This window comes from Myotis yumanensis, unplaced genomic scaffold, assembly GCF_028538775.1.
Source record: "Myotis yumanensis isolate MYYU_CA2020_CCGP unplaced genomic scaffold, mMyoYum1.0.hap1 SCAF_16, whole genome shotgun sequence".
NCBI lineage: Eukaryota > Metazoa > Chordata > Mammalia > Chiroptera > Vespertilionidae > Myotis > Myotis yumanensis.
This window is the reverse complement of record NW_027223767.1, coordinates 5820076-5892164: the sequence shown is the minus strand read 5'-3', so window position 1 is coordinate 5892164 and position 72089 is coordinate 5820076. Positions and strand designations below refer to the sequence as shown.

Sequence of the window (72089 nt, the reverse complement as noted above, 5' to 3'; positions counted from 1 at the left end):
AAGAACCTAGGAAATTGCACATTTTTGAAACAACAGATTGATTGTGAGCTGTGCAGAGCTAAAAGATTACGTTTCCCATAAATCTGTTTCCACTCAGGCCCGGGTTTGCATTCAGTGGCCACTCCCGCCACCTTGTGGGCATAGCTAGGTACTGCGTGCATAGGAAAATGATCCCAGCAAACATATGGCTGCAATTTTCTAAAGGATATATTCACAAATGGATTTTGGCCCACATTCTTTTCTGTGTCTGAACTGAGATAGCCTGACTTGAGCAGTATGGCCGCTTGGATATGAGGGAATTCCAGAGAAAACGGGAAATCCCACTGGAACTCATGAGTGTTCATTTCCCTTTAAAATGTGATGCTAAGGGAGGGTCTTTAGAAAAGGCGATTTACAGCCATCGGAAGAACTTGCCCATCATTAACGCTGTTTTGAACCTACGTTGACATAACGTGTATCCTCCCACCTACGTCCACGTTCCACACTCGCAACATCTCAGACAGTGGTCTCCGTGCTCCTCCAACCTCTCTCGGCGGCAGATGTTTACAATGCACTCAGGTTCCCTGCTCCTCAGTTGGATTAACGGAGCAAGAAGACTTACAAAGCCCCACACTTACCCGCAGTGTCTGAGGCGCACAGCGATCTCCACTGGCCTGCCTGATGATCCACAGAGTCTCCAGCACCTTTTACACATTCAAGAAATTCAATTTGTAGATGTTGTGAAAAATACAGAAAATGAGAAAAACACACACCCAGAAATGAATGTCTCCCCCTCTCCAAGATGTGTGCTAATAATTATAAAATATGAAGTAAATCAGAGGAAGGACGTCTATGAATAGTGTGGAGGCTAAAAATGTTAATACATTTCCTCCCATCTTCCAAGTTCTTCTGAGGGACTAATAATCAAATTAACAGAGGCCAGTTAATAGGAGAAAATCAAGTTTTAATACTTGCACATGGGGCATTCACATAAGCATGAAAATTCCAAGGACGGTGAGACAGTGTGGACAGAGAAGGGGAGGGGGGTGGGCTTAGGTTTCAGAAATGAAGAGGGTGGTTTACAGGTGACTGAGGAAGAGCAGAGCGGGCATGGCCAGGGAATTCTTGCCAGACACTCAGAGATGTGGGCACGGGGGTTCTAGACAACAGGTCCCTGTCTAGAACCCTCTATTTACCATACTTAATCCCAATTAGGCTAAGGCAAGCACCCTAACATTCCCTCCCGGAGCAGGCCTTGTCATCTCAACCTCAGGCAGGAATGGGGAGGGTCAAGGGTTCTTTCTCAGTCTTGTTTCTTAATAAACAGCTTAACATCAATATCACAAAAAGGCAGCCTCAAGGTGGCAACACTTTGCTTCCCTTCCATAGAGTTAAAAAGCTTCCCCCAAATTATAAAATTCTGTCTATGGTAGACAAAATTTTTCTTGTGCTACTCAGAAATGGCCATTTGTTCATTTAAATGGCTGAATAATTCATCAGGTTTTTTTTTTTTTAAATAACCAAAGTCCAGAGGAAAGAGTTTTGCAAAGTTGGCTTATTATGGTCATCGAGACTATGAAATACCAGGAAATATAGCCTATATAATAAAACCCTAATATGCAAATCGACCAAACAGCCAAACTACCAGTCGCTATGACACGCACTGACCACCAGGGGGCAGACTCTCAACGCAGGTGAGTGCAGTGGTGGTAGCCTCTCCCACCTCTGCTGCAGTCAGGAGTGAGGGGTCCTGGACTGTGAGAGCGCCAGACTACAAGAAGATGTCTGACTACTGGCTTAGGCCCGATACTCGGGGTGGGGGAGTAGGCCTAAGCAGACAGGCAGACATCCCCCGAGGGGTCCCAGACTGTGAGAGGGTCCAGGCCAGGCTGAGGGACCCTGCCCCTCCCCTGCCCCCAGTGCATGAATTTCGTGCACTGGGCCTTTAATATATATATTAAACCCCCTGTACCCACATCTCTTTTATATATATATATATATATATATATATATATATATATATATATATATATATTTTAGAGGCTCAGTGCATGAAATTCATGCACAGGTAGGGTCCCTAGCAACTGCTGGCCTGGGCACCTCCCTTTTCCTGGCCTCCTGCCGCCACTGGTGCCCCGCCCCCCTGGTTGAACTCCTGGTTGAACTCCCAGTGGAAGGGACAATTTGCATATTAGGCTCTTATTATATAGGATATCTTCCTGACACAGGGCTCCTGAAACCCTGTGATTTCCCAAGTGATAAAAGCACTAGGACATCTTTTGTTCTATGAGGTGACTGACTCCTGACTGGCCCCTGGATGGGGGCTGGTCAAACCATGATTAGCTTAGAAATTTTAGGCCACCCCCAGTCTCCAAATGGAAATGGACTTAATAATTGATAACAAGGAACCACCATAAAATCCCAAAACTACAAGGTTTAGGGAGTGCTGGGGTCTGACCCCAGTGGGTCCAGGGGTCCCCAAAGGTGTGGACGGAGTCGGCGAAGAAGGAATGACATGGAGACTGGGTTCAGTTCATCAGCATAGCGAGGTTCTCCCTCCAGGATCCCCAGCCAAGTTCTGTCCAAGATCTTTTGCCGTGTTCTCTCGCTAGGTTCTGTCTCTAGGTTCTGTGTCTAGGTTCTTTAGCCAGGTTCTCTCACTAGATTCTGTTTCTAGGTTCTGTCTAGATTCTGTGTCTAGGTTCTCTCGCTAGGTTCTGTATAGGTTCTCCAGCCAAGTCCTGTCTCTAGGTTCTGTGTAGGTTCTCTAGCCAAGTCCTATCTCTAGGTTCTTCAGCCAGGTTCTCTAGGTTCTGTCCTCTCGCTAGGTTCTGTCTCTAGGTTCTCCAGATTCTCCAGCCAGGTTCTATCCAGGTTCTCCTGCCATGTTCTGTCTAGGTTCTCCAGCCAAGTTCTGTAGCCAGGTTCTGTCCAGGATCTTTTGCCATGTTCTCTCCCTAGGTTCTGTCTCTAGGTTCTGTCTCCTGTTGTCTTGTTACATCTGTATTTATACCAGTTGATTTTAATCCTGTCAATTTCTATTGCAAAGGTTAGGGCGTTTCTTATCTCCATTCCAGGGAGTAAAGATTATGTAGCTTAAGGGTGATTGTTTGTAGTCAAAGTGATTAACTACCCGCCTGGCATTTAGGTAAGAGGTTTTATTCCCTCCCTAACTTCAGGGAAAAATCCCTACCTGGGGAAACAACCTTTCTCGGAGAGGTGACCTTGGTTAAAACACATAGCACCAAGAAGGGGAGCAAACATATTAAGAACAGTATGCCATATACGCCAGGTCCCTTGAAACATATGCTGTGCAGATGTTTCTTCTCTGCAGCGACTATGTCAAGCAGCAAGGATGGACCGGCTCCCGGCAAGGGAGCTTCCAAATTGGTGACATACTCCAACTCCACAGTTCCTGTGCCTGGGACCCTCTATATCTCTTCATCTGCCTGTTCATCTGTGTCCTTTCTTACATAATAAACTGGGAAACCTGTTTCCCTGAGTTCATGGGACTGGCCCCTCACCTGTGGGATCTGATGCTATCTCCAGGTAGATAGTGTCAGGATTGAGTTAAACTGTAGGACACTCAGCTATTGATGCTGCCGATGAACATGGGGAAGCAATCCAGGAGACTCAGCGATGGGAGGATGTGGTCTAGTTGTAACGTTTGTTGGGGTGGAAATAGAAGGCTGCCCCTAGGCCCCAGTGTCTCATCTTCATCCATCCTGTTGTGAGAAAAGTGCAGCCTGCCTTCATCGGGTCCAGAAGCAGGGCCAGCGTCCAGATGTATTGCACATTTGGCTCAGTCCATGCCTGTCCTCATCTGGCTAGCTTAGTCTGAGTTTGCGCTCAGCTGGCACTGCATGGCTATACCCAGGCTTGTGCTGGGAGCCCAGGACCCAGGCTGTTAGGCCCATGCAGCTGCTGTGGAGAGAGAAGACTAGGGAAAACAGGGTGAGCAAGTGTTACCAGGTGAGAAAGAGCCAGAGCTCTTTGTTAAGCTGGGTTATATTGTCTTGAGCTTGGGAAGGACCAGGAACTTTTTCAAAATAACCAATCACCTTCCCAGTCTTTCCTGGGCTTCTGATGGGTCCAGCCCCTAACCAATCAATTTCCTAGATCTTTGTGGTTTCTGTGTCCCTTATCCAATCAACTCCTTTCTCAAGCTTGGTTCTCCCCATTATGGTCACCAACAAGCCTCATGGAAGCACCTCCCCCTGCGCCAACCTGATTTGGACTGGGCATGCGCCCAGCAGAGGATTTCTCTTGCTTCTTATCTTTCTTCCCCAGGTGGTGAGCAGTAGTGACCCTGCCTGCTTTAGGGAATATGTCCCGAGGGCAGAGGATGCCCTGGGAGTATGTGAAGCTGTAACTTCTAGTGAAGCAAACAGCCTTATTGTCCCATTCAGCCCCTGGTTTGTCAGGCTGGATGTCCAATTCCCACAGCTCCCTTCCTGTGTTAATACCTAGCTCCCTCGCTAACACTGTCACAGAGAATCGCTTGGTGTGAGGAAACACACACACACACTAGTGTCAGAAGTGTGAGTGTGAAGTAGTGGGAGAGTAAAGCAGAGACAGGAGAAGAGGGGTTTTCCCTACTCAAAACCCCAAGCTCTTGTTATTTTTCCACCCCAGCCTCCATCCTCAGTATATCAGCTTTCCCCCTGTGGTCATGAGACAGCTACTGTTACAGGCATCTCTTGTAGACACAGTACCCTGCTGAACAGGAGGTGCATTTGCACCCATGTGTCTCTTTAATCGAAAGAGAACCCCTCTCCCAGAAACCGTGGGCAGGGTTCTCCTTGGGTCCCATCGTCCTGGTTTGGGCCACAGGCCTGTCTTAGCTGCAAGAGAAGCTGGGAAAGTACTTGAGGCATTATGTCCAGGCTTATTATGAGAGGGCGTCCTACCAGGAGGAATAGGCAGATGTGACCATTTGGTAGACCATTAATTATGCTATTAATGTTACCTTTACACAGCACACACAGAAATGTATTGTTTTTCTCTTTTCTTTATTTGCAAATGATCAGCATTATACTATGAACCCTTTTCCTGTAAGATGCTTCTTACCCATGTATATCCCACCATCTCTACATGCATATGGAGAGGAGAGGGAGAAGGAAAAGGAGAGGGAGAGGGAGAGGGAGAGGGAGAGGGAGAGGGAGAGGGAGAGGGAGAGGGAGAGGGAGAGGGAGAGGGAGAGGGAGACTCGATGCATTCATTCAGTCAACAAATATATATTGATTATCTATAATTTAGACACAATGCTGGATACAGGAGTAAACAAGGTGTCTTGTGGCTTGGTCTAGCCCTCACAGAATTATGCTTCAGGCAGGGGAGCTACCCAGGCCACAGGCAATGGCAGATTGTGATGGAGAATAAGTCGGATGGGGGCATGGAGGCGGAGCACAGGAAAGGTAAGGTGGGGGCAGGGCTCCCTGGGCCTCGCTCCCAAGCCAGCCTGGACTGAATCTCCACCAAAGGAGGCTGAGCTCTGAGCACCACCCATCAGCCAGCCTATGGCAAGGCAGGGAAGGGCCAGGGAGCTGTGAGTGACCTTCAGGGGAGCAGGAGGGAGAGTGGACCAACAAGTAAACTAGGGAGGTAAGAGAGAGGAGAGGGGGTTGTGAGGGAGGGGAGGAGGTAGAGATAAAACTCGATAAGAAGACCTGTCTAACCCCGTTTTCTATCCATTCAACTTTAATTCTGTATTGACACTGGGGTTTGACAGTAAAGAAGGGAGATGGACAAGCAGTGGGGCAGGCCTGAAGCAGGTCTGTGTTTGATGGGCAGCCTGCCCATGGTGGGACCAGAACCAAGCACAGATCAGTCCCTTTGTCTTCCATTCCAGCACCAGCAGCTCTGTCCCCATGGGATTTGGGGGAAAGAGGGTGCAGCTGTTGCCTTTGACACTCCTTCCATCACAGACACAAGGAGAAAATGGGAGGCTTTAAGGAAGGCTGTGGGGCCGGGAGAAATGATTTGGAAACAATTTTTTAAAGAGACCCTTGGTCCAAAGTACATGTTTTTCTCAACTTGCAGCCTGCCGAAGGGCTCCGATTTGGGGGATGGAGTCAGTTTCCATTACTTAGCGAGAGGTGGGAGAACTACAGCTGGATGCCCAAGTGGAACAGACGCTGTGTGTGACTGTGCCCCAGGGAAGCTGGAGCCTGTGGTGCTGGAGGCTGGTCCACAGGCCTTGCCTGGAGCCCTGGCAGGGAAAGCACCCAGGACTGGGGGGCGGTTCGGGGGGGGCAGTCTGGGGTAGATGGGACTGCAGGAGACGGGAGATCAAAGATTGGGCCTCCAGGTGCAGAAAATTAAAAGTCTTAGCCATCAGTCCAACCAACTCTGTCGTCAGTGGTTTAAGGTTCCGCAGAGAGAGAGGAGTTCTGCTCTGTCCCAGGGCCACAGGGCTGGGACTAGGACCCCAGCTGGGAGCCCAGGGAAGATCGCAGGGCTTGTGCGTGGAAGTATCACCTTTAAACAGGATGCTGTGGGGAGGAAAGTGGCTTCCTCCTCCTGCCCGTCCTGGTTCTTGGCTGGGTCTCTGTAACAAAGGGCAGATTAACAAGAGAAAGGCTGACATTGTATGTAATACACGTTTTACATGACCCTGGAGCCCTCATTAGGAAAGGAAGACTCAAATGCTCAACCTGAGCACTTCTGTGCTGGGCTGGAGAGGAAGCAGGAAGTCGTGGGAAACTCCATAGAACACAGGGCTGAGCTGAGCGTGTAAACGGAGGGACGTGGGAGCCTGTTTACTCCAACTCCTCTGGACTCCCTCCATCCGCAGAGATACAGACGCTCCTCTCCTCTGGGCAGGGTGCTGCAGGGGGAGGTCAGGAAGTCCTTCCTGTACCTGTCATTTCTCAAATTCCTCAGTTACAACATTCAATCTGGTAAGTGCCATATTTGGGGGTAATGTGTCCCAAACCTCGTCATGCTTATTCACAGCAAGATATTGGAAACAGATGCTAGACCAATTCGGCATGCATGGCCAGGTGTGGTCTTAGACTCACTGAGATTTTACCTCGGGTGAATTATTTAACTTCCCTGCACCTCAGTTTCTTTTTTAAAAATCTGGGCTGTGGATATTCACCCTGGGCCCTGTGTAAGCCCTGAGCCCTTCCTCAGCTACTGGTGGGGTGCACCTCGAACGCAGCCTGCACGCAGGGAGGCCTGTGGCTGCTGGATGCCGTCCCTGCTGCTTTGAGATGCATTGGACATTCTTAGACCAAGTGTTAGCAGTGACACTGCTTAGAATGTTACTAGCAATTGGACCTCGGTTCAGCAACCTCAGTACTTCAGTTCTGGCTAAGAAAGAATTCAGAGTCAAGACTCAAATACAAGGAAAATTTTGTTTAGAAAATCACAGAGGTGGAAAAGTTGAGCCAGCCAGGCTGCATGGACTCAGGAAACAAGATACAGAGGCAAAAGGAGGGCCCTTGGAGCTTAGGAAAAGAAAGACAGAGAGAACTCGCCTGGGGAAAGGAGAGGGGGAAAGTATAGGCGCGCTCAGGGAGAGAGAGAGAGAGAACACTGGGCCCTCCATCCTGGGGGGGGGGGGGGGGGGGGTGTGTTCTGGAGGTCTCAGGGGAGGGTCTCAATAGATTATTCACCAGCTTTCCAGGTGTGTCTTTCTAGGGTCGTGGTCTGTACTGATAGGTGGGCACAGGGCAGGGGTCAGTCATCAAAGCTGGTCTTGACATCAGCCATCATGGCATTGCCCTCCTGGCTTTGCTGCTTTTCTAGGCCTGGAGCTGAAACACTGAGGCCTAGATGTGGTCTCTAGGACTTAATGCTTAAGGGAGTGGTTGTGTAAGGGCTTATGTGGGAGCCTATGAGGCTGTTCTCTGGCCTCCGTGTTCTTCATCGAGGGGGTCTGCAGCATGACTAGTGATATGAAAGGTCAGGGGCAAAAACTTCATGCCCAGGGAGGAAAGGCCACCCTGGGGGTGAGGTCGCAGCCCATTGCACCTGGCGCTCTCACCCTGGTGGCCCTCAGCACCTGGTCCATTGTCCCTGCTCTGCACCAGCCCAGCTAGCTGCCCACCACACAAGTGCCTCCTGTGCCTGTTTCAGTCTTCAGCTCAGGACCTCTCAGCTGGACCCCCTGGGCTTAATGTCTCTCAGGGGTTCTGTGCTAAAGATGACCCCAAGGAGATGCTTCCTCATCCCATGCAGTTGCTTGCCTCACTTTTGTCAGCATTCCCCATTCCTCCCTGGGTAGTATCTCCTGCTCTCTCTTGAGGAAAAAATAAGGTTTTCAAATTGACCTGATGTGAAGGGGGACAGACCAGACCTCCAGGGAATCTCTAATTGGAAGCTCAGCCCTAGCCCCTGCTCCCCCCGCCCCAGGGGCCTCAGCCATCTGCTCCCGCATCTTCCTGCAGCCTGTGTAGCCACTGGGCTGACTTCTGCCTGGACTGCTTCCCAACCTTAGATAGCAGTCTCTCCTGAAACCTAGACCATCTACTTCCCCCTCTTGAGAGGATGCCTAATTTTTTTATGGACGAATTCTACTGTGTGTGCATAAATATAATACACATTAACATAGAGGGCTCCCTAGCTTTTAATGAATTATGTAATATAATACAGTTCCATGTGATTTCATACTATACAATTAAATGATATATACAGCTAACAACTATGTATTCCTACAAGAATAAGAGCTCCTTGAGGACAAAGGGTGTTTTCTCCATCTCTCTATGTATAACGAAGACTAAATAAATGCTAATTTAATGGATGGATCTGTTATAAACCTGCTGTGGATATAGAGACCTCTTATTATAATTTTTTAACAATTTAATATATTTTAAAGGAATAAAGCCATCAACTTTCTATAAGAAAGCAGGTGTAGGGACTGGGGAACTTTCCTCTAACCCCTCTAGTTCTTTTGGCTGGTTGAATAGTCCAAATGGCACACAGCAGAGTAGCAGGAGAAAATCAACTTTAATACATGCACATGAAGAATGTATGTAGGCGTGAAAACTCTAAAGGTAATGAGGCAACATGACATACACATGTCATTTGGGACTAAGGAGGGGGAAGTAGAAAGTTCACAGGTAGATGAAAGAGAACAAACACTTGATGAGCAGAGTCTTGCAGGGCCGCCCAGAAGCCATGGGACGCACAGGATTCTAGGGAACAGGGTTTTGCTTGGGTCCTTGTCTGCGGCACTCAATTCATTGGAGCTAATCCTATGCTAAGGTTTCCTCCCTTTCGATCTGAGTATTCTTAGACAGTAAGAGGGAGGGGAAAACCCCTTCCTGAGTTTATTGGGCTTTAGTTGTTCTCAGCTGAAAACAACCGGCATGCCAGGGTGGCTGGCATAGTCCAAGGAGACTGGCTTCCACCCCCTACAAAGGAAGGAACTGATGGATGTTCTTTCTAAAGAGATCGCAAATTCCAGACCCACAAAGAGAAAAACTGAGTAATGCATACACAAAAAGTTGTTTTTAAATCTCTGTATTATCAATGAAAAATAAGATCATAAGCTCAAAGACCAACAAAAACATGAACAGAAATATGAGCAATATAGGAGAGCCAGATAATTAATTCCCATTGTTTTTGCAAAGCATTTACACAAAATAGTAAAAAAAGGTGAGCAAACTGATGGAAAAACTATTCTAAAATATAGGTTTTTGCCTGGCTGGTGTGGCTTGGTGGTTGAGTGCCAACTCATGAACCAAGAGGTCACCAGTTTGATTCCTGCGAGGGCACATGCCCAGGTTGCAGGATCAATCCCCAGTAGGGGGCATGCTGGAGGAAGCTGATAGAGCAGTGATGGCGAACCTATGCGGTGACACAAAAACTCATTTTTTGGTTGATTTTTCTTTGTTAAATGGCATTTAAATATATAAAAAATATCAAAAATATAAATCTTTGTTTTACTATGGTTGCAAATATCAAAAAATTTCTATATGTGACAAGGCACCAGAGTTAAGTTAGGGTTTTTCAAAATGCTGACACACCAAGCTCAAAAGGTTCGCCATCACTGTGATAGAGGTTTCTCTCTCATCAATGTTTCTATCTCACCATCCCTCTCCCTTCCTCTCTATCTAAAATTTTAAAAAAACATATTTAAAAATAAAATAAAATACAGGTTTTTGAGCATACTAGTAAATGTTCAGATAACACCTTTTAAACTGGATGAAAATTTATAGAACTCTAAGGGATAACTAGATTCATAGAAATATTGGCAAATGATTAAGATAAATAAAAATTGATTATATGGGACTGAATAAACTGAGGATAATTAATATTTTTATAACTTCTGTTTAGAATATTATTGCTTATATTAAAATCCTTTGTTTTCCAGTGATTTCTAGTCAAGATGGTAGCATAGGTAAATGCAGAACTCGCCTCCTCCCACAACCACATCAAAATGACAACTAAACTACAGAACAACCGTCATTCAGAACCACCTGAAATTAGGTTGAATGGAAGTCCTACAACAGGGGAATTAAAGAAGAAGCCACATTGAGACTGGAAGGAGGGGCAGAGATGTGGAATGGGATGGTCCCACACCCACATGTGGCAAATAAAAATTGGGAGATATCTCAGCTGCAGACTCCCCCCTGAGGAGTGAGGGATCCCAGCCCCATTACCAACATCCCCCCTCCCCCCACCCAGTCCAAGGTTCTAGTGCCAGGAAGAGAAGTCCCCATAACTTCTGTCTGTAAAAACCAACAGGAATTGAGGCTGAGGGAGACTAAGGGCTGCTGGAGGCCCAGAAAGTTTATCTTAAAGGGCTGGCACATGGTCTTACTCAGACTCACTCCCTTTGAGCTGCAGCATGGGGATGGCAGCTTAAAAGGCACCAGAGACATATGGGGAGAAACTAAATTGTCCTGCATCAGGACAAGAGCTAGGGATGAGAGAAGTGGTGGCAGCTTGCTTCCAGACAGAAGGACTGGCAGGAGCCACCCTTTCTTTTCTGAGACCTGTCTCCCTCCACAGAGCCAGCAGGTGGGCACCATACCTGAGACTCCATCAACCTAACTCAAACTGTTTGCCCTGCCCTGGTGATTCACTGAGGCCCCATCAGAATCAACTTTTGGGCCCACCTAAGCTGTTTCCAGTGGCTTTTCCATAGGAATGGCGTATATTAGCTCATGCTGCAGGTTTTCCTAAAATCTCTCAAACATGCAGCATCTGGCCTCAGAGAGCCCTGCACTTCTCACTAATTGGCTCCAGGCCCAGCACTAGCAATAGCTGGCCTTGGTTCACAGCTTGGCCTCACCTGGGCACCTCCAAGCCCAGCACAAGTGGCAGCCATCTGCAGATTGCTTTGTAGCTCATGCCAGGTGGCCCCAGGCAAAACACAGGCACAAGATGTTCTTGGCCTGCACCTTCTGAGAAGTGCTTGTATGAGTGCACCCAGTGGAAAGCTTCAGAGCAGGTCAAAGCACCACCACCCAACCACCTCCACAAGCGACACACTCAAGGGGAAGACTCAGTGAGCACCAGAACCCTGCTGAAGTAAGTTCTGCTCTGTGGGGTAGGCTCCTGCACAGCTGATCCTCCACTGTGGCCAGAGGTCAGTTGTTGGTGGTGACAGCCAGTCCTTGCAGTTGGTTGGTCTGAGGGATAAATCCCTCCCACTGATGTACCAATAGCAATCAAGGCTCAACTATAAGAGGAAGGTATAAACACCCAATTGAACAACCATGAGTGCTCAATTTGGTTGATAGGGGAGGCTGTGCCACTGGACCCTACAGGATACTTACTATATTAAGCCACTTTACTAAGCATGAGAGACGTAGCAGCTCTACCTAATACATAGAAACAAACAAGAAGGCTGCCAAAATGAGACAAAGAAACATGTTCCAAATGAAAGAAAAGAACAAAACTCTAGAAAAAGAACTAAACAAAATGGAGATAAGGAGTCTACCAGACGCAGAGTTCAAAATGCTGTGATAAGGATGGTCAAGGAACTTAGGGGAAGTAGATGAACTTAGTGAGAACTTCAACAAAGAGATAGGAAACATAAAAATGGAGATAGAAAACATAAAAAAGAACCTGTCAGAAATTTAAAAAAAAAAATACATGAACTGAAATGAAGACTACATTATAGGGAATCAAGAGTGGAGTAGATGAAACCAAGTATCAAATCAGATTTGGAATATAAGGAAGCAAAAAACACCCAATCAGAAAACAAAACAAAAATAATCTAAAAAGATGAGGATAGTATAAGGAGCCTCTGGGACAACTGCAAACATACCAACATGCACATCATGGGGGTGCTGGGAGAAGAATAGAATGAACAAGAAATTGTAAACCTATTTGAAAAAATGACAGAAAACTTCCCTAACTTGGTTAAGGACATAGACATACAAATTCAGGGAGCACAGATTAACCCAAAGAGGCCCACACCAAGACATGTCATAATTAAAATGCAAAAGGTTAAAAACAGAGAGAGAACCTTAAAAGCAGTAAGAGAAAATCAGTTAGTTACCTACAAGAGAGCTCCAATAAGACTGTCAGCTGATTTCTCAATAGAAACTTTGCAGGCCAGAAGGGAGTGGCAAGAAATATTCAAAATGATGAAAATCAAAGACCTACAACCAAGATTCTGATATTAATTTTAAGGTGTTTATTGAAAAACAAGACTCAGAAAGAACCAAGAGATTAGGAGAAACTTGCTTCAGGAAGGAGAGCTGAGGATGTCACCTTGGCCTAATTTGAATTCAGTTTGGTAGATAGAAGGCATTAGATAGGGGTCTGCACACTCTTGTCCCACTGCCTCTTACGGAGCTACCTGTAAGTCGTACATTCTCACTGCTGAAATTGAATACCCCTTCCCCACTTTCTCCTTTGTTAAAAAATGTATTATATACCCAAATATTGCCTCACCATCTTTGGAATTTTTACGGGGTTTTCATGCTTATATGAATTCCCCATGTGTATGTATTAAAACTTGATACTCTCCTGTGAATCTGTCTCTGTTAATTTTATGATTAGCCGAGCCATGAGAACTTAGCAGGTGGAAGAAAAAGCGTTAGTTTTTTTAGCCCTCCTCCCCGTTAGATTTTGACTAAAAGCGTACTCTCATACAGAGCTAGGAGGGTGCAAAAGTCTGCAACTTCTTGGAGGAAGATGGGGCCAAATCAACCAGAGTTTAAAATGCATGTGTCATATAAGCCAGAACCCTGCTGTTAGAAATGCTCCTGTAACTGGGCAGAAAGTCCATTTCTTTAATATGACCTTTTCTGTTTTCTTTTGATTCAAACTGGCCTCATCCTGTACCATGACTCCTCTGCCTCCCTCCTTCCTTGCACGACCACTCCCTTGACCATTAAGCCCACTCAGGACAATTAGGTTCTGGTCAGATTTCAAGCATTCCTAGGAGCAAAGCCTCAGGTCTGTTGACCACAGAGACAGTTTCAAATTAAAGATAACATCTAGGATGCAGTTGTGTTTCAGCCCCAGAACCAGAAATGCAGAACAACCCCACTGACCACCTCCTTACAAAACAAAACTGGACAACACTGTGGCTGACTTTAGTGTCACCTGAAAGGGACTGGGCCCGGAGCAGGTCTGCCTTGGGCTGGTGGTAGTGTGGGTTCTTGACTTCATGCAGGAAATATTTCACAACACAACTCCAGGCGATTTTGAGAGTACTGTTATTAAAGCTGGGAACAGTGAAATAAAGGAAGGGATTAGGACAGACAGGAGAGAGCATAGGCAGTGCTACTTTGGCTCTAGAAAAACATTATAGGAAAGAAGTGATCCATGTGGGGCTGCATGGGCGCCCTGGGACATACAAGTCACAGTGACAGAAGTGAGCCAAGGTGGGGCTGCTGTCAGCTCACTGGAAAGTCAGAGAAAAGGGGGACTTGGGGACAGGTCCAGCAGGTTCGCCTGTGATGACCTGCCACTGTCTGCTGCTCCCTTGGTTTCAAGTCTCATGAGGACCCTTAGAGTTTGAAAGAAAGAGCAAAAGTACACACCCAAGAAAAGAAGAGTCCCCCAAGAAGCAGATGTAAAAGGGTTCCATGAAATTCATTGGTGAAAGTAAAGTGGGGAAATGTATGGGAGTGGATAAAAAGTAAAACAAATAGGACAATATATATAATATGCACTAGAGGCCCAGTGCATGATATTTGTGCATGAGTAGAGTCCCTAGTCCTGGCCGGCGATCAGGGCCAATTGGGGCCTTCCTTCATTCCAGGCCTCCCCCTGGTGGTCACCACACATCATAGGGAACACTGGAACTCCCAGTCGGTTGAACTCCTGAGGGGGCAATTTGCATATTAGCCTTTTATTATATAGGATAGGTGGGTTTAAGATAGTTAACAATTAACACAATTAACAATAGCAATAAAAGAATTTGTGGTTTCTGTTCTGGTATATTGGTTGTTTCCTGAGGGGTCCAGAAAAAAAAAGAGAAGTTACCCTGACGTTCCAAAGGTATGTTATTGTAGATGTAAAAAGACAACAGGATCAATTAAGGTAAAGGCTGACCCTTAGATGCTAGCCTAGGACATGACTACCTGCCCTGACCTGCTTTTAGGTAGAAAGTTTTAATTTCAGATCATCCTATGTGATTAGTTTAGGTCTCTGAGTTTGCAAGGCTCCACATAGAGGCCTCCCTTAAGCTTGTCAGTTTATTATGTGGCCCCTTTTACATTCACAGGAGAAAGAGAGCAGATGTACATGCTCAAGGAAAGGAGGGGTGCAGGCGTGCTCCAAGAGCACGCCCTGGCTTCCTTGACCTTAGGGGTTTTATGTTTCTAAAGGTGGAGATTTTAGGGAAGTTCTCTATAGAGTGTTTATCAGCTTTCCAGGTGTGCCCTTTAATATGCCGATTCATCAAAAAATGAGTGCATTGGAGGGGTCAGGGTCATTCTCTGGTCAGTTTCACCTTCAAAGAATGTCACCAAAGAGGCGCTGGGACCAAGATTGGTCTTCCCTGCGAAGGTCTGGAATGTGTAACCCGTTAGCTGCTAAGTGTCCTTGGTTAGGGAAGAAAACACCTTGCTATTTATTATCTGGTTCTAAATTGCTTGACCAGTTTGTTCAGCTATCTGCCTCAGTTTCCCCATTCTACTTGCCAAGGAATTTTCCTAGCTTTTTACTCTCCTGCCTCGTTAGGGCCAGAGGCAGTGACCAACTACATACTACATTGGCTCCAACCAATCAGGAGAGACCACAACCTTCACTCCCTTAGTGACCGTAATTCATGATTTTCCCCGATTAGCCCATTCCCTAGAAGCCAGTTCTGAGACCACAGCTCATCTGTGACTCCCAGCTTAGTGCCATTTTCTTAAATGTTTACTTTCTTTGCCACAAATCCTCTTCCCGTTTGATTGGACTTTGATGCTCCCAGGCGAATGCACCCTTTAGTTTGGTAGCACTCCTTATGGATACACTTTTTAAAATACCATGAAATATAGAAAATTCAAGACTCTTCTTTCAAGGACTGTTTCTAAGGGCAATGAAAGACTAAATGTGTTCCTATCGAAGGGAACAAATGTTTGGCCACTAAAAAGCTGCCTTTTGGGGTATTGATATTAAACTGTTTATTAAGAAACAGGACTCAGAATGAACCGTTGACCCTCCTCTTTTCTCCTGCCGTAAAGATTCAGACAAAAGCCTGCTTCAGAAAAGCAGTCTTAGGGTGTAACTTAGCCAACTTTGAATTAAGTGTGGCAAATAGAGGGCTTCAGACTGGGGCCTGTTAGCCGGATACCCCTGTGCCCCACTGTTTCTGGAGTGTCTGGCAAGGCTTTTCCTGTCACGTATATCCTGCTTTTCCTCAACTACCTGTAAATCACCCATTCTCCATTCTAAAATCTAAGACCCATTTTTCCACTTTTCTCCTTTGTTTAAAAATGTCTTATATATCAATGTTGCTTCACTGTCTTTGGAATTATCGTGCTTATGTGAATTCCTTATGCACATGTATTAAAACTTTTGTTTTCTCCTGTTAATTTGTCTCTGTTAATTGGACTATTAGCTCAGCCAGAAGAATTTAAAAGGTGGGAGGAAAAATATCATTATTTTTCAGCCCTAGTTTCTTGATGTGTTCCATTCTGCCTCAGACCGCCCCAGCCGTCTGTGTACCCTCCACTGTACACAGCACAGCTTTTCACACCGTGGATGCTGAATGAAGGAAAGGTCACTCTATTCCACCCTGAACTGAGAAAAGCAGGAAAAGCAGGAAGAACAGGGATATCGGTGCAGGCGGTTTGGTGGCAGAAGCAGGGTCCGGCATAGTAGGAAGAGTGAGGGGAGCCCTGACTTCTAGCACAGGCTGTTTCCTCAGTGTAAATACCACATCACAGCTGATTTCACATTATGAACATGAAGTCACAGAACTCGAAGCTGGCACAAGATGCACACAGGCTCTTTTAAGCCAAGTGGATCCTGCGCTTCAGTGTTTGGGTGCCAAATTAGAAGTTACATCAGTCATTTGTATAGTGAAACACACCCACATACAGTGAATTTTAATCTTTCAAAGCAAATCTTAAAGTAACTTTATTTATATACACTTAACATCTTCCTATATAACTTAAACAATTGTATTTTTGTCAGATCTGTAACATAACCCATACATATATCCTAGCAGGTAGTCTAGCATATATTAACCCTTGTTTAGAGTGTATAAAACTGCCTTGATTGTCCTGGCTGGTTTGGCTCAGAGGTTAGAGTGTTGACTCAAGGACTGAAGGGTTGAGGGTTTGATTCTGGTCAAGGGCACATACCTCGGTTGCAGGTTCGATCCCCAGGGAGCATGCAGGAGGCAACAAAGTGATGTTTCTCTCTGTCTGTCTCTCCCCCTCCCTCCCACTCTCTTTTAAAAAGTCAGTGGAGCCCTAACTAGTTTGACTCGCTGGATGGAGCATTGGCCTACAGACTGAAGCGTCCCAGGTTCAATTCCTGTCAAGAGCATGTACCTTGGTTGAAGGCACATCCCCTGTAGGAGATGTGCAGGAGGCAGCTGATCAATGTGTCTTTCTCGTCCATGTTTCTAACTCTCTATCCCCCTCCCTTCCTCTCTGTTAAAAATCAATAAAATATATTTTTTTAAAAAAGACTGTCTTTTAAAAAAAATTAATTGTAAAAGTATACTCGGGTGAGGATTAACAAACAGCAACAACAACAACAACAAAAACTGCCTTAATTAACCTGTAACCCACTTAGGTCACTCCAGAATTTATAAGGCTCCTGTAATGTGCATCTTGTCATTTGCTAAAAGTTTCACTGAAAGACCAAAAAGTAGATATTCAGCCATCCCTAGGCCATCTCTGACATTGATGAATATCAGAGCTCTTTTCAGGAACAGGCTCATGAAGTCTCGCAGGACCAGGGGTGAGCCTGGGGGACCCACTAGCAACTTTCTTGTGAACGTTCTCATACCCTCATTATAATTCCATGTTTGAAGATGCGATGTATGTATAGGTATGTTTTCTAACTGCACATAAGCTGCAATCTCTCTACCTACACATGCAATGACACAGTCTACCTTGAAGCTAATGCGTGATTTTTCTCAATAAAACTATAGATGCTTTCCTTGTTCAGGACAACTGCTCCGGCAGCAATCCTCAATGCGTCCCTTGCTTGCTGGCTTGCAATAAAATTCCTTCTCATAAAATCACCTTGGAGTTGTCCTTTGTCAACTACTGAGCATTTGGCCCTGGTTTGGCTGGGTAACAGACGCTTCCTGTACTCAGTATACAATGTCTTTCCGTGCCCAGAACCGCTCTGCACCTATCCCATTCACATGTTGTGGCCAGGAAAAACCAAGGCTCAGAAAGGACTGGCAGAAACAAAAAACTTAGTGTTTATTCATTTATGATACATGTATAGCTGTTGGTGTAAGTAGCTAGTTATTAATAAAGGAGGGAGCAAAGGGACTCAGACATTAAGAAGCCTAATCAACTAGGGAGTTGAGTGAGATAATAAGCCTGCTTTCCTAGGAGGTTGCAGCATTTCCCACCAAGGGGATTAAGAGCCTTCTGCCACCTCCTTAACAGGCCCCTCCCCCACCCCATGTAGGGAGAGAGGACCAGATTTCCAATCTCGCCACAGATTACTGGGGAGGAGCAAAACAATAAAGGGAAGTTCCTCTGCTGGGTACATGCCCAGTAGAAGTCAAGATGGCACAGGGGGAGGCACTTCCACTCTGAGGCATGCACAGTAGGAACTGAGATGGTGACCATAAGATAGAGTGTCTAGTCTGGAAAAAGGATCAGATTGGGTAGGGGATACAGAACTCGGGAAGATATAGGAAATGGATTGGTTAGGGGAAGGATCCAATGCCAGCCTGCAAAAGAATGGGAAGCTGATTAATTAGTCTGAAAGAGTTGCTAGTTCTTCCCAAGTCCAGATCATATAACCCAAGCTTAACAAAGAATGCTTTCTTTCTGTCTGTCTGTCTCTCTCTCTCCCTCTATCGTGGGAGCACGCTCAATAACACACATGCACCCCATTTGTTCCCACATTTTCTCTACAGAGCAGCCATGTGTTCCTGGCAGCTGCCTGGACCCATGGCAGAGTGCAGGGGCAGGGCCCAGCTCCAGTCGGAGCAGAACCAGGAACACAGACTGAAAGGTAGACATGGTGGATGGTGTGCGGGCAGGCTAAGTAGTCGTCTCAGATAGTGGGTGAAGAAAAATTGAATTTATCTAAGGAAAGGGGCTGGGGGTGGGATACACAAAGGGAAGGGCTGCACAGCACCGAACCAAGGGGACATGGGGTCGAAGATGGCAGCCCCCATGAGCTGGCGGGAAGCTCTTGTCTTCAGTGGGGGCTGATCTGGTGGGTTTGGAATCGGATGGATTGCACGAGTGTGGTCAGGTGTCTTCAGGACAGTTTCAGTTCCTTGTCTCCAGCAAGTTTTTCCTGGTCTTTTTTTCTCCTGTGGCAGAAAGCTTACAAATGGTCTTTAAGAATTGTATTGCCCTACAGTCCTAACATAGACTAAACTAGCCAGATGCAGACAAAGACATGGACTGAACCAATGGCCTAAACCATCTGGACATTGGCCCTATTTCTGGGCCTGATCAAGACAAGGTTGAACTCTCACTGTGGGATGGATGGAGCTAAGATACCTGAGCTGAACCTGGGATTGTTGTTTGTGTTTGTTCCAGCTCCAATAAACCTTCCCACAGCACCACAGCCTCCCATGCGTGGGTACTGTGAAAGGACCTCATTTCCACCTGCAGCATAGCTATATGCTAACCTACTCTTCCTTTTCTTCCATTCTGCTGTGTTTCAGGTGGCTGGGAACAAGGTGAAGAAGAGGATAGTGGAAGAGACTTGTAGAGCAGTGGTTCCCAACCTTTTTTTTGGCCCACTTAAGCAGCTCTAAAATCTCAATGCCCCCCCCCCCCATGACATATAATTCTTATTATTAAAAAAGTGAACTCCTATTCAAATGGAGGAAGCCTATAAGGCCATTAACTTGGTCTAAAAAAGCTTCCAAAGAACATGGCATCCATGAAAGAGAAAAAAAAAAAAAAGAACGAAAGGACATTGAAGTACTGATGAAGAAATTGTTTAAAATAATAATAATAATAATAATATGAAATGAGATGATGAAATAGAAAATTAAGTTTCAGAACATATAACAGAGAACTGAAATGCATAAATATGTCACAATATATATTTATATACTGTATATGAGGCCCCTAGAACCATAAGAAATGCAAAAAATTCACTGTCAGGAACTCATTCTCTAATTGCCCCCCTTAAAAATCTAATTGCCCCACTGTAGAGCATGTGCCCCACGTTGAGAACCACTGATCTAGAGGAAACAGACCTAGTGTGATCTCAGAAGGTGATCATTTCTGTCATTTTCTGGCTGATGCTGATTTGAGCCCCTAATGTTAGTAGAAATGAAGCAGGAAAGAGAACGCGCTGGAACCATTCTTCTTATTTTTTAACTGCTTTCTACTATCCTTCCAATAAGTAGGTATTCTTAATCTCCCTCATTCTCCCTCCAAAGGCCTTTCTCTTATGAACATTTTCATGTTTCTAGCATATCACTGTTCACAAATCCTCCAGGGAGTGAAATAAGAGGATGTCTAGCTCATTCTAGTTGAGCATTATGTACTCAGAATCAACACTTGAATTTTTAAAATCTGCTCTCTTGGGGCTCCATGTTCAAAGTAGCAGATACTGTTAACATAAGAAACATTCAAACCTATAAAGAATTTTTGTGAGTTTATTTGAGCCAAACTGTCGACAATTGCCAGAAAGCAGACTCTCAATGTATTGAGACAATGCTCCAGAGTATGGTGGTTTTTCACCTATTTTTATAAATTACCATCAAAGGAGGAGATGTAAGTGGGTTACACGAAATCCATTGGTGATAGATTAGGGAGGAGGAAGAAAGCAAAGTGAGGAAACTTCTGAGATTGGATAAAAAGTAAAATGATAAACACATGCTTCTTTTACATTGCTGGATGTAGGACAGTTAACAGTCAACAATTAACAGATAACAATAACAATGAGGGAATCTGTGGTCTGAGCTCTTGTGCCATTAGTTGTGCCCTGAGGGGTCTGGAAAAAAATAAAGTTACAGTTACCCTGACATTCAACAGGTATATTATCTTAGATGCAAAAAGACAATAGACTCAGTAAAGATGAAGTTGATCTTTGTCAGGGAAGATACTGGCCTAGGACAGTGATGGTGAACCTATGACACACGTGTCAGAGGTGACACGCGAACTCATTTTTTTGGTTGATTTTTCTTCATTAAATGGCATTTAAATATATAAAATCAATATCAAAAATATAAGTCTTTGTTTTACTATTGTTGCAAATATCAAAAAATTTCTATATGTGACACGGCACCAGAGTTAAGTTAGGGTTTTTCAAAATGCTGACATGCCGACCTCAAAATGTTCGCCATCACTGGCCTAGGACATGACTACCCATTATAAACTGTTTTTTAATTATGAGGTTTTAATTTCAGACCATCCTTTGTGGTTACTTTAGGTCTCTGAATTTACAAGGCCGCAGGTTAGCATGTGTACCCTTTTAGTCCACAATACAAATGAGTGTAAAATACACCATTTTCCTCAAGTCTGATCTTGGTATCCAGACATAATGCTTATGACAGATCAACACAATTTGGTAAACCGATTGAAACCAGGAGCTTACTGGGAATGCTCATTAATCTAGCAGCAGCTCTATCAACTGTGAGCATATCCACCTCTGGGTCTTTGAGGGGAAATGTACAGAAAGAAATGAGGTCAAGCTGGGATTTTCAAACTCAGTTAGCAGCTCTAAATAAAGGCATATGGATCTTTGCCTTTCAGTTGTATAAAAAATCTGCCAGGGGCTGAACTTTGTTATTAGATAGGCTTCAAGGAGCAGGACAAGTCTAGCTGGGGTAAGAAATAGGGGGGAGGAAAAGAGGGAGACAAATGTGGCTTCCTGTGGTTTTATGAGGGTCACATCAGTCTTAGGAAGTAGGGACATTGGGAGCAACTAAACATATGCAAATGCAATGCAACTTTTCAGAGGGGATTTGTTAAGTTACTTCATTAGCACCAAGGCCAAGGGCAGTCCAGAGCTCATGAAAAGTAGATCTGAGGGTTTCCTTTTGTTTGTGCCCAGGTCTTGGGGCAGTGGGAGCAAAGGGGTGAAAAGCTGACAGAAAGCTGACAGTGATGTCCTTGAAAGATCAGAACCTATGAGCTCTCCCAAGCCCTCTTGGTGTGAAAACCAGCTTTTGTCTCCTGAAGGCTCCCCGAGAGTCCAAGTAATGAAGCCCTTGATTAAGACCTCATTAAAGTTCATTGACATTCACCAGGGCTGGAGCCCTCCCCACAGCCCAGCGAGGTGGAGTGGAGGGAGGATGTGCCCAGCAGGGAAGCATAACATCTGTGTGTGAATGCCCTTTCTGCCACTTCATAGCATTGTTTTCCTGGGCGAATTTTGTAACCTCTTGTGACACCACTCTTCTCATCTCCAAATAACTCCAATTCAGTGCTGCAATGAGCAAGTATTTTGAAAGATTTAGTATGTTTGTGTGTCCTCATTCTTACCACTCACCCCTTTCCTTCCTTCTTCTGGTACAGCAGGCCCTTTAGAACCACCAAGGACACATCTTTCTTGCAATGCAGCACTGTGGAGCTTCCCGGGACAGGAAAGACCTGAGAAATAGAGCCAGGCTATTGAAGAACACAAGAGCCTCTGGCCTCTGACAGATGCAGTTGCAATCCACCTGGCCCCCAAAAGAAGAAAGTGCAGCCAGCTTACAGCATCTGTGGGCTGTTGATCAGATACTGTCCAAAGGGTATTTATAGATGGCTAGAGGCCTGGTGCACAAAATTCGTGCAAGGAGCTCAGCCCTCAAAGCCCCAGCTTCATCCAGAAGGTCAGTGGAATGGTCATTCTGCTGTTTGGTCTAATTAGCATATTAGCTCTTTATTATATAGGACTAGAGGCCCGGAGAATGAAATTCGTGCACGAGGGGTGGGGGGGACCCTCAGCCCAACCTGCACCCTCTCCAATCTGGGAGCCCTCAGGGGATGTCCTACTGACTGCTTAGGCCCGATCCCTGTAGTTCTCTGCTGTCTGCAGGGCATGCTTGGTCTCTCCTGGGTCACCACGGGTGATGGCCAAGCAGGCCCTGCTGTGTGCTGTCTGTGGGGCCTGCTTGGCTGCTCCCAAGTTGCCATGGTGATGGCTAAGTAGGCCCTGTTCTCAGTGGCTGCCCCCCTCACACACACCTCCCAGTAGTGGAGGACTCCAGCAGGGCTATGGGTGCCACCATCTTTGTGTTGGAGTGATGGCTAATTTGCATATTACTCTTTTATTAGATAGGATAATGGTAATCAGGTCACCCTCTTGCCCCAGTTTAAGCCTGAGATCCAGGAACTAAGCACAGTAGCAAATCTCAGGGTGTGTTCCATAGAATGCTCAGTCTTCCAGATATTTGGTATTCTCACAAGGGGCTGGAGACAGGGAATTCTAGGCTGCTTTCCCTCAAGGAAGCTTCAAGGCCACCCTCATATCCATCTGGACTTAGACCTGTTAAAAAGAACAAAATTCAACTGAACAAGTTTTAAAGATCTTATTGATTTTGTTCAATACTTTATGAATCAGGTAGCATCCCATCTAAAGATAAGAGCTCTGAGGAGCTGTACAAAGTGAAAGATAGTTATAGGCAGAAGGGAACAGAACATGAAGTTATACTGGCAAAAAAAGTGGGTCTCCATGGCAGATGACCTCACTAGTGCTGGACACGGTATTCTTGACCAACTGGCTTAAGGTTCCATTTCTGGGACACCCAAAACTGTAATTTGATCTTCATTTGTTGATTAGGGACTTAGCATAAGTGACTCCATTTGGGGCCTGAAAATGCTTCTTCTGCTCTGGCATCCTCCTTCAGCTCTGGGAATCTCCTCTAAGATTCGTCAAGAATTTCCATTTTTTAACATCACCTCCAGCTTCAAATAGCTTCTCATTCTTCCTTTCTTACCTATGTTTGATGGCTTTCCTTATTCTGGGCAGAGAAAAGACTCTTATTTCATTGCCAATCCTTCCCACACTCCAATAGATAGTATACATTTCATGTCTGATTCCTCTACTCACAGCCACGTTTCTAAGAAGTCAAAGCTTTGTTCTTTTTTGCTGAAGAGCCATGGCTTTTAAATCTGTATTTGAGACATCTTTATAAAGGCTTTTCAGAGCTCAAAAATCAGTGAATTCTTTGTTCTCCCTGGTTCTTCCCTACCCAGGAGGCAGATTTATAGAGTCCTGTGGCTGTATGGCTGTTTGATGGTCATGACGGTGGCAGTGTCTGCACTAAGAGGGATTAGAGGTAAGTGGTATTGGCATTCTTAAAGGCCAATAAATTAACATGTTCATTTTTCTCTTCCCAAGTACAGAATGAATAAAAGACATAGGAATCAGATAAACATATATATTAGCTTGATTACTGATTAAAACAACAACAACAAACAAACCTGGATTGGATGATGTGGACTAGACAACCAAATGGGCTTGATCTTCTGAATTTAACAATTTGGCCCCCTAGTCACTGGCCGGGCTGCAGCCTGGAAGTGCTCCCTGTGATGTAATCCTGTGGAGAAGCCAAGGAGGCTTACATCTGAGCACAGCCTGGCTCCCAAGAGATCCAGCAGGCCCGGCATCCTCTTCAACACTCACCATTCAAGTAAGTCATTTCTCCTCCCTCGAGAAGAAGAGAATGAGGAGGGGAGAAAGTTGTGGAAATATTTCTTAAAACATGAACACTTGGAAAAATACCCAATTAAATACCAAAGCATTATTTGTTATTTACCAAAGCATTATTTAGTATCATAATAAAGTTCTGAATTCAATTTGCTAATATTCTATTTCAATATTTTGCATCTGTATTCAGAGGTTAGATTGCTCTCTGCTTATATTCTTTGTGCAATCCTTTTCATGTTGTACCCAGACATTGTGGCACCATGGTGTACCTATGACCTCCATTTGCCCCTTCAGAGACACCTCCATCTTTCACCCGCTCTCTGCCCTCGGAGGTTGGCTACATAGACGATACGGCTTCCAGTTGGGTTTGGCCAATGAGGGACCCAGGAAGAAAACTGAAGGGTGGAAGGAAAATGAGGTGAGAGAATTTCATTCTCCCAGCTCTTCCCTGAACAGTCGAGGGAATCTGTCTGGGACCTTCGAGCAAATATCCCAGCTCCAGTCAGGCCTCCCACTAGGTTCTGACAACTACCCTTCTCTCTGCCCCTTCAAGTTGGTAACAGGACTGCAGTACCACCCTCCCCACACCTGTACTAAACACTTAAAGTTCCTAATGTGAGAGTGACATCACTTTTCTACTGAGGAGCTGGCTGATACCTGTGGTTAAGTTAACTTAGTGAAATGAGCTGGAAAGTCTTCTGTTTTTATCTGTGCTCTGAAACACATTAGATGTAGCAAGAATTTTCTAGTCTTTTAAGGTCAGAGAACTAATTTTTAGTGCCCCCTTGGCCTAGTGTTTGAGGGATGGCATATTTCTTTGACACATGTTGAAAATTTTTCTCACATTTATTACTTCATTTAGGTTTCTTCTTTCATCAAGTTTGGTAACTGCATCTATTCTTTCAGAAGTTTAAATATATCAGCATAGCCCTAACTGGCTTGGCTCAGTGGATAGAGCGTCAGCCTGTGACTGAAGGGTCCCAGGTTCGATTCTGGTCAAGGGCATGTACCTTGGTTGCGGGCATATCCCCAGTAGGGAGTGTGCAGGAGGCAGCTGATGGATGTTTCTTTCTCATCGATGTTTCTAACTCTCTAATCCTCTTCCTTTATCTCTGTAAAAAAATCAATAAAATATATTTAAAAAAAAAAAAAAAAATATATATATATATATATCAGCATGGAATTTTTTACACTCATCTTTACCTGTTTCAATCTGCTCAGAATCTGTGATCACCTTCCCTGTCTCACTCCTAATGTTGTTTTTTCTTATTGTTTTGATTGTGTGTGTGTGTTTTTTCTTTTTTAAAAGTTAATTTATTTTTTAAAATACTCATTGCAGCTCACAAAATTGATGTAATCATTTACTAACAAGTTGGACTCTACAGTTTGAAAGGCACCAGTACAGAAAACTTGTGCACATGCGCCTGTTGACATGTGTGAGGATACTCAGAGAAGATCTGATAAAAACTGGAAAAAACACACGCCCAACAACTGAAATAAAACTGGCCAGAAGAATGGCTAATAAACTATGGCACATTCACAACAGACTATTATTCAAATGCCAATGAATGAGATGCAGCTATTCAAATTTACCTCAAAGAATCTAAAAAACATGATGAGGAGCAAATTGCAGAAGACTTCTTACTGCATGAGTCTATGTTCACAATTGTGAAAGGATATATACATATTTGGTAAAACTGTTCAGATAAGCAAGAGACTAATAGGCAGAATTCAGGAAAACATTTATTTGGAAGGCATTTGGGGGGAAATAATAGGAGAAAACAGGGAGCTTCTGGGTAATGTTCTATTTCTTAGCAAAGCACTTACAAGTGTGTGTTTCTTTTCTCTCTTCATTTTCATGATAACAAATATGCAATTCATGTACTTTTTGGATGTTCACAAAGTTCATTTAAAAATATATGTGATAAACTTGTATAACTGTTCATGGATATTTGTTGAATAGTCTCTGTTTGAAGGAGAGAAAGTACTACACCTTTAAATGTATCACTGAAATTTTGGCTGACCTGTCTGTGGTATTTTAAACTCTTGCTCTAAGATTGTAAATTTCTCATTGTGCTTTTAACTATTCTTGCTTTATATATTTCGTTGTGATGCCATTTGGCACATAAAATTTTATGACGTCATTATCTTTATTGCACAGTGATTCTTTTATAAATAAAAAAACAACAACACTTCTTTTTCCTTTGTTGCCTTTATCCTGATTTCAACTTCATCTGGTATGAATATTCTTGCTCTGCTTCATTCTATTTAGACAAACTCATCTCTTATTTTAATCTTCATGTGTCATTGTTTACTTTGCAGTTATTTTCTTTTCCTTTAGTACATAAGGTTGTTCTTTTTCTTTACTTACAAATTATGTGGATGTTACACAAACTTTTATTATTCTACTGGTAGTAACTTCTAAATAAAAATAATTTTCTACATATTATTTAATGTTATTCAAATTTTTAAAAGAATTTATTTTTTGCTATTTACTAACATTGAAATGATTCATTCTGAGCAAGGTGAGAAATGCAATTTGCTTTTATTTCTACTCTCCCCTTTAGATCCTCATATCTCAGTTTATTTTAGGTGATAATTTTTCTAGTTAACTTAATTTCTAAATTATGTAGCTTCTCATTGAATACTTTTCACACTTTTGCAGTTTTATAATAATTTGTCTATATATTTTATTGTTCTCATTTCATTTGTAATACTTCTCCCCCATTCTAAAATTCCTTATTATTACTCACTCTCCCACTGAGTTGTAAAAATAGTTGCTTGACAATATTTTTAGAAAATGTATGGAAACAGTATTGTTGGCATGTATGTGACATTACATTGTTGGGAATTATTTGGTTCACAAGCATTTTCTTTTAAAATTTTCTAAACATTTAATGTTTCTGAGAAGGCTGATGACAAACATCCTTTTTCATTCAGAATTAATGAGAACATTTTCCTTTAATTCATGTAGGCTATTTTATCAACTTTAAAATTAAAAATTTCAACAGAATATATATATATTTCTGTCTGCTACATTGGAGATTGTATCCCAAGCCCAGCTATAAAAACAAGTTGATGTCTTTGTTGTGCTCAACAGGAACAGTAATGGTGTGCTCATGGACATGCTCACACGTGGTTTAAACTGATAGCTGTTGCTGACTCCATAGCCCTATTCTGGAGAGGTAGCCCATTATTATGGGGTGAATTGTGTTACACCCCAAAATTCATTCATTGAAGCCCTAACCCTCATCCCTCAGAATGTGACTACATTTGAAAATAAGGCCTTTAAAAGAATGACTAAATTAAAATGAGGTCATTAGGCTGAGCCCTAATCCAATATCACTGATGTTTTTATAAGAGGTGATTAGGACACGAGAGAGAGAGACTAAGGAGGCTCTGTACAGACAAAAGCCCATGAAGACAACCACCGTATGCCAAGGAGAGAAGCCTCAGAAGAAACAAACCCTGCTAATACTTGATCTTGCACTTCCAGACCCAAAATTGCAAGAAAATAAATTTCTGTTGTTTAGTCCACCCAGTCTGTGGTATTTTATTATGACAGCCCTGGCAAACTAATACATTGATATTGTCCAATATTTTTGTGGCCTGCTAGAATTTGCTAAAGTGGTTTTAGTTGTTTGAAACTAAGAACACTGAATCCACACATATTATGTAACTAGAGGCCTGGTGCACGAATTCGTGCACTGGTGGGGTCCCTCGGCCTGGCCTGCTCCCTCTCACAATCCAGGACCCCTCAGGGGATGTCGGACTGCTGGTTTCAGCCCGATCCCAGGCTGGCCTGTGGGGATCAGGCCTAAACCAGCAGTCTGACATCCCCTGAGGGATGTAGTAGTGGGACAGGGCACCACACTGGTCCCGCTCATCCAGGACCCGCTGTGCCTGCTGCTGCCATCCGGTGGCGCACTGCCATGGAGGCGGGAGAGGCTCGCACCACCACAGCTGCCCTCACCAGCCCTGAGCCCAGCATCTGGTGCCCATCAGTCAGCTGAGCGGCACTCCCGCTGTGGGAGCGCACTGACCACCATGGGGCAGCTCCTGCGTTGAGTGTCTGCCCCCTGGTGGTCAGTGTGCATCATAGCGACCAGTTGACCAGTCATTTGGTTGTTCAGTGTTCAGTCGCTGGGCTTTTATATATATAGATTGTTGTAGAATTGGTTTCCCTTTCTGATATGGCTGAGTGATTTTTTAAAATATATATATATTTTATTTCAAAGAGAAAGGGAGAGGGAGAGAGAGATAGAAACATCAATGATGAGAGAGAACCATTGATTGGCTGCCTCCTGTACATTTCCTACTGGGGATCCAGCCCACAACCCAGACATGTGCCCTGACCAGGAATTGAACAGTGACCTGGTTCATAGGTCAACTGGGCCATGCCAGCTGGGCGCTGAATAATTTTTTTATATATACTTTATTGATTTTTTACAGAGAGGAAGGGAGAGGGATAGAGAGTTAGAAACATCAATGAGAGAGAAACATCCATCAGCTGCCTCCTGCACACCCCCTACTGGGGATGTGCCCGCAACCAAGGTACATGCCCTTGACTAGAATCAAACCCAGGACCCTTCAGTCTGCAGGTCGATGCTCTATCCACTGAGTCAAACCGGTCAGGGCTGAATAATTTTTTATTAGACCAATCTTCCTGAAGATTACAACCATAAATTCTGGACAAAAATTTTAAAATCAAAATTTTAAAACATTGTTTTAAGACACTGGAAAGAGACTAAAAGTAGGCATATTCTGGAAGGGACTTGACATTTGACAAATTGTAATAACACTGGATGTTTCCCATTTTTAAAACGTTTAGTCTGAAAACAGGCCCCAGCCTTCACCATGTGGAGATGGCCAAAGCTTTAATGAAAAACCTGCCTCAAAAGCTGAAAGAGTTTGGCGGAAAGAGCTGGAAGAGTTTGAGGAAACCACAACCACTAGAAAGTTAGAAAGGAACTTTAGAAAAGACAGAGCCAGAGGAGAGAGCCACAAATTCTGTGTATATACTTGGATTAAATTTCAGGCTAATTTCTGAACCACACATGCATGGACAGACTCCAACTAGCTTACCAAGAACAAAATAACTGAACTGAAATTTGAGCTGTTGTCCAAGAGACACAATCTGTACTTTTATTCCTACCAAATTAATTGCCTGCTAAAATGAGCAAAAAGAAATCAATCCTCTTCAGAGGAATATAAAAAAATCCAGATTTTTACAATATAGTATTCATAATGTCCAGAATACATTTCAAAAATATTTGACATAAATAAAGAAGAAAATGTGAGTTATTCTTGAGACAAAACAATCAATAGATATTACTCCAAGATGACCCAGATATTTGAGTTAGAATTTTAAACCACCATTATAACTATGCTCTTTGGAGTAAATGAAAATATACTCACAATGAATTTAGAGATAGTAATTTTCGGCAGAAATACATCAACAGTAATAACAGAGTCAAATGGAAATTCTACAACTAAAAATATATTTTAAATAATTATATGTACACATATATAAGGATACACGGGAGTCTGAAATAAGAAAGTGAGCAATGGCTTCTATAAGAAAACATTCTCTTTCAGTCTAGGTAGTGTGTAGCCCAGAACATGGGAGAGAGCACCATGGCCCATGACCCTAAGAAGGCTGCCAGACACTTCATGAGAAGATAATCAGAAGAGATGGAATAGGTCTACTGAATCCATAGGTAACAATTGCCACTAAAGTTAACTTATTTTGCCAAGTAGAGGTTTTTTAAAGTTTGCCTTCTACCATCACCATCTTTTTATTTAAAAAGAGAAACCTACAAGTGAAAAGCATATAATTTCAATTCTTCCCCCAAAAAGGTATAGTTGGCAATCTTATATTAATATGTCAAAAGGGGGAGTGGTAGAGAGAAGAATATATCTAAAAAATACTCATGCAATAAAACTACAACTCAAAATGTCATTTGATGCTACTGTATCATATGTAAATTGTTTCCTGACACAATTTTTTCCATTTGAAATCTAAATTTTACATTATGATGTGTTTCGATACTTTATTTTTATTTTAATACAGTTAAAATGCAAAAAATCACTTCATGGCATTTTTTTAATGAAACAATATCTTCAATGTTATTTCACTTAATTTAGAATATACTGAATTAAAAAAGAATTCTCAAGGAGAAAAATTCAACCTCTTTTTGGACCATTTTACCTCTAGGCAGGAAAGAAAGCAGGTGGCGGCAGGAATGATTCAGATGGTAAGGGCTGCAGGAAGGGGGCTAAAGATGCCCCCCAATCAGTGGCTTCTCACCTATGGTCCAGCGTGGCTCAGAGCCAAAGGAGTTTATGGCCTTGTTGACACATTGATGTGGGTTAGCCGTGGTAAAATATTTAGTGTCCTGAGGAGATATGATGCGAGGCTGCTGAGACTTGGTCAGTAAGATATCTACCTGGCACCTAAGTTTGCATCCTGGAATTCAGCTGGGCCAACTCTAACACTGATGAGTTAGAATTCAAAGACTTTTGGTTCTACAGTACTTCACGGTTTCTCAGGATCCTCCATGGACTCCTTCAATCTTTCCTGCCTCCCAGGCCTAAAACTGAGGTCCTAATTTTCCAGCATCAGCCAGGCCCACTTGTCTGCTCAAGAAACCTATAGTGTAAAATTTATATTGCAAAAAATCTTCTGAAACAGATGGCTGTTTAATAGGGAAAAATATATGTAAACTCTCCTAGACCAGAACCCCATAGCACTAATCTATTTTCTCTTTATTTTCATGTCTTCAAATTCATGCCTTCTAAATCTGATGATTTTCAGCACAAATCAAAATGTTTACTACCTTCAGGTTTTAAATTTGACAATGGTTTCATCCTCAGGCAATCTTGCATTGTTTTCATAGCTCACGTTTTATAGATGCAATGTCATCATGAATCTTATTAAAATACCAGTTGGAAGAGGCTTTTTTCCCCCTAAGTTCTCTCCATTTTATAGAGTAATTTTGTTTCAAAGAAGAGCTTTGCTTTATACCATATTGCTTCTTTTCTTGAACATCTATGTCCTTTCAAATGATTGTGATTTATGTGGGGTTTTTTTCTCCCAATCTGTCAAAGGGTGTTGATCTAGTATTTAGAACAGAGGTGATTTTTCCAGGAATTTCCTTTTTAATCTTTAACTCTTCTGGGAAAAAGAAACTGCTTAAATGTACTCTACTGTCACTTTGTCAGATCAGAGACCCAAGAGTGTGAAAAAATAAGGGAGTTTTATCCCTCATAGAATTCCTCTTCCAGTTTGCTGTGAGTAGTTGGGAGTTTTCTGACCAATAATCCCAAGCCTCCAATAACACACCTCTTTTGTCAGGACCCGCGTGGTAGCTCCACTGCATTCTGTTGGCCAGGACTGTGCCAGGCGCCTGGCTGGAGAGAGCACCACAGGGCTCTTTCTCAGTGTGACCCTCCACACCAGGTGCTTTTCCCTGAAAGTGTAGCTAACATGTGCATCCCAACTCATCCCCTGTGGTCACCAAGCCCAGTGTTCACCCTCTTTACCAGCCATCTCTCATCTAAGTTAGAAGGATTCAATGAGGTTTGCACTTACTTCTTAAATGAGCTTTCTTCACATGTGAAACAGATTAGTGGAACATTCTCTTAAAACAATTGGATATTGAGCAAATGCACTTTGAGGTTTCTAGTATACGGTTTCATGCTACTGGGTACAAATGTTTCCTTAGTTTTAAATAAATTTGATAATTAAAAAATTGAGGCTTAAGGATGCACATAAAGAATTAAATACATGTGATCAAGCCATCATCTTTACTCAATTATAATCTTTTAAAGTGCACATGTGATTTTATCTCACCTCTTCCTCAGGAAACCACTCCTTCATCCTTTGTCCATGTGATTTAGTGCAACTAACCCCAACCCCACTACTATAGAAGTGGACCTGTGATGCAGGCCTGGCCAATTAGTTTTTTAGTCCCCACCCACACTGGTCCAGAGACTGACACATGATCCAGACTTGTCCATTCAGAGTCCTCTCCAGATCTTGGCCTTGCAGGAGTTATCAACAGGATGCTCCTCTTCTCGCATCTGGGGCTCCAGAACCATACTGGCCTGGAGCGCTGGAGGCCGTCCTATAGCCCTGTGGAGGGAGCCCATCTGAGAAACATCCAAACACAGGCAAGACCTTCCAGGGATGAGGAGAGAGGCAGCATCCTGATGATGATGTTAACGCTCTGGTACCATGGGCGCCTGTGTTGAGAAACTGGTCTTCCTCCTGGGTCTCCTTGGCTCTCACTGACTACCACGGTTACACTTCTGACACCGTGTGTGAGGGTTTCCCCCACCAACCAATTCTCTGTGACTGCAGCTGGTGTCCTACAATGTAACTCCATTCTGACACTGTCCACCTGGAGATAGCTTAAGATACCAGACTTTCCCACTTCAGATGCCATTTGCAAGTTGTAGGTTCCCAGATTACCCCCAACGTCAATCTGACTTGGCTATAAATCAGAAGTTCCCATGACCCCCTCTTCAGGCTCAATTAATTTGCTAGAGCAGCTCATAGAACTCAGAGAAATGCTTACATTTACCAGTTTATTCAAGGATATGATAAAGGATAAGGATGAACAGATAAAGGAAGAGGAACAAATGATCTGGGAGTTTCTCTCTCTCCATGGAGTTGGGCTGGGCCCCCTCCTGGAGTGGATGTGCTCACCAACCTGGAAGCTCACTGAACCCCCTACTGGTGGGATTTTATGGAACACCACATACAGGCATGATCAATCATGAACTCCATTTCCAGGCCCTCTCCCTTCCCTGGAGAATAGAAGGTGGGACTGAAATTTGCAAGCTTCTAATCTAATAGGCCTTGGTCTTTCCTGTGACCAGCACCCATCCAGGAGCCATCCAGGAACCCACCCAGAGTTGCCTCATTGGAACAAAGGACCTTTCTATCTCCCAGGAAGTTACCAGGGTTTTAGGAGCTCTGTGCCAGGAACTGGGGGTAGAGGGCAATATATATTTTTCATTATCTCACAGTTCCTGATGCCAGATCTGTGTCCTTGGACTTTCCAGTTACAAATGCTAATAGACTCCCTGTCTTATTTAAGCTGCCCTCCATCTAGATTTCTGACAGTCACAGTCAAAGTAATCTGACTATTATATAAGCTGATTTCTCTTATCATCACTAAGCATTTTCATAAAATACCCTTTTATATTCCACCTGATTTATGTGAATTATATGCCCTACTCCATACTTCCTACTCTAGCTATCAATCACTCACTATGAATAAACAAGATAATGAGAAGTGGAGGGCTGGATGAAATTAATATTTACTGAGCACATATTAGGTGTCAGGGACCTAATTTAATTTTGCAATCATCTTTTACTATTACATTTCATTCTCACAGCGACTCTGGCAGTTGATGTATTTTCACTGTTTTACAGATAAACACCCTCCTCCCCAGAGTTTCTAAAATGAATTCGAAAGCCCTTTTGCCACCATTACTTGCCCTCCTTCTCTCCCTCTTCCACCACTTAATTTACATCACAAGAATGAGAATATAGTGAAGTCATATTAAAACAACAGGGTTACAATACTGCATAGCCACATCTGGGTTTCATGAAAATCCCTGAATTTAATAGCATTTTCTTCTTAATTTTGACACAAATTTTTTTTGCATTTTAAAACTTTTATATTTGGATATGTCTACAATTGATGTCATATTTAATGGATGCTCTTCTTTTTCTTGAGAAGTTTTTATTAAAGCAATGGCACATCCTCCTTTAGAGGCATGTGGGAATTAAGGAAACAGAGTAATGAACCTTCCTATACTGTTCTGTTGTGGGATAAAGAAGGCAAATTTGATTACCTCCCTTGCTTAGCTGACTTGCCTAGAGTAGATCCTTAATAACAATTTACTTCACTGAATAGATAAAAATGAAGAAACCATGATGCACAGATTGTGTGTGTGTGTGTGTGTGTGTGTGAGAGAGAGAGAGAGAGAGAGAGAGAGAGAGAGAAAGAGAGAGAGAGAGAGAGAGAGAGAGAGAGAGAGAGTCTTGCCCTTGGTCATCAGAAGCAGAATTTAAGTTTTCTGGTGTCTAACCAAAATAGTTTGAGTCTTTCCTGAGCCTCTTCCTGCCAGTCTTCCTGGCAAAGCATCAACGTGAACCCCAAATCTGACCAGGGTCAATTCCAAGGTGAGAGCTTAGAAATCAGATGGAGGAGCTAGTAAGCTTGTTCATAGCTCTGGGTCCTTGAAGCAAAGTCATATCATGGGTCAGGCCTGTGACATAGACGATGACGCTCAAACAGATCACCAGGCAGATAAGAGGGAGGGCAGAAGGCTCCACTCTGGAGAGCCGGATCTCTTGATCTTCTGGGAGATAATACTTTTAATTTTCATCAGCACAAGACTACACCCCAAACCAGAAGGGGTTTGCCTAATCCATCATGCTCCCCGGCCACACAATGGGACCCCTGACAAGCAGAACATCAGGAGTAAGAGAAATGGACATCATGAATGCTCATGAATTGCAAATGCTTCTTCATTAAAGGATGCTATCTTGCTTGGGACCATCTGCTTAATATAACTGGACCCAGGTCCTCAGGCCAGAAACATCTGCCACTTTAATAATTTCACCTCTTAATTAAAGTACAACCAAAAGGAGGCCAAACATAGCTATGACCCTAGACACATCAGATTTAGCCACACAGAGCAGAGAACACATCTGCCTTGGCCCAGCATCAATAGGAACACATAGGTATGCAGTTCATTCAATAGATGTGATAAAACAAATTTGAGCAAGTGAATCCCCTTTCCCCATTGTCTTTATGCATCATATCAAAGACATGTTGTCTTCAAATTTAATTGATCTTCCACTGGTAGGGCCTCCTGACCAGTGGTCTTTTAGTTGCTCTGCCCTGAGGCATCTTGGTCAAGCAGTTAATGACCTATAAATAAACACTTTAATACACTGGTAGAGGTGCTAGTTATAGGAACCCTGAACTAATCCTTTTGTACCACAAAGAATTCTTTTGTCATGCAAATAGTCCCCCTTAATTGACCGGTTTTGTAGGTTCAGATTTTCCTATCAATTTCACGTGCAGCATCAAAGAAACGATGTGTGGCAACACTCCGGCACTGAGCAGAAAGGCACTAAATAAATGGCGGGTGACACTATTATTTCTCACTTTGGGATGCAACCACATCATTTTGAACTTTGATCAAATTGTAAGTATGCCACAGAGATTCTGGGTATGCATCTGTCTACCCCATTCTATTTGTCTGTAACCTTTCTAAGAGCCTAAATCAGTGGTTCTCAACCTTCTGGCCCTTTAATTACAGTTCCTCATGTTGTGACCCAACCATAAAATTATTTTCGTTGCTACTTCATAACTGTAATGTTGCTACTGTTATGAATAGTAATGTAAATATCTGATATGCAGGATGGTCTTAGGCAACCCCTGTGAAAGGGTCGTTTGACCGCCAAAGGGGTCGCGACCCACAGGTTGAGAACCGCTGGCCCTGATGCTTAAATGTCTTCTGTTTTTTTCATATAGTTATCCTACACTGAGTTCTGTACCCCAGCAGTGGATGTGGCAACGTAGTTAAGTGAGAAACAGGACCCACCATTGTTTATCACTCACTCACTCAACAAGTATTTATTAAGCATTGTTTCATGCCCTTAGAATGCAGCCATAAACAAAACAAGGTAATGACTTTCTAGAGCTTTGTTCAAGTGAAATAGGGAGAACCAAATACACACATATATGAATAACTAAAATGTCAGTAGTAAATGTTAACTATGAAGAAGAATGAAGCAGGTGGAGAAACTGTTTTAAACAGTCTTTTTCAAGGAACATCTCTCCTCGGAGGTGACAGCATAAAGCTGGGAGGTGCTGGAGAATGCCACGGAGTAGGTGGAAGAAACAGCAAGTGGAGTGGCCCTGAGGGAGAAGTGTGTTTGCTATTTTGGGGAACAGTAAGATCCATGGAACAGAAGGAGTAAAAGCAATGGTGGCAGAAAGCAAACTTTAAGATGCCTGTAGGGCCCAGGTCACATACAGCTTGCATGAATGGTAGAGACTTAGTCCTAAGAGGTGTTTGTATGACGGAGAAGGATGATGCCAAGCTCCAGCAACTACAAAAGGCAGGACTTGTCATATTTTGTTCAGCTCTTTCTTCCCTGGAGGGAAAGGACGAAGCAGAGATTCTGAAAAGCATCACAGCATCACAAGCCTCGAAACATCCACTAAAGCCTTGAAAACTCTTCAAAGCTTCCAAAGCCACAAATGTGTCAGTGAGGACCCTAAGGCCCAAGATCCTCATTTGAGAGTTGTAACCTGAATAAATTCTGGTACTCTCTATGATACAGGTTCAAGAGAGTGTCTATCAACCAAAAGTAAATAAAAAGTTATTCAAAAACCCCTGGCTGCTGTGGTTCCATTGGTTGGACATCGTCCTATTGTCTGTGAACATGGGTTGTGCATATGTGCATACAAGTTCTCTGGTTTATCCACCCACCTCCACTCTCCCTCTGAGATTTCACAGTCTGCTCAATGTCTCTGGATCTATTTTGTTCATCAATTTATTTTGTTCATTAGATGCCACATATGAGAGTGACACTTGTCTTTCACTGACTGGCTTATTTCACTTAGCATGATGCTCTCCAGGTCACTCCACACTGTCTTAAAGGGTAAGAGAGCCTTCTCTTTTACTACTGCATAATATTCCCTGGTATAAATGTACAACAGCTTTTTTATCCACTCACTGTGATGGTTTATGATGTGTCAACTTTGCTACAATAAACTACAAGGACAGAAAGAAGAACAGCAGTCTCCCAGTTATTCAATCAAACACTAATCAGGTGCTACAGTAAAGGGATTTTGCAGATGTAAGTAATGTTCCTAATCAGTTGGCTCAAGAAAGATTAGCCCAGTGAGAAGGGCTCTGTCCCAGAAGACGGCCCCCACTTCAGATGACAGTTGCAAGTAGTGGGTCCAGGGGTTACCCACACTTCGTCCAACTTGGATCCAAGTCAGGGGTTCCCAGGACACTAACCTCAATTCACTAATTTGCTGTAATGGCTCAGAGGACTCAGGAAAGCACTTTTCTTACATGTACTGGTTTGTTATAAAGGATTTTATAGAGGACACAGGTGAGCAGCTGGATGAAGAGGTACATAGGGTGAGGTCTGGGAGCATCTCGAGTGCAGCTTCCAACCTGTGGAGCTTGAGGTGCACCACCCTGCCTGCACGTGGATTTGTTCACCAAACTGGAAGCTCCCTGCCCCGTACTAGGATTTTTACAGATCCCACTACATAGGCATGATTGGTTAAATTATTGCCACGGGGATTAACTGAATCTGCAGCCCTTCTCCCCTCCAGAAGTCAGGAGGTGGGACTGAATTTCCTACTTTCTAATCATTGGGCTGATTCCTCTGGCAACCAGCTCTCATCCTCCACATATCACCTCATTAGCATAAACTTGGTGTGATTGGAAGGGGCATATTATGGACAATAAATTCCTCCTCTCTTTTCACTCAGGAAATTAAGAGGGTTTCAGCTCTGTGCCTGGAACCCATGAAGAAGACCTAATATATATATTTCTTCTTATATCACAATAAATCTAGCTAAAGAGTTGTCAACATTGTTATCTTTTTTAAAAAATATATTTTATTGATTTTTTACAGAGAGGAAGGGAGAGGGATAGAGAGTTAGAAACATTAATGAGAGAGAAACATCGACCGGCTGCCTCCTGCACACCCCTCACTGGGGATGTGCCTGCAACCAAGATACATGCCCTTGACTGAAATCGAACCCAGGACCCTTCAGTCCGTAGGCCGATGCTCTATCCATTGAGCCAAACTGGTTAGGGCAACATTGTTATCTTAAAAAACAAAAACAAAAAAAACAGCTTTTGGTTTCCCTGATTTTTCTCTATTTTTTTTTTTCTGTTTCCATTTTGTTAGTGTCTGTTCTAATCTTTATTAATTTCTTCCTTGTGCTATCAGTTTAATAGGCTTTCCTTTCTCCAGTGTTGTAAGGTAGAAGGCTAGATTAATTTCAGATCTTCTTAATATTCATTTATAACTATAAATTTCACTTTAACCACTGTTTTAGCTGCCTCCCCTAAATTTTGATATCTTATTTCTTCATTTCCATTTACCTCAAAGTATTTTATGACTTTTCTTTTTTCTTCTTTAACTTATTGTTTATTTAGTGGTGTGTTGTTTAATTTCCACATATTTATTTCTCAATTTCCTCCCGCTATTGATTCCTAATTTCTTCCTATTGTGGGAACTTTGTGTTATTTTTTCAAAAATACATATTTTATTGATTTTTTACAGAGAGGATGGGAGAGAGATAGAGAGTTAGAAACATCGATAACAGAGAAACATCGATCAGCGGCCTCCTGCACACCTCCTACTGGGATGTGCCTGCAACCAAGGTACATGCCCTTGACTGGAATCAAACCTGAGACCTTTCAGTCTGCAGGTTGATACTCTATCCACTGAGCCAAACCGGTTAGGGCAACTTTGTGTTATTTTTATCCTCTTAAATTATTGATATTTGTTCTATGGCCTTGCATGTGACATGTCTTGGAGGCTGAATCTGTGTACATGTGAGAAGAATATATCTTCTGTGGTTGTTAGGTGGAATGTTCTACAGATTTCTGTTAAATCCAATTGTTTCAGAGGGCTTTTCAAGTATTTTATTTCTCTGTTGATTTTCTGTTCAGTTGTTTACCCCCTGAATGAAGTATTTAGGGCTCCAACACTTATTAGTTGTCTCTTTTCCCTTCATTTTTGTTAGTTTTTGCTTCATATATTTTGGTGTACTAATATTAGGTGCATATATGTTGACAACTGTTATACCCTCCTGGTGTATTAAGCTTTTTATCATTATGAAAAGTCCTTCTTTATAGTCTATAAAAGAGAGTTTATGAAATACAAGTGCAGGCAGACTTCATTTTATTGCACTTTGCAGATGCTGTGTTTTCTTACAAATTAAAGGCAAAAGCCTCACCAGCAGGACGGTGGACTTGATGTACTGCAGTGGTCCGGCACTGGCCCACAGTCTCCGAGGTTTGCCTGTACACATTTGCAAAGTATGAGCTTGGAAGTAAGATTCCCAGCTTCCCAATCGCCTGTGTCTCACGTGCATTTCATGGCCATCTGTGCCACTGAACCAATCAGTTGGAGTCAGAGGCAGAGTGTGCTGGTCACCATGGACACCCTCAGAAGGAAGAAGCCCTGCATCATCCATGTCCAAGGGCATGAGAGTGTGAGGAGCCTGCCGGGGGCTTCCTGCTAGGTCCTTGCTACTCAGGTGTGACCAGCAGCACCAGCATGGTTCAGGCTCTACCTGGAAACACAGAACCCCCACCCCCACCCCAGACCTACAGAGCCAGACTCTGCATTTCACAGGTGCTACCTTAGTACATAAACATCTCATCATCAGTGGGAGTCACAGAGGCTGTCACCCTGGCTGTACACTGCCATCACCAGCAGGGATGGTGCCCCCCAGACACAGGGATCGGAATCCCGGAGTAGACCCAGCATGGGATTCTAATGTGCAGCCCAATCCTGAAATTCCCCAGAACAATCAACATCTTCTCCCACGCCTCGATCATAACATTTGTGATAAACACTAATTTATAGGATACTTTCTACCCACCATCACCATGCCAAGTATCTCACACTTACTATCTCCTTTTAGCCTCTACCATATCATCAACACGACGTGGCACCTTCATTTAAGTAACATGTCCAGCCTCAGACAGCTGGTAAGAGGCAAAGGGCAGACTGAAACCCAGGCTGCCTGATTCCTATGCTCTTCATTATAATGTAGTCACCATTTGCTTGTGCCTCTCACTAAAATGTGACTTTTTGAGATTGAGAATTGTATTATTTTCTCTTGACCTCTGGTTCAACATAGGTGCTCAATAAATATTGAAGAATATTAAATGCATCATTAACTTGGTATATCACAGATGCACAATAAAAGGTCAATGGGTAAAAGTACGAATGAGTCACAGTCCAGAACCCAGAGGATGACATGGTCACCCTTTTCCTCCCTCAGGGCAGTATTAGGAGCTCAGCTGATGCCAACCAATGTTTTATCTGAGACTGACCTCAACTCATTCCTCATTAGGTGAGCTCATGAACGGCTCTGTGGTCCCCATGCCAGTCATCAGAGAGCAGAGCACAAGAGAGGGCTGACTAAAGGAACTACAGTCCATTCACCATTACCGTTTCCGCTGAAGTTCTCGGCCCTGTGCAATCAGCAGACATCTGCACAGGCTTCTGGAAGGCCTGTACAAAGCTATGCTTTGGGGACCAAACTGCAATGCTGATCATCTGCTCAACTTCCTTTCCACTGAAGTGCTCCCCTCCACTCCAACATGCACCTCACATTCACACTCACACTCACACCCAGGTCCCCACAAAAACCCAAGAGAGATCAGTGAGTTACTCTGATGTTTATTTTAATGCATCTTAGTCCACACAGTTGATATAAAATCAGAAAAAGCGAAGCAAAAACAAAAAGGTCTGGAGTCTTAGCATCAGAAGGGCACCATATATACATCTACAGTTGGTGGCCGATACAAGTCATTGCCAGACAGTCCTTGGAGACAGAGAACAGCCTAGACCCAGCAGAGCCCTGGAAACTCGTGGCCGCAAGGGTCTAGAGACTCGTCCTGACCCTCCGACCGCAGGGAAATGTGGGAGTGATAAAGCTGTGTTTATGACTTATTATCATAATAATGATAGCAGCCCAGCCAGGTACAAAGGCAGTTATAAACCATTTATATTACACAGAATTATTCAGTCTCCATTCTACTTTATGGTGTAAAATTGTTAATTGAATTTCCAGTGAGTAGTTTAGAAGATTAGTGATCATAAGGAATGGTAAATACATAGCACCATTTCATAGGTTTTATTTTGTCACTAATTTCTCATCTAGACATGTGACCAGGACACCCACCTCAGGGGCAAGCATTCCGAAGCCACAGCCGTGATTTTGCCAAGGGCTCCAGTTTGAGGGTTTTGTCCACGTGCGTAAGACTTGGCGTGGGCATGGGCAGTGTGTGCCTCTGTGAGAACACAGGTCACCACTGTGAGAGGGCTTTCGGCCATTTGGGCTTTCTACCCACACTTTGGTTTTCTAAATGAGGTGGAGTGGGAGGGAGGTATCTTCTTTCAAATGAAAGGGAAGGGGCGAGATGGAGTTATTTTATTTCTGGGTAAAACAAAACAAAACAAAACAAAAAAACAAAAACAAAACAATAATACTGAGCTTGATTATACAGTTAGGATGTAAAGTTCCTTAGCTACTTCTTTAAGGTTTCAACACAAGGCTGATGGTCAACATATAAAGCAAACAATACTATGTACATATATGTAAAAAGTGTTATAAATAGGTTTTATAAACCGTAGATATTATATACATCTTCAATCAACACTAACCCCACCCCCCTAACTGCACTCTGTTTGGTTTGGTTTGAGTTTGGGTTTTTGGCTAGCTTTTGGGTTTTTTTTGTTTCTTTTTTCTTTTTTTAGGTTTCCTTCCTCCCTCCCCTGTGTATGCCCAGAGCCTCAGATGAACTGGGCACCTCAGTCGCGTTTCCGTAAAATCACATAGATGAACCCACTGAGCAGAGCCAGGGGGAAGGCCACCCAGGCCAGGATGTAGGCGAATCCATAGGAGTAATCAGAGTTGTAGATGTGCCATTCTGTGTGTCTCACCGTGTAGATGGTCGCTGCGCTCATCACACACAGACCTGGGGAAAGAGAAGGACAATCCAAGTGAGGGAGAGATCACAGGGGGGCCCCTCTCCACCCCCGGCTGCAGGGTCTGCAGGACCTGGGCACTTGCCCACACTACTCGCTGCCCTGAACACACACACACACACACACACACACACACACACACACACACCAGACCCCCATGTGGGCTGCAGGGAGGCAGACACCGCTGTATGCGGAGAGCATGTAGGACTCTGGAAGAACCTGCTGCCGGGTCCAGGAGTGGCAGCAGGGGGCTTGAAGATACAGGGACACAAGAAACAATCAGCACTCCACTTTCAATCTGTGTGACCCAGGCCATCCATCATCTTTGCTATCTTTTCTGCCCCATTTCTCTTGCTTTAACTGTCACCAATTCCCAGTTACCACAGAGTGTTCAGCGAGAATTCAGGTTGCAAGATAAACCTACCTATCTCCTTACAAGGATGGTTTGGCATGGAAACCTGTGACCACTCTCCAAATGAGGGGGTGTTTTCTGGAGCCAATGAAAGCGCAGTGACACTTTACCATTATCGGAGTTGTGTCATGGCAACAGTGTTGGGCTTCAGGCAGAGCACAGGGGCAGGACTCCATGCTAATCCCCTCAGCAGGACTGTCATGTAAGACATGAACAAGCAGACAGACATACGGAGATGAAAAGTGAGGAGACAGGAGGAAGGACAGGACATGCAGGGGGAGGAGACTATCAAGGGCAAGCTCATTGCACCGGGCCCCTTTCAACAGTTCTTGGTTCCTCCAAGGTTGGATTTGAAGCCAAAAGAGGGTGCAACGATGTCACATACACAGGTAGGCCAGGCCACCCTCTCTGGCCACCACTGCAGCCCTTTGGTGTGGGAAGGAGAAGAACATGTCCACCTTGGTCCTCAGGAAGCAGGTAAGTTCAAATGCGATAGTCCATGCCCACCATGGCAGTCAGGATCCCCTGTGGGGTGGGGTCCAGTGACCTCAGCATCCAGCCTGGAGTTGCACAAAGCCTACTCTGTTTCCTCCTGAAAGCAGGGTCTTTGAAAGGCTCTGAGTGACTCTATTATGAATGCAGCAGGCCGTGTGGGATTCCTGCGGTTCCAAAGCTCCCGATGGTCTGGACCACCTACATCTAACCTCACTGCTATTTGATGGGACACTGCAACTTTGTTTGAATAAAGTGCAGAATTGGAATTTGTCACATTCACTGCCCTGATAATATTGTCCTTCTGCAAGTCAGAGCAGAACACTCCTACTCCACTGGCCCCCGTCGGGAAAGCCACACAATAGTCTTAGAACTACAGTGGGATCAGAGCCAGGATCCCGCTACCTACGGAAAGTCTGAGAGGCAGCGAGGACATCTGTGTCAGAGGGGGAACTGCAGCTGGCAAATCTGTTTTAGAGATAGAGTTTTAATCTGCTGGGGACACACTACTAGCCTTGAGGCCCATGATCCTCAGTGGTCTTCCCCCACTGCTCCATGACTCACCTCTCTAAAGTGCTAATTCTTATCTTTAAGAAATATTGAAGTTGCCTCTTGAGCTATATAGCCTAGCTACCCAATGAGGGCAGGGCTATAAAAAGAGAAGCATGACCAAAGGAGAGAGGGAGGTTAAAGAGAATGCTGAGAGGCCAGGACAATGCATATCGTGTTGGTAGGGCTTCCAAATGGGGTGTGTCTAACCAGCACTGGCGTGGAAAATGCCATCGTAGCCATGGAGACCAGCTGTGCACAGACTTTACTGGCAAAGAAAACATCAAAGAGAGAGCATTCCACCAATGACCAAGAGGGATGCAGAGAGGCAGGATACACAAGTGTGATGACTAACTAGATGGCTTAATTTATGACATCTATCCAAGTGGAACCTCAGAAGCAAATGAATTTAAGTTTTGCTTTAAAAAGCAACAAAAAGAGAGGATACACACATTATAATTATTGTTGTCAGTAGACTGGAGTTTTAGGGGATACATTATTTCAAGGCTTTCTATACATAAAGCAATAGTTGTGCCCTGGAATCGAGAGCAGTTAATGCCATGAAATAGTCCCTAAAAGTCAGACATTGCTCCCCATAAGTGGACTACGACTCAATTTCTCAGCAGCCAGTGCATGGAAATGAATTTCTGAAAGTCCCCCATGATGAAGGTAAGTGAGGTCCCTATGGTGAAGGTAAGTGAAGGTCCCTATGGTGAAGGTAAGTGAAGGTCCTTATGGTGAAGGTAAGTGAAGCTCCTGACACACTGGCAGGTGCTCTGCTTTCCCCACAGGTGACAGTCTGTGCTTTGGCAGTGACCTGCCCTGAGAGGGGCCTGCTTCTGAGAGTGTAGGCCATTTTTAAGTGGAAGGACACAACCTGTCCAAACAACGTAAAAGTGCTGCCCATTCAAAAGTTCACAAGAGTTTCTACCTGCCTAGGGATGGCTGGCTCTGAACAACTCCCAGAAAATTCTTCCTTTAGAGTCCTCTTGAAGAGGAGACCTCAAGCCTCCTTTAGTGATGATAGCAGCTGCAGGTGAACGATTAGAGCACAAAACTTTGGGAGGGAGCAACCAAGGGGCCGAATGCAAAGGAAGGAAGAAATGGTGGGAATTCTCTAAACTTCCTTATCTTTATTCTAATTGGCTCAAGAAACATGCAGTGAGTACCTATTGTATGCAGGCACTGTTCTAGAGCATCTAGATAAAGAGACCCAGCCCCTACCTTCATGGGGTGAGCGTCATTCAAAAACAGACATGTCAGTAGAAACTTCCAATATTGTATGATGTGACTTCAAGGGAGGGTGAGAGAAATGCATGGATGGGCACTGAGCCCAAACTAGGGACTGGGGAAGCCTGACGGGGAGATGGTGCTTGACCTGGGACTAAAGGATGTGTAAGAGTTAGACAGGTGAAGAAAGGTGGGAAGGGAATTCAGGAAGAGCATGAGCAAGACAAGGAAAACAGAGAGCTTGATGGAATGATTCTCTCATAAGGAGGGTGCTGAATGTGGTGCCCAACTGCAGCTGCCTTGATCCACTCAGAACAGAGGAGGCACTGTGTTCTTATTCATCTTTCAAATGATTTCATCCTAAAGCCCTATATCTATACCTATATCAACCTGACAGGAAACAAAACAAACAGCAAGTAAAACCCACTCAGGAGTCTCCTTCTCCCATGTTTTCTGTTCCTTTCAATGACAATGAACAGTCACTACACATGTGACCTGAGTTTGATTCTGCCTATGGACCACAGTTATGAGTCATCCGGCGAGTAGGTTATTTGGGGCCTTCTTTTATGTGGTGTGCACAGAGCTCATGGCTGGTGTAAGGAGTGAAATCAATAAAAGTATGCACAGCTCCTTTTCAGGTCTGCATCTATATGAATTTCTTGATGTTTTCCCATCTAGTGCAACCCAACGCAACCCAGCTAGGGCAAGGGTAACTACTATCTGGGACCAGGTGGCTATAGGCTCTGCAAATGAGAATGAGACCAAAACCCAGACACAGGATCAGCATGGCCTTTGTCTAAGAAGGAGGTAGAGAAGAATCGGTGACTCGTGAACAGGAGGAGCTGTCTGTGAAGAAATGTCCCTGAAGAACTGGCAGTGGGATTGGGGGCTTTTTAAAGGCTATACCTTGTCATTCCGAACCTAGAGGAACCTCAGTCACCCAGGGAGCGGCCCCACCCAAGAGCTCTTAAGTAGGACTCTCCAGGGATGAAGTCTGAGCACGGGAATTTTTTTAAAAAGCACCCCCTCTTCTAAAAGGTAATTCTGTTGTGCAGCTAAGCTCGAAAAGCACTTAACTAGGTGAAGACACCTCTTGATGTGTCTTTAGGAAGCAGCCAACCTAAGAAGTATGTAATCACGGAAAGACAACTCTTAAATGTGAGACTTGTGGCTTGTTATGAAATGGAGAAGGGATGACACAGCAAAGTAGGTGGACCTATAACCACACGCAGAGCTGTAATCTGGAGCAAGACAGACGCAGCTCCCGAATCTAGAGTCAGCCCAAGAGCCCCACACACCTCTCACTACCTTCCCACATCCTTAGGTGACCGATCTGTAAAGATCACAGCTGCCCTCCCCCCGCCCCAAGAGAAGCTATGCAGGACAATCCAGCCTGCACCTGTCACCTGGGAGTCTGGTGGCTTCCACTTAAAATGCTTTTGGTTTTGCCCTGACCGGTTTGGCTCAGTGGATAGAGCATCGGCCTGCGGACTCAGGGGTCCGAGGTTCGATTCCACTCAAGGGCATGTACCTTGGTTGCGGGCATATCCCCAGTGGGGAGTGTGCAGGAGGCAGCTGATCGATGTTTCTCTCTCATCGATGTTTCTAACTCTCTAGCCCTCTCTCTTCCCCTCTGTAAAGAATCAATAAAATACATTTTAAAAGAATGCTTTAGGCTTTGAGGATGCATCTGCCCTGCGTGGACCCTACCTACTGTGGCAGGAACACTTCGATTTACATTCCATGATTGCGGGGCTACTTGCTTCCCCCTCCCTCCCTCCTTTCCCCTTTTTGTGTTTGTCTGTTTTAGCTTTCCTGATCTGTTCCTCCACAGTAAGCTGTAACTCCTCAGGCTGTCCCCACTTCTCAACTCCAACTACCTTCCCTACTTTTCTCTCTGGTTGCTGGTTTCTAAATGGGATGTGAATCGGGAAACACACGTGACAACGTTAATTTAGAGTTGCCACACATTTAGAGTCAGGAAATCTGTCAAATCCCTAACCCGTTTAGTTCTCAATTTTAATGGAAAGACCCTACAGCAAGTTCAAATGCAACATTCCAGAGACCTGAGGTTCCTAGAAGACAAACTTCCAGGTCCTGTTGGCTGGAGTTAACAGTTAAGAACTGAGCATTCGTAGGACTTACAACTTACAACTTCTATTTTTGGCTCAACATTTCTAATTCAAGATATGGACAGCTAAACTGACAAACTCATAACTGAAAACCGGGTCTTGTGAGAGATAAGCAGCTAGATTTGAAAGGGATAGAGGAAGAACAACTTAGTGCTTTTAAATTCAGGGGTTTTTACAGAGTTCTAACAAGGCTTGCATTGGGTTCAGAGGTGAATCAAAGCAGTGAGAGAGTACGGACAGTAAATACGCATCGGAAGATTAGAAAACCTCAACTGCTAAGAGCTTTTTGCTGAATGAAATACTTTAAAACAGAGCAGGGCCAGCATTTGTGACTTCATGGTCATTAACTCTGGACTTATCAGGACGTGGTTGCAGAGGCATTGTTACAGGATTTAAAGCTGAGCTAGCTCAGTGGGAAAGGACAGGGCTGCCTGCTCTGAGGAGCCCCTGCAACAGCGACGGGCTTTTCTCAGTCAGTAGTTTCAGTCTAAGTAGTTCTGAAGGTGCAGGCTCTTACTCGTCACAGGTGCATGGGGCCTTAAGAATAGTAAATAATGCAAATTTTCCCTGAGCTTCCACTGTAAATCGGTCAATGAAAAATAATGCAGAAAGCAGAGTTTCTACCTTGGATTTTGTGTTCCTTGGAAATGGTGGTGTATTCTGCATCTCTCAATATAAAGAGGCACCTACCTGTATTCATCCCCGTGGTCTGAGGGAGTGGGAGCATTCAGGTTATTCTCCCCCAAGGCCAGCTTACTCATCAGTCAAGTAACAAGCTTGTGCAGATCAAATATAAATATTTCATGAAACTTCTGCTTCCTAGGTCTATATTACTTTATCTTGAGGACACATCCATTGCTACAATGAGTATAATCATCATTTGAATACCCATCACACTTAAATGGTGAACCAAAGAAATCCCAGAATACATTTTAGGCTTGTGTATCGCCTCTGGAAATGGAGTGAGTAATGATAACTCTGCTGCTAGCATGCCTACAGATGATCTTACTGCATAATTAGTAATTTCACGAAGCTGGCGACAATCCAGGAGCTTGGTTTGGTATAATAAAACTGTGCAAGTGCAAAGCACTATTTGGTTTTGAAACCCTAACACTGTGCATATTGAAACATTATATTTAAATATTTAATGGGAAGTGGATCTCCAGGTTACTTGCTTTTTCCAGTAACTCTCTGGCTTTTAGAAAAGGTCAACAATATTCAACCTCAGGCTGTGTCCGTCCATACAGCCCTGTGCAAGCCATTATATCCATCCATCCAGAATGCATGGGTTGTTTTCAACCCTCCACATGACTGCTTCTGAGCACAAGCTGGTGACTCAGCACCAGGGACATTCTGACAACCAACTAAAACAAGATGCCATTTGCCTACTCGGATGGCCAGAATCTAGAACATCTCTCAGCAGCCAGATGTACTCTGGTCCATATGGAGTCTGTGATTTAGTAACTTGGGCTATATAACCCGCCACATTTGTCTCTTACTCCTCTCAATGTCCCACTGAGTCAGTTGGCAGTCAATGGACAAAAGGCTGAATTAGTAGAGTAAGACACTGTTCAGAAAAGAGAGACAAAGTCAGAGGATTCGCCCTCTACACTAGAGGCCTCTAGGACTCTCGCATCATACAGCCTGTCCAATGGAGGGGCTTGAAAGCAGTTTAGGGAGGAGAGAAAGATCTATGTGCTGTCAGGGACCCCTGTTTGCGAAATGATGGTGGGTTATACAACGGTGACAAAATGAAGACACCTGAAATGACAACAGGAAATCAAGCCCAGGGGAACGGAGAAGCTGGAGTGCAGGAGAGCAGGAGTTTGTTAGCGTGGCTTCATCGCTGCAGAGTAAGAGACACACCCGAGAACGCCTTGGCTGTTCTCAACAGCGCGTCAGGGCCATTCTCTAGGCTGAGGCCGAATAGCTCCCTGGGGCATAACCTAATCTCTAGGAATCCATCTTCAGGACTGGCCTCTGCTCTACTGATACCCTCAGCATTGAACTCTGATCGTGGGTCCATATTGCAGCTTTCTTCCTGGTGACAGGAACCTTCCTTCCAGAACCCTAACTCCTATTTCCTATGCACACCATTCCATGATGAAGTGGGTAGTTCCCTGATTCTAAGATATATGCACAGGTGCACACACACACACGCACACATCTGTACTTTATGAAAACCATCCCATGAGCAGACTCAGGAAACATCAATCACTCCGGGGCCACACCCTCCTACTAAGTGATCAGGCCCAGCTCCTGCATGCACTTCATCATCACCACTTACCAGCAAGAATCTGGAAGATCCCAGTGAGGTAAAACCGGCCCCCTTTGGTGATGGTGAAGAGCTGGTAGAAGAACAGGAAGAGGGACAGCACACTGAAGATGATGGACAGGATCATGGTGGCCTGGACAGACTGCAGCCATTCTGGAGGGAAGAGACACGGGGTTAGCACCACCAGCATGGCCAAGGGAGGGCCTGGTCACGAGGAGCATGGGGCCTGGTGCACCATGACCCTTGAGAGCCACAGTCCTCCCGGGCTGCACAAGCCCTCTTTTATGAGCAAAATCGGACAATTCACTTTTGTCCTCTTAAAAGTCAATTGTGGACATTTCAGGAAAGGGCTGTAAGACAATATCTACAGTCCTACCACTAGCAGTTAAACTCAAATTAAAATGTATTAAGTTGCCTTCCAGTCTTTCTGCCAAATGTATTACTTACACATATATGTATGTGTTAAAGAGGGTCTGAGCCCCGCCCACTGACTTCTCTCTTCTCCACTTCAGAGGTTTCTGAAGGGCTTATTGGAATCCCTACATTACAAAAGTAGCTTAAAACCACTGTTCAAAATGTTAGCATCCCCCAAAGAATATAGATATCTTGGGGATGGATGGGAATAAGGAAATGGTAGAAAATTGGAAGAAAATGCTGATGGAGAAGAGCTATGAAGATCCATTTGCTCAGCCAAGCTGTATCTGTTCTTGGCCAATCTTGACCCTCATCATTAACCTCAGCGCAAAGCAGTTTGTGCTCAAATCATGTGTGCAGTGGTCATGGATTACACTCCCGCCTCTTTATGGAACCCCCTCGCCTTACATCAAATCTCCAGGCGTCCTTCTGAAATTCAGGCAAGAAAGAGTTCTGGAGTTCACCACCTACTGCAAATAATGTCATTTCAGCAACCGAGGAGGACTGGACACACCTGGGCTCTGCTCTCCAGAGGGAAACCCAGGGCATCCACTTAGCAGAGCTGCGCTGGGCCTCGCCCACCTGTCACCTGTGTCCTTCCTTCCAAGTGCCAAAGACGCGCCGGACAGCACTGCTCTAAACACGCAAACGCAACCGGAGGAGGCCCGGGGTTATCCTCTCTGCTCAGGAACCCGCTAGTGTGCAACGGCTCAGAAAAAGCACGTAGATGCGCAACACAGCACCCACTGCTATGAAATGTGGAGGGTTTATAATCCTAGCTGGATATAAACCTGGTTTAGGTTACAAGTCATAGCTCATGGTGAACTTTAAAGGTGCTGGGTAGATTAACTGTCACTGGAGCTTCCCATGAGATTTCTCAGACACAGGAGAGGCATTAGAGTTGGAAGGAACAGGAGAGGTCGACTACGTCAGCTCCTTTGTCCTGGAAGACAGAGGTGTCCAGGGACGTCTGGATGAGCCCATTGGCACAGCCAAACCCTGAGGGCCTGACTCCAGCGTGGTGTTCTTTTCACTGTGACAGAACATGTGCTTTTTTATTTTTTCAATTTCTTTATCAATTAAAGTAAGAAATTGATGTTGAATGGGTTCTGAGCCATCCTGGCTTCATTTTTCTATATCCCCAACGAAACGTTTGTCTCCAGCACAGTGGTTCTCCTGATGAACCATCGGCAATAAAGCTAATGTTGCCATCACATTATTATTTTTAAGTAAACCAATTACCCAGCACTCCAGTAGGTGAAGCTAGAAACCTAAAGCAATCTGAGACAAGATGCAGATCCACAACTAAAACAGCGCGACTCAGCTTTGCTGGGGGGGTGAGGAGGGGGTGTCCTCAACGCGCACCCACAGAAGGAGTGTGGCTGGTGCAGACCACATCCTGGGTTTTCCTCTCCATGTCTGAGATCTCACCTTAGTCTTTACCTCCACTGCCATGACAACGGGAACTTCTACCACACCTCATATGGAGTGAAAACTCAGAATCTCCTACATGGTTTTGTTAAATCTACATGAATAGGGAAGATCCCTTAGACTAAATAATGTAACTAAATCCTTCTTGAAACTTCGTTTACCAATAATTTGAACTTTAGTCCCATTTCCATTACAACTGAGATATTTTGTCAATAGTTGCTTCTCAACTCAGATCAGAATTAGTAGATCAGGAAGTTTTTATGCAATGAGCATTTGTTGAACACCTACTGTTTTGAGTCAGGCCCTTTGGTTGGTTAACGCCCTGAGGACTAAAGTTAAAGAGGAAGATTTTCAACTAGAATCACAATAAATAAAACACATACATAAAGATAGTAAGTCCAATTACATCATCAATTACAATATATGTGAATGGAGTCAAGTAACTCATACGATGTAGAATTTCATTTTGAACTACATCATTCTTATGTATACTTTTATATAAGAGGTACACCTAAATCAAATAAGAAAAAAATCAAAGATTTTTAAAAGAGGCACCAGGCAAATATTAACAAAAAGAAAGTAGGTAGCCCTAGTTGGTTTGGCTCAGTGGATAGAGCATCAGCCTGAGGACTAAAGAGTCTGGGGTTCAGGCCAAGGGCACATGCCTGTGTTGTGGGCTCTATCCCCATTGGGGGGTGTGCAGGAGGCAGCTGATCAATGATTCTCTCTCATCATTGATGTTTCTATCCCTCTCTTCCTCTCCCTTCCTCTCTGAAATCAATAAAAATACATTAAAAAAAGAATAAGGTGTACACACAACATGATGTCATTATGTAAATACACACCAAAAAACTACATGTGTATACATATGTACACATGCATGAATGTGTGTGTGTTCATTGGAAATGGAAGCAATGACTTGCTATACTCATATCAATGGTTACCCCAAGGAACTGGAGCTAGAATGAAGGACAAATTGGGTCAGAAGGCCTTCATTTGACCTATATCATTTGATTTATTTTTAATAAGGAGATTATTTTCATGTAATACGTAAACAATTAGAACCAATTTAAAAGATGACACAGTAAAGGAGACATGGCAGTCAGTAAGAAGTGAGAATTCCCAAACTCAAAGCGCTAGTGGAGCCCTGGGCAGGACTGGGTCCCCCTGCGAGGAGTGAAGGGACTTTCCTTTCCTCAGCCGCTGGCCATTCAAGCTGCTGATGGGCAGAGGGGGAAACAGAGACCAGGAGGAAGCGCTGGGTAAAGATCCCAAAGCCCAGTTGGTACTGTCCCGAAGAGAAGCCCTCGATGCCCTGAGGTGATTCCGAGGTCCATAAGACTTTGCTCCACAGCCTGAACCACTCGTGGGAACTGGCCCAGACCAACGTGGCAGCGATGAAGAGCTGACGCCACACGCTCCAGGCACGCAGGTGCCTGGTCCCAGTTGAGGATATGGGAGCCCCGACTCTCCCTGGCGGTCACGCGCTCTGGTTAGAACAGGGATGGCTCTGTTACCTAGTTCTGCTGACCACATTTTTAATTTGCAGGCTACCATGTACCAACCTCTGCAATAGCTCAACAGATCAGATGTACGGAAGATAATTATTAGTTGGATGCAATGGAACAGCTGCCAATGGCAAATCTGTTTTATACGGAGCAAACCTACTGTGAGGCCAGTTGCAGGGGGCAGACACCTACCCAAGCCCCGGGATAAGTTCGCAGTCACTACCAGAGACATAGCCAGTGCCCACTGCCCTCCTCCCGGCCTCCCAGGGCCTCATAAACATGGTGGCATTCCCAGTGGCAGCCTTTTTATCTACATCCTTGGTGCTGAGCACAGGAATGAAAAGCCCTAAAACTCTTAGCAGACCTACTGTTCTAATGCGAGGGCCAGGTGAAAGGGCTACTTACAGCCTTTGGACATGGGCCGTGGCTGCAGGCAGACCCAGATCCCCAGGAGATACGGGGAAGGGTGAGTGGCTCTATGATCAAAGCTCACTTCAAGGTCAGATTCCTGCCGCCGGCAGCTAAGCAATGAAGGAAGTGCATCTGCCCCCTCAGCTGTATTCTTAGCCTGGGCCCTGCAGACCAGTAAGTTAAGGGCCCAGAAAGGATGAAGCAATTTTGTTTTATTTGTTTATTTTTTTATCCTTACCCGAGGATATGTTTATTGATTTTAAAGAGAGAGAGAGAGAGAATCATCGATGTGAGACAGAAACATGGATCGGTTGTTTCTCATACGCGCCCTGACCCAGGATTGAACCCACAACCTGGATACGTGCCCTGACCAGAAATGGAACCCACAGCCTTTTGGTGCATTGGATGGCACTCCAACCAACTGAGCCACCAGTCAGGGTAGACGAAGCACCTTTAAATGTGCATTCACCTGGGTCCTCCTGCACTCTCACTGCCAGCACGGAGCCACCCCCTCTTGTCCCAACTGCCCTCCAGTCCCCTTCTGGTCAATTCAGAAAAGCTCTCTGACTCAATCAGGAGAACAGTTAGAACATAAATTGAAGAGGCCACGGGAGAAACAAGCTGTGAGGAAAGAGGCCATCGGAGGGGACGAACCCAGCTGCCAGAGGCAGGACCACACAGCTGCACGATGCTTGGCTGCTCTCAAAGGCAGGGGGCTCACAAGGCTGGACCGCCACCCTCACACCTCCCAGCCCACAGCCCTCACACAAGTCTCCATTTTCCTTACTTCTTGGAGACAATGTCATTCCAGAAATAGTTGACTTGCTAAGAGGCCTCCATCCTAAACAATGTGGCCTTTGCGCTTGGCTTCGCCCACCCGCTGGAACATGTGGGGCCCAGCAGGTCCTCCCCCAGGAGTTCAGCCCCCCTCCCCCAATCCAGATCAGCTGCTGGCTTTGAAATAGGGTTCAGACCTCCAGCCAGCTTTGCTGCGGCCCCTGCAAATGGTGAGCCCCCGTGGAAAGCTACGTGGGCCTTCAGCCCACAGACGTGGACCCGGAGCTCAGAGCGAGGAGGAAGCCACATGAGCACGGGGCATGTTAACTAGGGCAGACCCTACGGCTGGCAGCTAGTGAGCACAAACTGCTCAGGCAGGGGTTTCGCTAAACCTGACACAACCATTCAATTAACTGCACTCCCAGGTAGGAGGCTCCCTGGAACAAAGTAGGCACACTAACTCTTTTCCAGCGTCTAATTTATATCTGTGGTTTGACACCAATAGTCTTGTTCTGCTAACAAGTCCTTGGACTTGGAAAGAAAACACAATACAGCCACTGAGGTACCTGAAGTACCTGAAAGTCAAGGCCCCTTCTACTCCCTGGTTGGAAAATTCTAGTTGCCAAAGAATTGTGGTGGGAAGACTTACCCACCAGTGGATTAAAAAAAAAAAAAATTGAGGGTCAAGTATATTAGCCTCCCTCCTTGGACATGACAATGAACAATGGCATGTAAAGCAGTGTTGGGGGAGGGACTGCTTAACTTTCAAATTTTAGTTATCAGGGAATTTTTTTTAAGAATAGCTCACTTGGAAATGCTGGGTTTGGCCATTGAAAATGATGGCAAGGAGGAGAAAGACACTTTTCATTGCCTGACGATGAGAGGTTTTAATGGAGAATGTACTTAGAGAATGACTGAGTCCTTTTCAAGATCTTTGGGTTTAAAAGGCATTCTCCATGTAAAAATAATCTAAGCTCCCTCTCCTTTTTAGTCCTAAAGTATAAAAAAGGGCCAAGCATTGTGCACTTAAGAACTAGACCCAATATGGCCCCTGCCCACGTCACAATGTACCACTGACATGCTCGTCCCCCCACACACCCTGCTCTCCTCTGCACGCCTCCTCCAGTTTCCCTCAGTGTCCAAGGCTCAGCTCAAAGGCTGCCCCACTCAGGATCCCCCCACGTCACCACTGCATTCTGCATGTGATGTGGCACCCACTCCAGGTCCTCCTCCTCCGGGCCCACTCCATCAGGCAGCCAGGGCCCTGCCCCAGCTTCCAGTGGGTAGAGCAAAAAAGCAAGGACTCCTGATGCCCAGGCTCCTGGGTTTTCCAGGACAACACACTGGGGGTGCTGAGAAGTGCAACAATCTGTCTGAAAACAAATGCATAAATGATGCTACTGCCTTTCCTTGCATTTAGAATCCACAAAAGACAGAGAGGGCGGGGGAGGGGGGTACAGCAGAGGGAAAGAGATTCCTGGGATCCTCTAGGCATCCACAAGCCAACCCCCATCCAGCCTCAGAGCAGAAGCTGCCTGGGATGGGAGGAGATCCTCACACAGCGGGGACTCTGAGGCATCTCCCCAGCACCAGAGAGTCCCTGCCAGAGGGAGGCATCATCTAGAGCAGTGGTTCTCAACCTGTGGGTCGCGACCCCTTTGGCGGTCGAATGACCCTTTCACAGGGGTCGCCTAAGACCATCCTGCATATCAGATATTTACATGACGATTCATAACAGTAGCAACATTACAGTTATGAAGTAGCAACGAAAATAATTTTATGGTTGGGTCACAACATGAGGAACTGTATTTAAAGGGCCAGAAGGTTGAGAACCACTGATCCAGAGAAAGGAAGACCCCAGGAGATAAAACTGTGGTCTCCAAATAATTGAAGATACAGTCCAGGGACCCTAAAGAGGTTTAGACTCATTAAGGACAAGCCCTGCAACTGAGTAAAACCCAAGCCTAGCACATCACGCATGAACGGAGACCACCAGAAACGGATGGACAACCAAGTAATTTCTTAATTGACACATGGCATGGCATTCCTCCCACATCACCGCCACATCTTCCCAATCTCGTCTGCCAACCCCTTCCTGGACCCCATTCTCTCTGCCCCTCCTCTCCTGTTCTCCCCGGTAACTTTATTCCGCACATGACGGGGAACACCCATGTGGACGAAGAGCCCCCGCACCTGAATGTCCAGCCCGGACCTCTGCCCCGAGCTAAGGACGTCCAAATCCAAGTGCTCTGCTCACATTCCACACGGTCTGCATATCAGCCAGAAGGAGCTTTTGAAACTCAATCACATCCCGCCACTGTTCCTTTTAAAGCCCTTCAGAGTCCGGCTGTGCTCAGTACCGCGGGCTGTGAAGCCCCAGCGACTGGCCCTCTCGCCCCTTCCTCCACCAGCACACGCAGCTGCCGGCCAGCCCATCACTGGTGGACACATCCCCCCTTCTTGCCCAGGCCCTGGCCCTTCCCAGGACCTCCTGCCCTTTCCCTCTGTGTCCTTCAGGGGACTGTCCCCTCTGGCTTTTAAGTCTCGATCCACAGGACCAGGAGAGGAGGAGCTTTCTCCCCAGGCGCGGCTTTCTATTTCACACCCGCTCTGTCTCCTGCAGAGCACTCGCACCATCACAGTCACTTACTTCTCTGTCTCCCCCAACTAACGTGAGCTCCCCAAGAACAGGGTCTTTCGGCTCTGTGTGCCCAGTTCAAGGAGTAAGTGGGGAGGCCACACTGTCAGCTCTTCAAAGGAAAGGGGCTCTCCTGACAGGTAGTGAGTTCCCCGTCACTGGTAGGATGAACAGCTCAGGCAAATGGCAGAGGGGTCTGAGCTGGGTGGGACAGGGCGAAGGGATGGGCCCCGTGACCTCCCGGGGCCGTGCCAACGCTGGGCATCTGTGTGCCAACGACTGCCCACTCGGAGGCTTCCTCCCAGGCACCGTCTCTCACCGAAAATCAACACCCGCCACCTCAGGCCGCATCCCGGCCAATCCCTGCTCCTGAAATAGTACAAGGGGTGCTTTCTGGACTCTGGTGAAATCCTAGGCATGCAATCTGAATTTTTTAAAAAGCAAACTCTGTGAGAACATTCCAAATTAGCTCCTGGCTGCTGGCACCTGAGGAGAAACGGGGAGGGTGGGAACGTCAGCATGATGACGCCACATCCCACCCCTGGGCCTCCGCTGCCGGCTCCGGCAGCCCACAAGGGCCTGTAAAATTACTTGGACAGAGGTTGTGGGTTGGCCCAGGGAGCCACAAAGATGTTAAATTGCCAAACATGGACCCATAAATGCAGAGGGCCTCCATGTTTGCTAAACTCTGACCAAAAGCTGAGCCACAGACGAGGAAATGGTCGCATGCCCTTGCCGGAAGGACAAGGCCACTAGCGGGGTGAGCGAGAGGACGCCGGGCTGTGGACACGGACCCCAGGAGACCACTGCGCGCTGGCGGGGGAGCTCCGACGCTGGCGAGATTTGTTTTCCTAATTTTCCATCCGAAGCACTGGACCACTGCTGCCCACAACTGCTGAGCGCCAGGAGCTTGTCACTGTCGCTTAGAAAGGAAGGAGACACGGGGGCCCATTCTCCTGGCTTCTGATCCTGGCCCAGCCCACACTCTGGGGCAGAGCAGAGCTGCCTGGAGTCACTGGGAAAAGGGGTGCATGTGTGCGGCTGCCTTTGTACACAAGAGGTGGCAAGGGACAGGGACCCCCTGGAGGAAGGCCCAATGCTTTCCTTCATATTTTGTGTTGAGCACAGGCCTCCTCTTTAAAAAAGAAAATGCTTCAAGAATGAATACACTTCATGTGCCCTACAACACGGTATGAAAAAGTTTAACTCTCTTCTGAGGCAAGAGGTTCCTTGGAAAGTGGGGACAGGGGATGGAAGGCGGGTTTTACTGAAGACAAGCTCTGCCTGCGTCCTGCCTCCATGTGATCCTCCGGCACTGATGAAGGCAGGCCAGGGGCAGGCCAGGTCAGGGGCAGGCATGGCCAAGGCTGTGCCTTGCAGTCCCAGAACCGGGAGCCAGACTCTAGCCCCCCAGCCCTTGCTGCCACACACCAGGTCCACATGGCCAAAGACAGAGTGGGAGAGCACTCGTGCATACCTGGGACTTAAAATCTGGATAATTCTGAGATTTCGAAACAAAAAGCATTAGTTCACTCAATGCTAGACAAATGCGTCACTAACCTCTGGCCAGTAAATTTTAAACTCACCTGTGGTATGAGGACCCCAGGAAGATGGGCACCTTCAGGACTTGGGGGGGAAGCTTGGCGCACCCCCATCCCAGGCCCCAGCCACAGCTGCTCAGGTCTTATCAGTTTGAAAACCAGGGCTCCAGGGACTGGCCTCATCTGTCTCTAGATGGCGGCCCACTGTGCACACGCTACCAAACAGGCCCGCTCGCCATGCCCTGCACGCCACTTCTTCATCAAGGCAGAGAGAACCTGTCTGTTATTCAATGCTAATTTCCTAACATAAAATATTGTCCTCAGTTATTTTCTGATGATGAAATGAAAGGTCTAGAAATGAGTAAGGCAGCAGAGGAAAGGAAAACCACAAAGCTGACAAGGATCCGTGACCTGCAGTAATCACAGAACCGGACTGAAACAGCACAGGGAGTTTAACACTGACTGGCCTTGCCCTGACGAGGGAACTAATGTTTTTGTTTCATGATTCCACTTTGTAAGATTCCTGACACATTCTGCCTTATAAATGTTCTGGACTGTTATTCTAAGTTGGAATAAAACAGACATTGATAGAACACATACACGACAGAGCAGGTCACATGAAATCAGAAATGGATCCATATGCACCAGACTCCTGAGTTGGGTCTAAGGACCTAGGGCAGTGATGGCGCACCTTTTGAGCTTGGCCTGTTAGCATTTTGAAAAACCCCAACTTAACTCTGGCGCTGTGTCACATATAGAATTTTTTTGATATTTGCAACCATAGTAAAACAAAGACTTATATTTTTGATATTTATTTTATATATTTAAATGCCATTTAACAAAGAAAAATCAACCAAAAAAATGAGTTCACACCTCTGACATGTGTGTCATAGGTTCGCCATCCCTGACCTAGGGGCTGCCCCGCTCCCCTTCTCCTCGCTCTGTTCCTGCCATTCTGCCTCTGTTCCTCAACCCTGCCAGACTCCTTCCCTCCCAGAGACCTTGCCCTTGATGGTCCCTCCTCCTGGAACTTCTCTGAGATAGATGTCCATATGCATATGGCCGACTCCTGGTTGTCCTCAAGGGGTCACTCCTCCAGGAGGCCCCCTCTCCATCCACTCCGCCTGACCACATTACCCTCTCTCATTCTCTCTGTAGTTCCTACCAGTGTCCACAATGACCCATGTTTGTCTACTGTTTCACCCAGGAAAACATAAGTTCTTACTCTTGTATCCTCAGTGTCTATAATGGTACCTGTGCATGGTAGGCACTCAATGAGTAGTTCTGAATGAAAGAACAGAGGAAGGGGCTCCTGAGGAGGGAAGTTCATGATCAAGGACCTAAGAGAAGGCTGAAATTCCAGGGGGAATGGAGGGAAGACAGACGGCGAGCTTTCATGGGAAACAGGAACAGGTCAGGTTTCTATAGGCCTTGGCACCGACTGTCACCGGGAGGTTAGGACCAATAAGGGGCCTCTGACTGGTTTTAATTCAAGAATACTAGGATGATGTTTGATCTTAAATCACCCTGGATTCAATATGAAAAATGAGTGACAAGAGAGCAAGAAAGGTTAGGAGTTCAGTGGCTGCGACAGCAACTCTGACAAGTGAGGGGGCCACACACAGGGGAGATGAGTGGCCGTGGCTCCTATGATGACTGAGAACAGAGACAGGAGGCGCGTCAAGGCGGATTCTGTGCTCCGCTTGCTGGCAGTGGGGCAGCATCCACCCAAATACTAGACACTGTCAAAGGGTAAATGGGGTGGAGGACGGTGAACACTGCCTGGCGGGGCTGCTGCTAAGACCGCCCATGGAGCTGCCTAGTAGGTAGCTGGGTATGAGGGTCTGGGATTCAGGAGACAGGTCTGGACTGGAAGGAAACAAAGGTTCAAAAGACACCATGAATAAGACTGCGTTAATGACCAGGGAGGTGAGAGAGAGGGAAGTGGAAGGATCCTGCGTTCCTGATATGGGTCCTGTGGGAAGGGGGTGCTCCTGATGAAGCCCCCGAGGTAGTAGAGATGGACATTTGAAGAATCCCACATCTGCTCTGAAACTGCCTGGGTCCAGCAGAGCCTCTGTGCAAAAGGCTGAGTGGCTATGGAGAGGGGCAGGCAAAGCCAGGGAGGGAAGTGTTCCCAGCCGGCTGACTGGGAGGTGCTGGCTAGTAAATGTGTTTGAATTGAGAAGTCATGCCTCTCCCAAGGCCAAATGACTACATTCTCAGCCTCCCTTATCTAGGTGTGGCTGCATGACTAAGTTCCAATAAAGATAGAAACAAGTATGTGAACTATGTGGGGACGTTTCAGTAAAAGGGAAGGGGACACATCCTCCTCCTCCTCCTCCTTCCTCCAGCCTATTGCGTGAAACATGGATGAAATGGCTGGAGCACTAGCAGCCTGTAGATCCATGAGGATGAGGGCCAAATCCAGAAGGTGGCAAAGAAATAAGCAAGAAAGTGCCCGACAACTGCAAGAAACTGCCATACCTCTTGGGATTGCCTACTTTCAGACTTTTTTTTAAAAGAGAGAGGAAAACGCTATCTCAGTTAAGCCACTGTCCTTTGAACCCGTTCTGTTGTATGCTGTGGATCCTATCCTGAAGGGAACATGAGCCAGCTGGTTAATTGCTTTCCCCTGGCTTTAGGTCGTGTCCTTGCCTTGATAGGGAATATCCTCCTCTTTGCCCGTATTTATTTAAATCCTGCCCATGCTTTGGAGGATGGATCAAGTTCCACCTCCCACAGGAGACTTCACTTCCACTTCCTCCCTGAACCCTGGCACTGCCTGCCAACCCCTACTCCTTGGGCATCTGGCCTAAGCTGCCTTCACAGTGGTTCATCCCTCCACCCTGACCTCCTGACTCCTCGAAGAGGCTTGGGACCATCAAGGACATAGGCCTTAGATTCCCTGGACCCAAGAGGCATTCATTCACTGCAAGGTCACCATGAATATGCCCCCAATAAGCCTCTCTCACCTCTACCTGCAGTGAGGGGCAGGGTGGGGTCAGAAAGTATGTCAATAAATTCTAAAAGTGGAAAAACAGGCAGGAGTGAGGGCAGTTTGTAAGATATCTAAAACTACTTCTAATATGCAGAGGCAACTTGGGGGAAAGATCTGATATGCCTCCTTCAAACTATATAACACAGATGTTTGACTGCCATACAGTTAACCCACCAAGAGGCATGATTCATATAAAAAACAAAATGAATGGCAACCCTGAGAGGGTAGTGCTGTAGCCCCACACACATAAAAATGAGCCCCTTCAGAAAAAGTAAAAAGTCATGTTAACCAATGTATTTCAGCACAACATATTCTGCATAAATTGTTATCAGTAACAAATTACTTTTGATTTGAGTGAAATCAAAATTATGTTCCAAACATTCTAAGAGCAAGTTCAGACCCAAATGATATAGTTCATTTGTGAAAACAGCTTAATTTTTAAAAAATTATATACTTTATTGCCTTACTGTCTGCCACAGAGATTGTTAAAATCAATCGAAAAAGCAGCAAGGGCCCAGAGAATTCAGCCCCGTCAGAGCTGGATTTGTCACACAAGCTCACCAGTCAGGGAGCTGTCACCAGAGACAATGACTGGGGAAGCTGAAATGAAGACTCCCGGTGCAGTGGATCAGCCCAGGTCCGAATAACAGGGTCTGTTTAAGGGCGTGTCCAGATTTCCTCCAAATGCCCAGTGAGAGGTGAGAATGCGGAGAAGCCACGCTCCCGGACTACACGGAAACCCCAAAGTCAGCATAAACACGCGCAAACCCCAGGGGTCATACATAAACCCCGCAGGGTGCGCTTGGCACCGAAGGGCCATTCAGAGAGAAGTTTTCTGGTTGAAATGACAGTGCCTCTCTGAGACCGGCATCTAGCGTGGAACAACAGCCATTTAAAACTGCAGCTGAGGCCAAGTGCAGGGCAATAACAGGCCAGGAGGCTAACATCGCTGTCCTTCCTGCAGACGGTGTGAGCAGTTTACATAGCCGCTCCTCCACCGCCTCACTTCTGTTGAAACCCAGCTGGTTTCACCATGCCTGCCCAAACTGCCTCCTTCCGGGCCTCAGAGTACAGAATTCCATGCCAACCCCGCATGGCCAGATGCCACTTGGGACCTGTGCTTGGGGTCACCGCCTGGCCCCAGGGAAAGCCTGCCTTCTGGACTGAGTCACCGCTGTGACCACCAGGTGTCAGTGGCGAGCGAGGAGACTCCCTTCCTGAGTTCTCAGGGCACTTCAGCTGACCCTGGAGCCGGTGACACCCCCGCAGTGGCCCTGGGGACAAGCAGCACTATCTCAGATTCTCAGGCACGTAGGAGCACTTCATTTACTTGCAACTCACCATGCAACCTCACTGCGCAACTTCTAGGATGGTTTTAATTCAATATCCTTCAGACACTGAGACAAAAGGTTAAGGACTGCCCACTTCAGCAAGGACTGGGGCCTTGCTTTTCTTCCCCCAGGAAAGTGGAGAACAAAGCAGGGTTTCTACTCCTTGCAAGCTCTCCCCATAGAAACCACCAAGTGACTATTCTAGCAGTTTCACTGTATACTGAGGCCCCAGATGTTTAGTTTGTGATGCTTCAGCGGCAGCTTGGGTGCTACTGAGTGTGGAGCATAGGAGGTTAAACCCGGCAAAGAAACTGGCTACTTCACCGCCGGCTCTGATGAGCTGAATCTAAACTGGTTTCTTCCGTCGGGTATAACGTCTTCAACAGAAATACTGGCTTTGTGAGTCACAATGAAACCGGCATATTATTGGTCTTTTAAACCCAGGGTGTCAGCAAAGCAGGGTCATACCTATATCTACTTCCCTCTGTAGACGATGACACTTCCTGTGGAACACAAGGGTATGCCGAGCCAGGCTCACTGTATCCTCAACAGCAAGCTCCTTCCAGGGTCCACGTAGCCACTAAACATCACCCAGACACCAAAAAGAATGCATCTATTCCCCCTCAGCCTTTCCACATCCGGACACATGCCCCTGCTGAGCACTGCCCCCTCCAAGGACCTGAGAAATCTGGCAGGTTCTTCCACTGCCATTATCCCCTTAACTTCAATCTCAGTGAGCCTGATTCCCAGTATCTCACAAGCCAGGATGCTGAGAACAGAGGAGAAACACAAACTCCCAGATGAAGGACCCTTCCGAGTTCAGCTGAGACTTTTGCAAACAGCTTCAAGACCCCATCTTGCATAAAGAAACACTCAAATGTTTATATACTAAAGGGCCTCACTGAGTCCCTTGGAAAGACAGTTTTATAACTGAGGGACCAGAGCTGGCCCAACTATCCTTGGGACGATCTTTATTCACAAGGAGCATTACAATTAATGATGAGGGGGAGCTCAAGGGCATTCTGTGGGTACAGAGCATGTACAACGATAGCCAGGACAGTAGCTTAGCCAGGGAAGCGACTGCCCCTCTCCTTTTGTCTTAATTCATGGCCCCCTATCACATTCCACCCAACCCCAGCAACAACTTTTGAGCCTGTGTCTCCCCAAAACAAGGGCTTCCAGGTCTGAACAAAGAAACGTGCTACAGACAGGCTTGCGGGAGCAAAATGCCATTCTTACCGTTTGTTGATGACAAGACACAGACGCGAGTGTTGCCCCCAGGCATGCTACAGTTCTGCCAGAGGTCCATCATGTGTCCGTCGCTCATGAACCATTGCTAGAAAGAACCGGACATCCTAAATCAGGCGAGGCAGTGAGGAGTGACAGAAAGGGGAGGGAGAAGACCCTGGGAGAGCAAAGAGGTGCTTCATCAACCTGCCCCCTGGCCTGCCCTTGCCCTGCCCGGTGCTGCCCAGCCAGAACCACTGCCATGCTGGTGAGGAGAGTGGTGCTGGTCTGGCTCAGACACTGTCAGGGGGAAGGCCAGGGTTGGCCAGTGAAAAGCACTTTGTAAATGGGAAAGCAGCACACACATAAGTCATGATGTGCAGAGCTGTGTACTGTGGTGGAAGGAGCCCGGGCTCAACCCGGGACCATCTACCTCCAAGCCTCCTCCCCACTTGGACCTTCTGCTGCTTCCTTATTTATAACTCCTGCCAATCTGACAAGACTATCAGGAACAATTAACATGTTTTAAAATGCTTATAAACGATAAACCCGAATGCTTATAAAATTCACAAATCCGGAACATAATTAATTCTCAACCTTTGAAACAGACAAGAAGATCCTGCCTGGGACCTGCCTTATATGAAGATGTGAGAGCCAGAGCACCTCGCTGCCGGGGGCCAGGGTTCACCTTCCCAGCCAGGAAATGAGTTTAGAATCTCATCTACTTGCTGCTCAATGGTTTTGTAACTCAAGTTGCCCTGATGTCCTGTTCAGACAGGGGCACTTTTCCTAAGAAGGTGCTATGTTCACGTCATAAAGCAGACCTGGGACTGTGAACTCTTTTTTAAAAAAGCCAATTTTAACTTCCCAATTTTAAGTCCTAACGGGTGTTTTGCGAATGAAGCTGCCCATCTGACCTATGACATTTGGGAAAAAAAGGAAACCTTCATAACTATTCCACTTTCTCAACAAACCTGCATCAGGAAAAAAAGCTAAACAACTTTACCAAGTAAAAGTCTGGGGATCTGGATCTGCCCTGAGAGAGGCCTGGCAGCTAACCTAGTCCAGTGTTTGCTTCCTTCCTACCCCTTCATCTGCTCTGGTTTTCTCAAAACAACCCAAAAGGCGCAGGTTGCCAGAAACTGCAAAACGCTAGGGCACTTCTGGGACTTTTTGTTGCAAATAATCAAGTAGTCCTGAACTAGGGGGGCCGGGAGGGGGAGCACAGGTGGAGTCCTGGCCTCAGGAGACCCTAGCTTTGGGTGAGGACTGGATGCCCGCAGCCCCTGCCGCTGGCCCGCCCGCCGGGCACTCACGCTGACGATCGTGGAGACGAACAGCAGCACCAGCACTGCGACGTGGAGGACAATGATACCCAGCAGCAGGAGGAGCATTTTGGCGGCAAGTTGTGATCAGCGGAGTTTCTGCCTGCGGGAGAGAGCACAAGCTGGACGTGAGGCCGAGCCGACTGGCCCCAGCGAGCTCCTGCGAGGGCGGGAGGGGTGCGAGGGAGGTTCCCGGCCGCGGAATGCCGGGCCTGGCTCTGCGCCCGCGCCGCCTCCCCGATGGGGGCCCTGCACGCCCGGCGGCCGCCGAGAGGGGGCAGCAGCGGACCGTAGGATGTCCGCCCAACCTCAGCAGGGAGGGGGTCCCCCTACCCGAGAACATCTTCTGCTTTTGGAAAAAACATGTGCTAAGTCAGTCCAGGAGGAGAAGTTTTTCCAAAATGACGAGCAGAGGCCAGAGCCCGCCTCCACCCACCACCCCGGCGCCTCCCGGAGTAGCCTGGCTTGGGGACGGGGTCAGAAAGGGGAGAGCAACGCTCCCTTGTGGAGTGAAGGTGGGGGCGAGGGGCTAGGCGCCCAGATTTCTGAGAGAGGCCGCGGGGCAGCAGGGGCAGGCTGGGCGGGAGAGCGCCTGGCAGGGAGTCGGTTTCCCAGATCCCGGCGCGCTCCGCATTCCGTTGGTCTCCAAGTTTCCACTCAGTTCTGCCAGCGCCCGGAGCCATCCTGGCCCCAGCTCAGCAGCCGGAGACACTGGCGGTTCGGGGAGAGGCGCAGGGTGGCGGGGGGAGGGAAGAAAGGCGGAGCGAGGCCCGGACCCGGCGCTTCCCGCCGGCCGCGCGCGCCCCCTCCCACCCCGCAGCCCCGGGGCGGGGCCTCCCACCCGGCGGGCGCCCTGCAGGCCCGCCCTGCAGCCCCTCGGGGCCCTAAGCGCGCGGAGCAGGGACTCCCGCAGACCTGGGACTGTGAAACCTTTTCTGAAAAAGCCAATGTTAGTTAACTTCCCAATTTTAAATCCTGAAGGGTGTTTTGTGAACTAAGCCGCCCATGTAATGGAGCGGAGCAAATGTCGGTGGGAAGCAGAGGCGGAGGGGAAAGGGTCCAGTCCCAGAAGAAGGGCAGCGGCCATGGCGCGGTACGGTCCTCGCCCCTCATTTTAGGAACGTTGGGGAACTAAAGACGGGGTGACCTGTTAGAGGATGGGTAAAGTTGGGAGACCCGTTGAATCTTTGGGGACCATTTCAGGACGGAGTCATGGGCCAGGGAGATGTTTCATAACTCGGTTTTAAAGCACCCAATCCCAGGCCCCTTCGTTACCCTCCATAAGCAACACCCTGAAAGAAATCCAGGGTTGTACAGGGAGAAATCAGCAATTTTCTGAGGTCTCCCAGAAGGTTTAAATAAATCCAGTGGCTCCTAGGGCCGGGAGGGGCAAGAGGAGGAGGATCAGCATACAGCTAGAAAGCGGGGAACCACAGCACCCCGGGATGTCCACCGCAGGCACTGCCTTGTCAATGAGTCCCGAGTAGGCTCCTTTCCAGGGAGGCGAAAACTGCTCCGCCCCTGCCCCATATCCCGACCCCAACATCCGCGCCCCTTAGGTTTACAGATCAGCCGCACCCCACTCTGTACCCTTAAAAACCCCGTAGGAACCGCAAGGGACAGACCCTGGTCTGCCTGCCCACGCCCGATACGGGAAGCTCAGGGACCTGGCCAGCCGAAGCCTGCGCGGGCTCCGCGCTCTCTGGCACCATCGACGGAAGATGCCCACGTTTCTCCTCCGTCTCCTCCACTTTCCCGACCTAAGCACTTACAGCCCAAAGGGATAGCGGTCCCTGATCCTCAGAGCGGCCTCAGGCCCGGACTCGCTGAGTTCTCCGCCGGCTGCAGGCGTCCCCAAAGACAGCTGCTCTGCGGGCTTCGCGCGCCGAGCAGGGGCGGGCGGGAGGCTCCCGGCCTTCCCTTTAACGGGAACAACGCCCTGTCTGCGTCGCCGCAGTGGGGTGTGTCCCTGGGTCAGCGTGTGCGGGAGGGCGGGACTCGGGGAGGAGAAAGGGCAGAAAGTGGCGGGTGGGGGCAAGAGACAGTTATTCGCCTTCAGGGCGCCTCGGGAGAAAGTCAATCACTGCAAAACCGCTGCGACTTTTAAGGGAAACTCGGAGACCGCGGAGCTTTCTCCCCTCCGCTTCCCCTCACGCAGCCGAGTTCATGGAAACCGAGCGCTGACCAATAACGTGGCCCCTCCTCCCCCTCAGCCCACGTGGGAAAAGCCAGCCGGAGTTCGCCCCCGCGGGTGCCCAGCGCTGGGCTCCAGAGCCTCACTCCCGCAGGCTGAGTTCACGTAGGGACCGAGGCTGGATGACTCTCGGGGACGCGGGGAGGGTGCGGGGAGGGCGGCTGACACTTCAGCATTGGGAGATGCCCCAATCCTCTCCGTTCCTGGCGCACCCGGCCTGCTCTGTGGTCTTAGCAGGCACCTCTGCACCGCGCTCCCCAGCTGTCCGTGTCTGCATGCAGGCCGCGCTAGGATTGGAATGGACCGATCTAGCGGGCCCGCTTGGATGAGAGGGGCTGAGGGAAAGTCCTGGCAACTATGAGACAGCCTGTCCCGGGGTCCAGCCCTCCCTATCCTGGGCAAACCAGAACACAACCGGGTATGCTCCAAGCGAAGTTTGCCTGGCTTGGCTCCCAGGCTCGGCTGGCATCCCTGCCACGGGGTGGGGAGTTGGCCATTTGAGGTGGGGGAAGAGCAGCCAGGGAAATCAGCTGATTCATAGCTGCCTGAACTTGGTCCACCTAGCGTCACAGGGAGAGACTAGCCCTTCCGGGCGGGCGTGGCAAAGATGCGCTCAAATAGACACTCCTGCAGGCCAGCCAGCCTTGGTGTATGAAGGGAGAGCCCCAGTGTGAATGTTAAGCGCCTTTGCCTAAGAGTGCAGTACACACACACACACACACACACACACACACACCTACCTGCTAGTGAACGGTCATAAAATCTCATCACTTTAAATGATTCAAATCATTCCACATTACTTTACTATTTGAAAGTAGCTGTTTATTGTAGCTAATCGTATATGCATTTTAATATTTAAGTGAAAATAAGTTATTTGAAAAATTCTTCAATGATCTTTTAAAAATTGTTATATTATTAGATTTTTTAAAAAGAATCATAGTAAAAATTGTATCCAATGTCCATCATATAGCAGGCACTTTAGCAGGACTTTCCACAAGGTCTGTGAGAGGTGGTATGGTCCAATGGTTAGGCACTATGGCTCTGGGCTCAGCCACACCTGATTACCCTGCTTTCTCAGGGTGCATGAATTTGGGGAGTTAACTGAAGTGCACTGAGCATCTGTTTGCTCTCTGCAAACAGGACTAATAATGCCTATTTTAAAACATCTGAAGCAGCGAGCATAGTAACTAAAACATAAGGGCCCAGTGCCCAGCACATTGTCACCATTCTTATTATGACATCACATGTAACCCTCACAACAAGTTCAGGGGCAAGCCTCACTGCCCTGAACTAAAATAGCTCTTAACTCCCATCCGCCGAAAACGCATATGCAAGGAGAATGACTAACTAGAGAAAAAGAAGGTTTTTTTTTTCTGCCCGGGGCATTTTACCGTCAGGCTTGCCCTAGGAGTCATTGCTTTGCTTTATGCCACTTAGACTTTTATTTACTAGTAATTTATTATTTAACCAACATTTATGTGATCACTGTGTACCCAGTACAATTCTAAGTACTTTACAAATATTAGTGTATTTAACTCAGGATTTTTTTCTCTTCCCTTTCCCCACAAGCAAACTGTTACATGAAATATGCACCTAGAAAAAGTAGACATTGTAAGGCACAGCTCAGACCTTCCTTTCTTTTGAACCCAATATTTGAATCAGTGCCAGGTCGCAGCCAAGCTGTGGGCTGCGGAACTTGAACCCAGCCCCCCTCACAGCCTCTCCTGTCTTCTGCCTACTGGGCTCCCAGTGGTGGAGGAGGCTCAGTGCAGGGTGAGCGAGCTCTGCCACACCCAGGGCGGGCCAGGGCTCAGCTACAGGTGGAAGCTTCTCTCCGACCTGCTTACCAATGCCAGATCACCTGCCAGTGTCTAGGCAGAGCTGGTTCCCATCAGGAAAGACCACCTGGCCCCCCCTGCTCCCTTCAAACCAGATGTAGTGGGCTTTCTACTAGTAGATGCCCCAGGAGGGTCGTTCTCACCACCCCAGCCAGAGTGCATGTCCAGCTCTTAACCTAGGATTAAAAAATTATCTGACTCCCCAGTCAATTCCAACACACCCGCAGTCCCCACTGCAATCCTTTCCGTTTGTGTTCTGCAGGGACTGGGGGATTAGGCAGCAAACACTCTGTAAAGCAGAATAAGTACACGCCACCCAGAGACACAGTTTGCAATAAAACTCACCGGGACAAACAGTATAACCCCTTCCTCCACGCGGCTTTCTTTGCAGTCAAATGCAAAGGGTGCAGAGGCAAGGCCCTACCGCAGGGCAGGAGAGAGGCCTGCAGCTGGCAGACCAAGTCCGCTGCTTCTGACCAGGCTCCCAAGATGCTCCCTGGTGGTGTTCCCTGTCACTGAGAGCCAAGCCAGGCGTCCTTCCAGTTATTCAGGGGCTGGTCCAATGCTGGGATATGTCATGGTGGCCTGAGAGCATCTCAGCCTCTACTATTTAAAGAGACAGTGCCCAGCTTTGTGCGCTTTGCAGAACACGGTGATCCCAAGAGGCCCTGCAGGGCGTGCAGAACCTGAAATCAACAAGATGAGCTCTTTGTACGCCTGAAACCTGGGATTCCAAGGCTATTCTCACCGGAAGTGCCAGCTTGTGTAATAGCTAAAAGGTCTCCTGGGTTTTCAGTGCCCACCCCCACCTCCCAGTGAATCCTATAAAGACGAAATGTACTGTGTGAAGGCTCTATGTCCAAAGTGTTATATGCGTGCAAACAGATTTCATTTTTAATCAACAATATCATTTTAAGGAGCTGAGACATTGCACAGATCACCTCTCATAGCATCACCTCAGGGAACCAAATGTCTCAATGTCATTCATTATAAAGTGTTGACCTTCAGGGAGGGAAGTAAGAGATCAACCGAAGGACTTGTATGCACCCATATAACCATAACTAATGGACATAAGACACTGGGGGGTAAGGGAGGGCAGGGGCTTGTCAAGGGCGGGGGGAAAAAAGGACACTTATGTAATACCCTTTGTAATACTTTAAGCGAAAAATAAAAAAAAAAAAGTAAAAAAAAAAAAAGTGTTGACCTTCATGAGATAATTCAAGAAAAAAAAAAAAAACCTCTATTGAAAGCATTCTAAGCTGTCAGGATCTCTGTGGCTTATCTACCTTTGAGCTCTCAGAAGAGCCCTTCATCTCTTGCAAGGTCTCCTCGTTGGAAACTCCAGGACAAGAGGAGTTGGTTTTATTGAATGAGTTTTCTGGCAATTTCCCCACTTTTTTTTTTTTTAAGGATATGTTTTATTGGTCTTTTTGTTTGTTTGTTTAGAGAGAGGAAGGGGAAGAGAGAGAGGGACAGAGACAGAGTCAGAGAATATGACCCACATGGGGGTCAAACTGCTGCCTAGTTATGTACCCTGACTGGGAATCAAACCCCACAACTCTTTGGTGTATGGGATGATGTGTCAACCAATTGAACCACCCGGCCAGGGCTCCCCATCTCTTAAGTTAGGGACTCGGAGTCTGGAGCACCCCACAGAGTTTGGGGAAGTGCTCTCAGCACAGATACTTTGTGTGTTGGATTGTGCAGTGGGTCGGGGTTGGGGGGGAGGGGGACAAGTTGCCCTCTCCCCTGTTCTGCTCCCAGCCTGCATTTCCAGTCTCAAGGAAATAAGGTAGCCTTTTCCTTTGGGCAACTCATCTTTGTTTTTCCCAGCAGTGGTTCCCAGTCCTGAATTCTCCCGGTTTCCCTCCAACTGCCTTCTGCTGTGGAGCACCATTGGAGGCAAGGCCCAGTGTGGGCCACAGTGTTCTGCAAGTTATAGTTCACAGTCCTGCCAGGCAGATCAGGGTGTGTGTGTGTGTGTGTGTGTGTGAGAGAGAGAGAGAGAGAGAGATAGAGAGAGCGCTCTCAATCCCTCCTGGGGGGACCTGTGAGCATGGTTTTCAGGCCTCCCAGACAGCCCCCTTCCTAGGGTGCCTTCCACAGTGAGACTCTGAAGGCTGCTGACCTTCAGGCTGGGATTAAGCCTGGGGACCTCTGAAAGGATGCTCTGCTCAGAGCAAGAAGCACCTGCGTTTTGCTTCTGAGGAGGTAGAGCCAGTCTGGTCAGCTCCTCATGCTTCCAGGGTTCCAGGTTTCAGGACCTGCTCTCCTGGCCTTGGGTCTCCTTTGCTGCCCCATCTCCTGCAGTGAAGCCCTGGAGAGCCTGCTGGCCTGGGCTGTGACCTGTGAGACATGCCCTGAGGCTGCAAGGCACCAGCGCTGGTTTCTGGTCACTGCGGCACTCCACGGCCCATCCACCTGGTCCGGCGCCCTGTCTTCACCCACGCAGGCCAGACTGCCTCCCCACAGTCAACCGAGGAAGAGCCTTCCTGGTCCTCCGGGGACCCGCACCCAAGGCATCCGCGTTGAGCAATGTGCCTGTCCTCATGGTCATGGAGAATATCCCACTTGCCATAATAATGAATAGGCTATTTACCAAATCACACTTATCATTATTTCCCCATCTTCTAGATGGGGAAAGTGAGAATTAGGCAAATGTTTGAGGAAAGCGAGACTGGCGAATCTCCACACCCAAGCTTTTCCGCCACACATGCTACTTCAGCTTGTTAGCGACAAATCACCCCGAAGTCAGTGCTGAAACTAATAGCAACCACAGTGGCTCACAGCTACCTGGGACTTACCATGTGCCAGGCACCCTGCTGAGCCTCTTGCATGAATCCAATAATTTGATCCTTATAACAACCTCATGAAATACCCCACCACCCTGTTTTATACCAGGGGAAACTGAACACAGCATGGCAGCAAGTGAGTTTCTCAAGACAAAGGAATGACAGATTGGAACCAGGCATCTGTGAAGTTTTGCAGCCTGCCATGCAGTCATAGCTCATCCATACCCTTTTCATGCTGCTGCCACAGACACTGTACAGTCTAATTTCCTTTTTACCAAAGATCCAGACACATTACACCTACTTATAGATTCACGTTTCTTTTTCTGTTAATAAACCAAGAAAGTGTTCCAACCCCACCACCACCAACTGCATCAGTCCTGTGAGTCCCCGTGGACGCATCCTGCCTCATCCTGCCTCAGGAGGCCTCTGTGCCCCTCACCTGCGCAGCGACAGTGCCCGTGGGTCCTGCACAGGGTGACAGTTTCATTTCCCAAGGCTGCCTCTGTCCTTGGGGAGTGGAACCAAGCCAACTCAGAAGTGGGGGGCGGCGCTTTCTGAATGCATTTGCAGCTACTAAATCCCGTTTCATGGAGTGTCTTACTCAGCGGGGACTCCTTACGACCATGTTCT

At 46.2% G+C, this 72089-nt stretch overlaps 1 protein-coding gene across 2 annotated transcripts; it reads right to left on the bottom strand.

The window, feature by feature from the left end:
- Positions 1–40614: 40614 nt before the first annotated feature.
- Positions 40615–69027, bottom strand: PMP22 (peripheral myelin protein 22). 2 transcript variants are annotated; one of them, XM_070393639.1, is made up of 5 exons: positions 69013–69027; positions 64627–64738; positions 63323–63419; positions 49044–49184; positions 40615–41931 (listed from the first exon to the last, which is right to left on the bottom strand). In XM_070393639.1, the coding sequence occupies exons 2-5, from the start codon at positions 64702–64704 to the stop codon at positions 41765–41767; spliced, it is 483 nt and encodes a 160-aa protein (XP_070249740.1). In that variant the 5' UTR covers positions 64705–64738; positions 69013–69027; the 3' UTR covers positions 40615–41764. The 2 variants fall into 2 exon arrangements, with proteins under 2 accessions (XP_070249740.1, XP_070249739.1); XM_070393638.1 differs by lacking the exon at positions 69013–69027 and adding an exon at positions 66408–66513.
- Positions 69028–72089: the final 3062 nt, after the last annotated feature.

What these genes read in the sequence shown, in the direction of transcription:
- PMP22 (XM_070393639.1), bottom strand. Translation starts at nt 64,704, where the DNA reads ATGCTCCTCCTGCTGCTGGGTATCATTGTCCTCCACGTCGCAGTGCTG. An exon ending in TGTCTTGTCATCAACAAACG is followed by an intron (nt 49,185 to 63,322) that starts GTAAGAATGGCA and finishes TCTTCCCTCCAG; the next exon opens with AATGGCTGCAGTCTGTCCAG. An exon ending in GATCTTCCAGATTCTTGCTG is followed by an intron (nt 41,932 to 49,043) that starts GTAAGTGGTGAT and finishes CTCTTTCCCCAG; the next exon opens with GTCTGTGTGTGATGAGCGCA.